Raw genomic sequence first — 72,089 nt, 5'->3', positions numbered from 1 at the left:
AAACTAATCTGTTTTTTTCTAACGCAGCACTGTTTTTCAAAGTAGCTCATCTTGAGATAGGCTATTGCCAAGAGGACCGTCAGCCATCACTGTGAGTAGTGTTGGCTTCATCTTCATCATTAGGTGAGCCTGGCTATTTTTTTGGTTTAATTCAAGACCAGATTGATCTCAGTTTGTCAATGTAGCCACTCATTTCAGTCATTTTTGTGAAATTAATAAAGATTTTTGCTAATGTCTTCTTCATGTAAATGAGAGTAGAAATAGCATAAATCCAATTATTCCATTAACAGACGTTCCCCATGTGTGAAATCCTAAAACCCTCTCTTCTTCCTATCACATCACATGGTATTATGGCTTTATTATATGGGGCATTTTCTTCAACAGTAAATGTAACGCGTCGAATTGCATCTTGGTGCACGAATTTCTTACAAAGTATGGTGTGCCTGACTATATATTTTTTTTTTTTTTTAATAAAGCCCCCGGCCTATGATTTCTCAATCTGGCCCTGAGCCCAATTCTAACTAACACACATGAATACATGGGCAGAGGGTAACTGGGCACCGCCCACACCTACTACAAAATGTACCTCTTGCCATTCCTCTGTATCGGTCGAGGATCTTCATTATCGGTCCCCTCTGCGCCTCCCGATGCCCCTTCAGTTCAATAGCTGTAGTTTCCTCCCAATGCCCTGTTTTCTTTCTGGCTTTTTATTTCCAAACAAACCTGCATAATCTCGTCTACGTTTACATATGTCTGCCACCTCATTCGCTAGCAACTCCATATACTATTTGGTGTGAAAAGCTGTACAGTTAGCCATTGTTAGCAGCTAGCTAGCGTTACCTAAATAACATCTATCAACCAAGTCCTGTCTCCAACCCAATTAAACACTGCCTTGTATGTAATGCTGTGCAGTTAAATTAGTCATATGTTGAGTTCCGGGGGTTAAATAACAATAAAACCTAACGCGAAATTGTTTCTCAGTCACTGTTCACTTCCGTTTACTACTTCTTCTTCGCGTGAATTTCCGGCAGACCTAGACCTATGTTGCTATTGCTCCCCTTCGCAGAAATCGGTCATTGATTGTCACAAGAAAAACATCCAGCGCCGAATTGTCCAGTCGTGGTCAAAGGTTTTGAAATGACACAAGTATTGGTCTCCACAAAGTTTGCTGCTTCAGTGTTCTTAGAATCTTTATGTTAAGTAGTTACTATGTACACTGAAGTATAATTACAAGTATTCCATAAGTGTCAAAGGCTTTCATTGACAATAACTTGGTTTATGCAAATCAATATTTGAAGTGTTAACCCTTCTTTTTCAAACCTCTGCAATCCGCCCTCAGCATGCTGTTAATTCACTTCTGGCCACATCCTGACTGATGGCTGCCCATTCTTGCATAATCAATGCTTGGAGTTTGTCAGAAGTTGTGGGTTTTTGTTTGTCCACCCGCCTCTTGAGGATCTTACCACAAGTTCTCAATGGGATTAAGGTCTGGGGAGGGTTCCTGGCCATACCCAAAATGTCGATGTTTTGTTCCCCGAGCCACTTAGTTATCACTTTTGCCTTATGACAAGGTGCTCCATCATGCTGGAAAAGGCATTGAGTCGTCACCAAACTGTTCTTGGATGGTTGTGAGCTCTCGGAGGATGTGTTGTACCATTCTTTATTCATGTGTGTTCTTATGCAAAATTGTGAGTGAGCCCACTCCCTTGGCTCAACCCCCACACATGAATGGTCTCAGGATGCTTTACTGTTGCATACACAGACTGATGAAGCGCTCACCTTGTCTTCTCCGGACAAGGTATTTTCAGTTTCCCAAGCAATCGGAACGGGATTCATCAGAAAAAATGACTCTACCCAGTCCTCAGCATTCCAATCCCTGCACCTTTTGCAGAATATCAGTCTGTCCCTGTAGTTTTCCTGGAGAGGTGGCTTCTTTGCTGCCCTTCTTGACACCAGGCCATCCTCCAAAAGTCTTCGCCTCACTGTGCGTGCAGATGCACTCACACCTGCCTGCTGCCATTCCTGGGCAAGCTCTGCACTGGTGGTGCCCAATCCTGCAGCTAATCACTTTTGGAACGTCCTGGTGCTTGCTGACTTTCTTGGGGCGCCCTGACCCTTCTTCACAACAATTGAACCTCTCTCCTTGAAGTTCTTGATGATCCATAAATGGTTGATTTAGGTGCAAAATCTTACTAGCAGCAATATCCTTGCCTGTGAAGCCCTTTTTGTGCAAAGCAATAATGGCCGTCACGTGTTTCCTTGCAGGTAACCGTGGTTACAAAAAACATGATTTCCACCCCCTCCTTTTAAAGCTTCCAGTCTGTTATTCTACTCAATCACATACAGAGTATCTCACCTTTCCTCATCCACTCTCACTTGCTGTTAACGAGACAATCACTACATATGGCAGCTGGTCCTTTTGTGGCAGGGCTCGAAATGCAGTGGAAATGTTTTTGGGATTAAGTTCATTTTCATGAGGCTGCCAACTTTTCAATTAATTGCAATTCATCTCATCACTCTTCATGACATTCTGAGTATATGCAAATTGCCATCATCAACACTGAGGCAGCAAACTTTGTGGAACCAATACTTGTGTCATTCTCAAAACTTTTACCACGACTGTATTAAGTTGAACATGTTGTCACAGACCTGGTTGTAGCTAGATATTTTTGAGTAGCGTCTTGATATTTTTCTATCCCTTTCCTTACCTTAACCTAATTATCCTAACCTCTATGAAAAGTCACTTAATCACCTAACCTGCCTGAAAGTATCCACTATGCTGCAGATTATGCGCCTGATACCATGTGGTCTCCCCGCGCATGCGCGTGCGTCTCTGATGGTAATTTTCGTCTCAAATGGTATGTGTGCACGCAACCTGTAGACGTTTCTGAAGTCCCACACGGAGATGGAAGTCATCGTGTCGGAGGACCGGGCGAGAAGAGGGCAGATGGCGAGAAGAAACGAAGCAGAAAGAAGGGTGCAAGGTGCAAACCTGAACCGACTGCGAAATAAGCTGAGTACTTTCTCCCTTTGGGTCAAGTACAGGAGAGGAAAATGCACGTTACGTGTCTGAAGACCCTGAGTAGTCGACGGATAGTGAACTTGAAATTGATTCTGACAAAAGTGAGGAGAAATAACTTGCATCGTCAGGTGAGGTGGGCTTCGAGCCTCACCCCAATGATCAGAAAATGCCATAGATTTCTCTGGCCCAGTGGGAGTACAATTCGTGGAGAAAGTGGATCCATGCCTTTTGGCCGATTCGTTTGTGGTATCAGGCTGGTTGAAGAAGGAGTTGGGTTCTGTCAATTCGATCAAAGTATCCAGAGGTGGACTTGTGTTGATTTTTTGGTATGTCTGCTGCTCAGAGGAGAGCAGTGCTGCGTCGTTTCGAGACTCGGGATGAGCGGTGTCCTGCTTTGCTCTCTGGAGCACAGCGCCGCTGAAAGGAGTGATAACTGGGGGTGGGGTTGAGTGTTAAGGTGGATCAACTGAAGTTGGGGATCCCGTTGTCTGTGATACATGCCGTCTGGTGCGACCCTGTGGCAAGCGCGAGACTGAGGAGACCCTGTCTGTCGTTCTGAATTTTGATTCAGAGTATTTGCCGGATAAAGTCATGCTAGGGTATATAACTTATCCCGTGAGACTTTTTACGAACCCACTACCGTGTTTCAGGTTTCGAGTTTATGGTCATGTTGCAGCTGTATGTAGGAGGGAGATTCGAGGTGTGAAGAAGTGTGCTGGAGGGGATGGGACAAATGAGTGTGTCGTTTCGATTGAACAGGTGGAGTGTGTCAATTGTGGGGGTGGCCATGTTGCTGGGGATCAATAATGTCCTGTGCGAGTGAGACAGGGATTTAAGTATCCAGGGTGAAAGCAGTGCAGAAAGTGTGGGAAAAGGGTGAGGGGAGCCTGAGAAGATCCCTGTGACTATTAGGCCAGTACAGAGTGACCCGCACAGTTTGTGCTTTAGTAAGGTTGGCTTCTTGCCATTTATTGCTATTTTCATTAATTGCACCCACAGATGGACGAAGTCCCAGAAGATTGAATTGGTAGTAGCAGTAGTAGAGTTTTGGGTATCAGAGATTTTGGTGCAGAAGAACTACAGGGGCTTTTGAGAAAGGGTTTCCAGCCTCCCAGGCTGACGGCCTGGTGTAGGACCTGTTGGGGCCAAAGTAGTGGGAAGGGGTGCAGAAACACCTTTGGCAGTGATTAAAGCTGTGAGTCTTTTTGAGTACGTCTCTATGAGATTTGCACACCTGAACTGTACAATATTTGTCCATTATTCTTTTACAAATTCTTCAAGCTCTGTCAAGTTGGTTGTTGAACATTGCTAGACAGCCATTTTCATGTCTTCCCATAGACTCTCAAGCCGATTTAAGTCAAAACTGTAACTAATCCACTCAGAAACATTCAATGTCGTCTTGGTAAGCAACTCTAGCGTAGATTTGGCCTTGTGTTTTAGGTTATTGTCCTGCAGAAAGGTGAATTTGTCTCCCAGTGTATGTTGGAAAGCAGACTGAACTAGGTTTTCCTCTAGGATTTTGCCTGTGCTTAGCTGTATTCCATTTCTGTTTTATCCCAAAAAAACTCTCTAGTCCTTGGTGATGACAAGCATACCCATAATATGATGCAGCCACCACCATGCCTGAAAATATGAAGAGTGGTACTCAGTAATGTGTTATGTTGGATTTTCCCCAAACATAACGCTTTGTATTCAGGACATAAAGTTAATTTCTTTGCCACATTGTTTGCCTTGTTGCAAACAGGATGCATGTTTTGGAATATTTTTATTCTGTACAGGTTTCCTTCTTTTCACTTTGTCATTTAGGTTAGTATTGTGGAGTAATTACAATGTTGTTGATCCATCCTCAGTTCTCTCATATCACAACCATTAAACTCTGTAACTGTTTTAAAATCACCATCGGCCTCATGGTGAAATCCCTTAGCAGTTTCCTTCCTATCTGACGCTGTATCTTTGTAGTGACTGGCATTTATACACCATCAAAGCCTAATTTACTAACTTCACCATGCTCAAAGGGAGTTTTATTTTATTCATTTTTTTTACAAATCGTTGCCGTTCTTTGCGAGGCATTGAAAAACCTCCCCTGGTCTTTGTGGTTCCAATCTGTGTTTGAAATTCACTACTTGATTGAAGGAACTTACAGATAATTGTATTCAAGAGCATGTTGTGTCTCCAACCGATGGCGGGCAAAACACAAAAACCTCAGATGAAAAAAACCCAGCTTTTACACGTTTTTAGATCATTGACGTTACATTTTATTTTGGCATCATATCAATCTCAACCGTTTATATTTTCCAGTGATGAAGACATGGATGTCTCATAGTGTGGTGGGATGTGCAAAATGGGTCAACTTTTAAGCACCTTTATCTCGTGAATATTTTGACATTCAGGTCCAAAAAGTCAAGTTCTGAGCAATTCTACAATGGGTAAATATCTATGGAAGGTTTCGTTCAAAAAGTGATTGAATTAAAATTGATTTACTTACCCTATGTGTAATGATGTCATTGCATAGTGTTGTGTGAGCCAGGGGAGAGAGTTGGTAGATAATTGGTTTGGTGTCACAGTCTTTTTCCCTTATGTCAAAGGAGATTACTGATATTGATCTTAGAAATGATTGATGGACAGGATATATGACTTGGGGGTAAAGAGTAATCACATCAAAGAGAAGGGAGTGCCCATGATGGGTACCAGATGTTAGTGAAGAGACTTGTAACAGAGTGTATATAAGCTGAGGGATCTCTTTGTTCTGGAGTTAGGAAGATGGCAGAGGCAGGGCCATGTCCTTCGTCTGTTATAACTAACCATGGTACCATATTAAATATCTTATATGAACTCCCCATCAAAAGTGTCTAAGTATATCATACATTCTTAATTACTTGATACCCTAGAAACTCATCATAACAGATTGGCGTCTAAACGAACAGGATGCAGTTCACAGCCAAACTAACAGGTAAGCAGACTTTCATTTTTGGGGATTATGTCAAATTCTGCTTATCTGTGGTAAAAGCTAAGCTGTAACGAACATTTACAATTCTATATTTTAAAGGGGGGACGATGAGTGGTGTTGAGTTATGTAAGGGATGTAGGGAGAATATCAAATAGGACTATGACATGGTGTTATGATTCAAAAATAGGGTGTGTTCAAAGTACTGAGTAAAGGCAACAGAGGACAACGAGTGGGCGCAGGGCATCCATTATGTAAAGTACATCATAAAGAGTGGTATTATTCCCTTAAAGGTACATTAGAAATGAAAATGAGTGCAGGGCACCATTGATGTAAGATACATCATAAAGAGAGTGGGCAAGGCACTCTTGATGTAAGATACATCATAAAATGATGCACCCTTGATGCAAGATGCATCATAAAGAGAAGTGGGCAGGTATAGAGAGACTCTATAACAGGTATAGAGAGACGATTGCGTGGTAGTCATATTTTTTTGGCATTCACTAAGGGTTGGCTAGATTAAACGATTGAGAATGGTGGCGTAATGTCTATAAATAAATTGGATATTGATAATATGGATAAATTAAATATATGATGGTAAAAATACAGCAAGTGTTTGGTCTTACTTGTAGCCTCCTTAGAAAGGACAGACCTACATCTGCTGTATTCTAATAATGGCGGTTTGGTGGTTTCATAAGAGTTGTGGCTATGATCTTAGTTGATTAAAGGGGAAATATAATGTAGTTTAGGACGCACAGAGAAGCGAATGTCTTATCTTCATGGGAAGTGAAATAGGGAATTAGGAGAATAAAAGGAAATATAACATTGACTGAGGACTATGGCAACTTTTGGTTGAGGTCAATACAGAAGTATTATGGACATACTATTGTAATAGATAAACTGAACCAAACATGACGTTACTACAGCAATTTAGGATGGTTATGGCATATTATTAATGTTGTTACGTTAGTTTTTAAACCCTATGGTAGAGATAAATGCAGAACGCTGTTTCCCTGAGAATGTGTTATTTTGTCTACTAGTAAAAAAATTTGAAGAATTTACATGTTTTTGTCTGTGGGTGTTAAACATTGGGGCTCGCTGAAACGTGAGAGCGCTGCAAGGGACATTATGGGTTACTTTAGGTGTACAAGGATCAGTGGTTGCTGTGGAGAAGGAAGTCATAGGGGGTTGAATGTTTGGTGTGAAAGGGCTAGCTAGTTAGTGGTGAGAACTAGTGACATTGAGAGTGGTGACGTAACTTGCTATGCGACGTGGAAGTAGTTGTTTAACGTGCTTTGCAAGGACCGTAGATTTTTGTGGCTGACGGGTAATGGTGTTTCGAGAGTGGTTGTTGTCGATGTGTACAGAGGGTTCCTGGTTCAAGACCAGGTAGGGACAGAAAGTAAAACTTTTACATTGATGCTATTGACCTAGATCACTAGGTGACTTGATAACATTATGTGGAAGAGATTGTCTTACCAACACATAGCGGATAGTATAACATAGTAATTAAAGTTGCATATCTGTGAATATATGTTTTGTTGGTTTTGACTATAATTTAGGAATAATATAATTAGGTAAATGAAAATATGTTATTAGGTAGTGTGCTTTGTGGAGACAATTTACTAATGACATGATTTCGTAAGAGGTGAAAGGAAGTAGTGATAGTGGGCTATATTGACATGTCTATTTGTAAGTCGCTCTGGATAAGAGCGTCTGCTAAATGACGTAAATGTAAATGTAAATATGTTGCGCACATTGGGATAATGTGAAGAACATATCTAGAGAGTTGAATATGGAACGTTCTTTGACAATTCTTTATTATTATTATTAAATTCTATAGTTTGTTTTAAACAACAGTGAGTTATGCAGACAGTTCATTAATTCTAAAACGATAATCTGTTTATGGTATGTTGAACAATGGGAGATAGTTGTTACTATTAGGCTGATGGATTAAGTAAACATTTTTTTGTAAGTTATGAAGTTATTAAACAATAGGTTATTATTGTAAAACATAAATGCAACAGGTAGCGATTATTAAATTACTAGAGAAGGTTATAGGTTTATATTAGAAGGTGTAGTGATCTTAATGAAACATGGTATTATCTAGTGTCTTCTGAGTGGGAGTTTTTTTTCCAGGATTGATGTGACGATCCCGGCTGTCTGAGTCGGGTCCTGTCTGGTGACTAGTGTTCCTGCTCGTATTCTCCAGTTTCCCGAGGGTTTCGGGAGCGCTCCGGGAGCGCTCTGGTTTTCCGCACCTGCATCCCATCAGCAATCTGCACACCTGGTCCTGATCATCACCCTTCTTAGGCTCTGGCCCAACATCCAGTTCCTGCCGGATCGTTAGCCATGAACAGTATGTTTGTCAGCGTATCAGCCTTTAAGTTCTAGCGTTAGTTTTGTTGTTTTGCACCTTGTTGATTTGCTGTGTACTCACCTCCGTTTTGTTCTGTCTGCAGTCTCTCACCCGGAACCTTCACCCAACCTCTGCCTGATGGTCGGCGGCTGCCCGGCCAGTACGGACCAACCACTGCACCCTCAACAACCCATCACGCCACCCGCTCTGTTCCCTGGATTATTCAGCTTCACTCGGACTCTATAAATAAACACTCACCTTTGTCTCACGTACCGTGTCCTGGTCTGCTTCTGGGTTCTGGCTTAGTTAACCGTGACAGACGATCCGGCCAGTAATGAACCCAGCGGACCTGGACTCTGTTCGCCATGCTATTACCCAGCAGGAGAAGATGTTGGGCTATCATAGCACGGTACTACAGGAGATCGCGTTGTCAGTTGGAACCTTTCTACCGGTCTGACGGAGGTCCAGAACCAACGCAAGTGTCGGTGGAGGATCCACTACCGGTTTCACCCATCTCGCCTGCCGCTTCTGAAGCTGTGTCCATCCGTGAGCCCAAGGTTCCGACGCCGGATAAGTATGAGGGAGAGCTGGGAAGATGCCGTTCCTTCCTTATAGGCAGTGTGGACTAGTGTTCGATCTACAGCCTACTCTTATGCCACAGACAAGGCTAGGGATAGCCTTTGTGATTGAGTTGCTGCGTGGTCGGCGCTGGAGTGGGCTTCAGCCGTTTGGGAACGACAGGATCCCTGCATGGCTTCATACCAGGGGTTCACGGCCGAGATGAGGAAGCTCTTCGACCATTCCGTCCGAGGAGGACGCAGCTAGGCGCCTGTTTTTCGCTTCGCCAAGGAACTCGCAGTGTGGCCGACTTCGTGATCGAGTTCAAGACGTTGGCTGTGGAGAGTGGGTGGAACGAGGAGTCTCTGCAAGCGGCCTTTTACCAGGGTCTGTCGGAGCAGCTCAAGGATGAGTTGATCTCCTATCCGAGCCTAGTGACCTGGACAGCTTGGTAGCTTTGTCTATTCGGGTGGATAATCGAGTCCGAGAGCGAAGGAGGGGAGAAGCAATGGGTTCCGTCCAACCGATCAGCTTCTCAGGATCCAGTCGGGTGCGTCCAAACTGCCGCTTGGCTCGCTAAAGTTGGGAGGACTTTTAGCGAGCCAGTTTCGACCCTCTCAATACCTCTGTCAGACCCGTTTCCCGGCTACCCTTATGAACAGGAATCAGAGCTTAGCGATTAACGCTTTATCGATTCAGGTGCGATGGAAGCTTTCTAGATGCCGAGTTGGTGGAACAGCTGGGGCTTTCCAAGGAGCAATTGCCGGAAGCCATTGGCAACCACTCTGAGCGGCGGTAGTCTGCACGTATCACGATGAGGACTGAACCCGGTTAAGATGCGGTTGTCGGGGAATCATTCTGAGATGATTTCATTCTTCATTCTGCCGTCTTCCCATGTTCCTCTGGTCCTTGGATACCCCTGGCTGAAGGAACACAATCCCACGTTCGATTGGGTGACGGGCAAGTCGAGTTGGAGCCTTGATTGTCATGCTAACTGTCTCAAGACTGCCTGCCCCCATTCGGTTCCCAGTCAGGTGATTGAGGCTAAACCCCCCAGATTTGTCCCTGGTTCCCGAGACATATCACGATTTGGGGGAAGTTTTCAGTAAGCAGAAGGCTCTGTCACTCCCTCCCCACCGACCATATGATTGTGCCATCAACCTGGTCCCTGGAGCTGTCTACCCCAAGGGAAGGTTATACAGTATCTCTCCCGACCTGAACGTGAGGCGTTGGAGACCTACATCAAGGAGTCCTAGCTGCTGGTCTCGTTCGTCCCTCGTCATCACCCCTGGGGGCAAGGATTCTTCTTTGTGGGTAAGAAGGATGGCTCTCTTCGACCGTGTATTGATTATCGGGGGTTGAAATGACATCACGGTCAAGAACAAGTATCCCCTGCCCTTGATGAGTTCTGCCTTCGACTCCTTACAGGGTGCTACGGTGTTCACCAGCTAGACCTACGCAATGCGTATCACCTGGTCCGGATCAGAGAGGGGGACGAGTGGTTGACGGGTTTCAATACACCGATGGGTCACTTGAGTATCAGGTGATGCCGTTTGGACTGACCAATGCTCCAGCGGTATTCCAGAGTATGGTGAACGGCGTCCTGAGAGATATGATCGGTCTCTTTGTGTTTGTTTACCTGGATGACATTCTGATCTTCTCGAAGGAACCTTCCGACCATCCAGCATGTCCGGCGGTTCTGCAGCGATTGTTGGAGAATCGCCTGTTTGTGAAGGCCGAGAAGTGCGAGTTTCACGCCCACACGACATCCTTTCTCGGGTACATCATCTCCAGGGGAGAGATTAGGATGGACCAGGAGAAGGTTAGAGCGGTTCTGGAATGGGCCCAGCCCGGTACGAGATTGCAGCTCCAGAGATTTTTGGGGTTTCGGAATTTCTACCGCAGATTCATCCGGGGATTACAGCCGTTGGCCGCTCCCGTTAACTGCCTTGACTTCCAGCATCAGGACCTTCAAGTGGAATCCGGAGGCGGATCGAGCGTTTCTGGATTTGGCGATTCACGCACCGATTCTCTCTCAACCGGACACGGCCCCGTCAGTTCGTCGTTGAAGTGGGCCTGCGCTCTGATGTGGGAGTTGGCGCCATCCTGTCTCCGCGATGCTCCACGGACAGTAAACTCCATCCCTGCGCCTACTACTCTCGTCGCCTTTCGCCTCGGAGAGGAATTACGATGTGGGTAACCGGGAGCTTCTCGCGGTGAAACTTGCCTTGGAGGGTGGCGCCACTGGTTGGAGGCGGCAACCGTTTATGGTCTGGACGGACCACAAGAATCTTGCTTACGTGCAATCGGCTAAACGTCTCAACTCCGTCCAGGCCAGGTGGGCGTTGTTTTTACGATTCAAGTTTGCCCTGACGTTCCGACCTGGATCTAAGAACGGCAAGGCGGACGCCTTGTCCCGGATGTTCTCAAGACGGAGGAGAGTGGGTCCAAGACCGAGACAATCCTCCCCCGAACTGCGTCGTGGGAGCAGTTATGTGGAAGATTGAGGAGGAGGTGCTGCCGCCCTTCGGACTCAGCCCGGTCCCGCAGTCCACCCGGTCGGTTGTTTGTGCCTGAGTCGGTTCGTCCTGCTGTCCTCAAATGGTCCCACGCCAGCAAGATGGCTTGTCACCCTGGCGTGGCCTCGGACTATGGCGTTTCTTCGCAGGCGTTTTTGGTGGCCTGCCATGGCCGAGGATACTCGGGGTTTTGTTGCTGCCTGTCCAGTGTGTGCAGCAGAATAAGAGTACCAATCGGCCCAGCTCTGGACCTACTTCACCCCCTTCCTATTCCCCGGCGACCATGGTCGCATCTGGCCCTGGACTTCGTCACGGGGTTGCCCGCTTCTGAGGGGAACACGGTCGTTCTGACTATCGTGGACAGATTCAGCAAGTTACGCCCCACTTTGTGCCAATTGCCAAGCTTCCCTCTCTGCCTCGGAGACGTCCGAGATCCTGGTTAGGGGAGGTTTTCAGGGTCCACGGTTTGCCCAGTTATCGTTTCCGACCGTGGCCCTCAGTTTACCTCTGCTGTCTGGAAGTCCTTCTGTTTGGCCATTGGAGCTACGGTCAGTCTCACATCTGGTTTTCCCCCCCAATCCAATGGTCAGCGGAGAGAGCCAACCAGAAGATGGAATCAACGCTACGCTGTCTGGTCTCTTCCAACCCCACCTCCTGGGTCTCTCAGTTGCCTTGGGTTGAGTATGCCCACAATACTCTTCCTACATCTGCCACTGGGATGTCTCCCTTCCAGTGCCTGTATGGCTACCAACCTCCCCTGTTTCCTTCTCAGGAGAAGGAGCTCTCAGTGCCTTCTGTTCAGGCCCATATTCGGCGTTGCCACCGGACCTGGCATCGGGCCAAAAGGCACTCCTTAGAGTTTCGGACCGGTATCAGCTCCAGGCGAATCGTCGCGGATTCCCGCTCCCACCTATACCATCGGAGATAGGGTTTAGTTGGCCACACGGGATCTTCCGTTAAGCGGACTGAGTCTAGGAGTTGTTGCCGAAGTTCATTGGTCCGTTTGTGGTGGAGAAGGTGATCAATCCAGTGGCAGTTCGACTCAAACTACCGAGGACGCTCAGAGTCCATCCCACCTTTCATGTCTCCTGCCTCGCCTGTCTTCCTCAGTCCTCTGTTGCCTCCTCCGCCTCCTCCTCCTCCTCCTCGGATGATCGGAGGTGGTCCTGCCCCGGTGCGTCGCATCATGGATTCCAGACGGCGGGCCGGGGTTTCCAGTATCTCGTGGACTGGGAGGGTATGGCCCTGAAGAGAGGAGTTGGATTCGCGGCGACAGGTCCTAGACGCGACCTCATCAGTGACTTCTACCGCCTCCATCCTGGCGCTCCGGGAAGTCCGCCCGGTGGCTTCTCGGGGGGTACTGTAACGGTCCCGGCTGTCTGAGTCGGGTCCTGTCTGGTGACTAGTGTTCCTGCTCGTATTCTCCAGTTTCCCGAGGGTTCGGGAACGCTCCGGGGGCGCTCTGGTTTTCCGCACCTGCATCCCATCAGCAATCTGCACACCTGGTCCTGATCATCACCCTTCTTAGGCTCTGTGCCCAACATCCAGTTCCTGCCGGATGCGTTAGCCATGAACAGTATGTTTGTCAGCGTATCAGCCTTTAAGTTCTAGCGTTAGTTTTGTTGTTTTGCACCTTGTTGATTTGCTGTATACTCACCTCCGTTTTGTTCTGTCTGCAGGTCTCTCACCGGAACCTTCACCCAACCTCTGCCTGATGGTCGCGGCTGCCGAGCCAGTACCGGACCAACCACTGCACCCTCAACAACCCATCCACGCCACCCGCTCTGTTCCCTGGATTATTCAGCTTCACTCGGACTCTATAAATAAACACTCACCTTTGTCTCACGTACCGTGTCCTGGTCTGCTTCTGGGTTCTGGCTTAGTTAACCGTGACAATTGATGGAAGTCTACTATAGTATTATGTTAAGGGGAAAGTAGGAGACAACGTATCAAACAATTTTTATATACAGTGGGGAGAACAAGTATTTGATACACTGCCGATTTTGCAGGTTTTCCTACTTACAAAACATGTAGAGGTCTGTCATTTTTATCATAGGTACACTTCAACTGTGAGAGACGGAATCTAAAACAAAAATCCAGAAAATCACATTGTATGATTTTTTAAGTAATTAATTTGCATTTTATTGCATGAGCATAAGTATTTGATCACCTACCAACCAGTAAGAATTTCCATCTCTCACAGACCTGTTAGTTTTTCTTTAAGAAGCCCTCCTGTTCTCCACTCATTACCTGTATTAACTGCACCTGTTTGAACTCGTTACCTGTATAAAGGACACCTGTCCACACACTCAATCAAACAGACTCCAACCTCTCCACAATGGCCAAGACCAGAGAACTGTGCTAAGGACACCAGGGATAAAATTGTAGACCTGCAGCAAGGCTGGGATGGGCTACAGGACAATAGGCAAGCAGCTTGGTGAGAAGGCAACAACTGTTGGCGCAATTATTAGAAAATGGAAGAAGTTCAAGATGACGGTCAATCACCCTCGGTCTGGGGCTCCATGCAAGATCTCACCTCGTGGGGCATCAATGATCATGAGGAAGGTGAGGGATCAGCCCAGAACTACACGGCAGGACCTGGTCAATGACCTGAAGAGAGCTGGGACCACAGTCTCAAAGAAAACCATTAGTAACACACTACGCCGTCATGGATTAAAATCCTGCAGCGCACGCAAAGGTCCCCCTGCTCAAGCCAGCGCATGTCCAGGCCCGTCTGAAGTTTGCCAATGACCATCTGGATGATCCAGAGGAGGAATGGGAGAAGGTCATGTGGTCTGATGAGACAAAAATATAGCTTTTGGTCTAAACTCCACTCGCCGTGTTTGGAGGAAGAAGAAGGATGAGTACAACCCCAAGAACACCATCCCAACCGTGAAGCATGGAGGTGGAAACATCATTCTTTGGGGATGCTTTTCTGCAAAGGGGACAGGACGACTACACCGTATCGAGGGAGGATGGATGGGGCCATGTATGTCGCGAGATCTTGGCCAACAACCTCCTTCCCTCAGTAAGAGCATTGAAGATGGGTCGTGGCTGGGTCTTCCAGCATGACAACGACCCAAACACACAGCGCAGGGCAACTAAGGAGAGGCTCCGTAAGAAGCATCTCAAGGTCCTGGAGTGGCCTAGCCATCTCAGACCTGAACCCAATAGAAAATCTTTGGAGGAGCTGAAAGTCCGTATTGCCCAGCGACAGCCCCGAAACCTGAAGGATCTGGAGAAGGTCTGTATGGAGGAGTGGGCCAAAATCCCTGCTGCAGTGTGTGCAAACCTGGTCAAGGCCTCTCACAGTTGAAGTGTACCTATGATAAAAATTACAGACCTCTACATGCTTTGTAAGTAGGAAAACCTGCAAAATCGGCAGTGTATCAAATAATTGTTCTCCCCACTGTAGATGCCTGGGATAAAATATCAAGGCTTACTTACACGGAGTACGTGATTGTATTGGCTAATGAATTAAATATGACATTTACAGGGGTGACAGGAACAATAGAAGGGGAAACAGATATTTCCTATGTTGTTGATCAATTAAACGATAATGTATAATTTGATATGGGATCACAAGGAGCAGATTTAGGGGTTAAATAATCATTGTGAGATTTAAAGAGGATATGGTCTGAAGGGTAATCAATAAAAAATACTCATTATCAACTCGAAGAAATTTGAGTGGTTTTCATCTTTTGAGAGATTTTATATAATCTTCTTAGGGAGTAGTTATGAGGAATTAGATTGATACAAACGATTATTGATGAGATAGTACTGTGTATATCTGTATCATGTTTTGTGTGTACTTACTATCTTTGGATTACGGACTGTAATTGAATGTTAATGAAATGTATAATTTATCTTCCAGGAGAAAGGGGATTTCCTTATCTCATTGGAATGTTGCCTAGGGCTAAGGGGAGCAGTTTAGTGAAGTTAGGCAGTATTAGGTCATGGAAGGGAGCTACCAAATTAACTAAGGCCTGGCTATTTTTGTTTGGTGTTTTCCAATAGGGTTTTTCAAATAAACACACAACCCATCTAGAATGATGTTTATATAGGGTTCTTATTTTGATTGTAAAGGCTTCAACAGGTCAAAGGTGATACATCTTAAAGGAGCATTTACATTTTAGTCATTTAGCAGACGCTCTTATCCAGAGCGACTTACAGTTAGTTTGTTCTTTTATATTTTTATACTGGCCCCCCATGGGAATCGAACCCACAACCCTGGCGTTGCAAACGCCATGCTCTATCAACTGAGCTACATCCCTGCCGGCCATTCCCTCCCCTACCCTGGACTGACGCTGGGCCAATTGTGCGCCCGCCCATGAGTCTCCCGGTCGTGGCCGGCTGCGACAGAGCCTGGATTCGAACCAGGATCTCTAGTGGCACAGTTAGCACTGCGATGCAGTGCCTTAGACCACTGCGCCACTCAGGAGTTGGCACAAATTCACTGTGAGCACACACAGTGAATTTTTTTAAAGAAGTATTTTTCTTTTTTGAGTGAGTTTTGGGTATACACATGATTTCTTATGAGAAGAAATGTCATGAGGACTTAATGTACACTTGGGTACACAACATTTATGAAATGTTTTGAATGTTGGGAATGATTAGTTTACTATGGAATGGAACACTTCATTGAATGATTTCAATGACCTCTGCACTCTGTTCTGACTTTCTAGTGTGATTTGATCACCTACACTGGAAATCCTAGAGGCATGCCGAATTGGGAGTTAGTTATAATAAGTATAATTGTGAAGAAGTTAATAATTTGGTAATAATATATATGATTCGAAACAAAAAATAAGAAAAGAGAGAGAGAGCTTTTCCTGAATGAGAGATAACTGTTGCTAGTCAATTGTACTAATCTTGGATTACTTTACGGGATAGAAGTAAGTTAAGGTATTATCAAATGTTGTCATTTTAATTTCATTTATTATTTTGGTTTAATAGGCAATGTTAGTGTTTTGTTTTTGAAAGCATGAATCACGTTGTGACTCATGTGTTCAGAAAAGGGGGTAGTACTGATGGTATGAGGATTTATTGGTATATTTGCATATTGTAGTAAGAATATGAGCAGTAGTAATTCATGTGTTATGGGTTAGATTAAATGTTTTAGGTGAAAATGTATTTGTGGTATAAGGTAGAATGTAGTGGAGGCATGTCTATGGAAAGAGTGACTATAACAAGATGCAAGAATGTGCACTTCCTAATAGAGGTTTTTCCTGACTGACTGATGGGCAGTGTAAAGTAGCATACTGTGTCTCAACTAACAATGTTCTGAAGTTTTTTTTCAAAAGGTGAAGGCTTCTTGGCAAGAACTAATGGGAGAATCTGGGCATTTTCTGTGCATGGGTGACTATGTGGCAGTAGAGGATTAAAGAAGTAAGAGCTGGACAGAATCTAGGTGGAGAGGTTGGTACTAGGTGTTGCTGGCTACCTCAATGGAGGGGACAGTAGCAGAGAGATTTGTGCATATATTTGTCCCACTGTAGGAGGTAATAATAACTCAGAGGAGGAAGATGGAAATATCCCTCTGGGGCATTGTTTTTTGTTTTTGTGTCTATGTCTGTGTGTCGTTGTAGCAGTGAATCTTGAATTCCATATTGGTGTGATGAAAGAAGGACACACTACACAGAGCGATGTGAATAGAAATTGGGAAGTATATTAGAAATTGGTATTAAGAATAATTGTTAAAACATAATAATTTGTCATATGGTAAATGTTTATATGGATTTATTGGATTAGAAATTAAATCAATTAAAATGTTATGTCTGTCTTCTAGTGAGGTAAATACAGGATGTGTCTTGATGCATAGTAGGGCTAGAAGGGTGTGAACATTAATAAAAGTTACAAACTATGAACCGCTGAAGATGTATATCAGAGCGTTGAAGACGTTTTTGTAAAGTACCACTTCTACATGCAACTGGTGTACAACAACCAATCGAAGCTATCAAGGGATTTTCTAATGTTTTTATCTCGAAGGAGTGGGAAAGGAGTCCACCATTGAGTGAGAATGGAGAAAGATATGTTCCAAATGCAACATTTCTAATGTTGTGGGCATAATGGTTGGCATTTGGACAAGAGAATGGGTTGTGGAGTTGGTGGTGACTCGAATGAGACATTGTACACTGCTCAAAAAAATAAAGGGAACACTTAAACAACACAATGTAACTCCAAGTCAATCACACTTCTGTGAAATCAAACTGTCCACTTAGGAAGCAACACTGATTGACAATACATTTCACGTGCTGTTGTGCAAATGGAATAGACAACAGGTGGAAATTATATTATGGTCGGGAGCAGCAGTCGGGAGAGGACGTGTTTTTCTCTAGCTCTCTAGCTGGAGGTAAGCAAACTTCTCATTTGGTGTTGAGTATAGCTTAACCATGTATTAGATCGTAGGTTGGTAGTTAGTTGTAGTTAGGTATTGTATTTATTATAGGTTAGTATTGTTGTTATTGTAGGTTTCCGTAGGTTATTGTAGGCTAGTATTGAAGCACGAGGCTAGCTAGCTAGCGGGTAGCTACTGGTAACGATTAGCAACGTTTAGCAACGGTGGAGAGCTTCCCATATGGTGTTGAGTAAAGCTTAACCATGTATTAGATCGTAGGTTGGTAGTTAGTTGTAGTTAGGCATTGTATTTATCTTAGGCTAGTTTTGTTGTTATTGTAGGTTTCCGTAGGTAATTGTAGGTTAGTATCGAAACACGAGGCTAGCTAGCTAGCGGGTAGCTACTGGTAACGATTAGCTGTTCCCACTGTTAAATGTGCTGCTAGCCAAGCGTCTAATTTTTTGCTGCGTTCTGCGTTATGTAAGGAACTAGACACGGACATGAATTATCTGTTTAGTGTGCTAACTTACACTCTTGGCAGTTTGTTGTAACCAAGTATTGGTGCTAAATTGTGTGTTAATGGATGCTAGCTTGCTAGTTAGCTACAGCGTCATAGCTAGGTATCGTGTGTAGCTACTGTGTCTTGGCAGTGTCTTCCGCCGTGCCGGCTGTGGCACGAATCGAGCTAATTAGCGTTTTTTTCGAACAGAGTCAGAGTCAACACAGTAGCCATTGTGTGCCGGGTGTACACGAAGCTAGCTAGCTAGCCGTTCTTCAAACAAAGCCAACACAGTGGCCATTGCTAGCTACCCAGCACGACCAGCGACGGTACGGTAGTAGCTAATTACAATATACTTGTCCTAGCTAGCCAACGTTGAATCATTGCTGCGTCATGAAAGGAACTTGACACAGAACACGAATGATCTGTTTAGTGTGTTATCACACTATTGGTGGTTTGCTGTGACCAAGTGTTTGTGCTTGGCTGTGTTTACTGGATGCTGGCATGCTGGTTAGCTAGTTAACACACTATTGGTGGTTTGTTGTGTATTGGTCTTACTTGTTTAAACTGTGTGTTATTGGATGCTAGCATGCTAGTCAGCTATGGTGTCATAGTTGGCCTAGCTGAATAAAGATGGGTTGAGTCTATTCCTTTAAACATTGAACAACTGTGGTTCACAACAATTCTGATTTCTAAAGGTGGAAGTTGGGAGAGTTTTTGTTCGGGTGGTTCAGTGAAACAATTTTAGTTTCTGAGGTAGAAGTTTTTGGTGAGGAGGCCCCCCTCTCTCCTCTCCCAGATGCTTAGCTCATTTCATTCCGATCTCCTCTGCATTTTTGTAGCCATTTGCTACAGCCTGTCAACTATGCCTCTGCCTATCCCTGTTCTCTCCTCTCTGCACAGGCTACACAAACAACGCACAACACCGCGCGGCTGCTGCCTCTCTAACCTGGTGGTCCCTGCACGCACCCCTCACCTGGAGTTCAGGTCGCAGGCAGCCTCTGGAACTGCCGTTCTGCTGCCAACAAAGCTGACTTCATCCCAGCCTATGCCAACCTCCAGCCCCTCGACTTCCTGGCGCTGGGACGGAAACATGGATCACCACTGAAAACACGGCTACTCCTACTGCTCTCTCCTCGTCTGACCATGTGTTCTCGCATACCCCGAGAGCATCTGGTCAGAGGGGTGGTGGTACAGGAATCCTCATCTCTCCCAAGTGGACATTCTCAATTTTTCCCCTAACCCATCTGTCTATCTCCTCATTTGAATTCCATGCTGTCACAGTCACTAGCCCATTTAAGCTTAATATCCTTGTCATCTATCGCCCTCCAGGTTCCCTTGGAGAGTTCATCAACGAGCTTGACGCCTTGATAAGTTCCTTTCCTGAGGATGGCTCACCCCTCACAGTTCTGGGGGATTTCAACCTCCCTATGTCCACGTTTGACTCATTTCTCTCTGCCTCCTTCTTTCCACTCCTCTCCTCTTTTGACCTCACCCCTCTCACCGTCCCCCCTACTCACAAGGCAGGCAATACGCTTGACCTCATCTTCACTAGATGCTGCTCCTCTACTAATCTCACTGCAACTCCCCTCCAAGTCTCCGACCACTACTTTGTTTCCTTTTCTCTCTCGCTCTCCTCCCACACTACTCACTCTGCCCCTACACAGATGGTAATGCGCCGCCCGCAACCTTCGCTCTCTCTCTCCCACTACTCTCTCCTCTTCCATCCTATCATCTCTTCCTTCTGCTCAATCCTTCTCCCTCCAATCTCCTGATTCTGCCTCCTCAACCCTCCTCTCCTCCCTTTCTGCATCCTTTGACTCTCTGTGTCCCCTATCCTCCCGGCCGGCTCGGTCCTCCCCTCCAGCTCCGTGGCTTGATGACTCACTGCAGCTCACAGAACAGAGCTCCGGGCAGCGGAGCGGAAATGGAAGAAAACTAAACTCCCTACCGACCTGGCATCTTTTCCTCCCTCCTCTCTACATTTTCTTCATCTGTTTCTGCTGCTAAGGCCACCTTCTACCACTCTAAATTCCAAGCATCTGCCTCTAACCCTAGGAAGCTCTTTGCCACATTTTCCTCCCTCCTGAATCCTCCCCCCCTCCTCTCTCTCTGCTGGATGACTTCTCAACCACTTTGAAAAGAAGGTTGACGACATCCGATCCTCGTTTGTTAAGTCTAATAACACTGCTGGTCCTGCTCACACTGCCCTACCCTATGCTTTGACTTCTTTCTCCCCTCTCTCTCCAGATAAAATCCTGCGACTTGTGACTGCAGGCCGCCCAACAACCTGCCCGCTTGACCCCATCCCCTCCTCCCTTCTCCAGACCATCTCCGGTGACCTTCTCCCCTACCTCACCTCGCTGATCAACTCATCCTTGACCGCTGGCCATGTCCCTTCCGTCTTCAAGAGAGCGAGAGTTGCTCCCCTTCTCAAAAAACCAACACTCGACCCCCACTGATGTCAACAACTACAGACCAGTATCCCTTCTTTCTTTTCTTTCCAAAACTATTGAGCGTGCCGTCTTTAGCCAACTCTCTTGCTATCTCTCCAGAATGACCTTCTTGATCCAAACCAATCAGGTTTCAGGACTGGTCATTCAACTGAGACTGCTCTTCTCTGTGTCACGGAGACTCTCCGCACTGCTAAAGCTAACTCTCTCTCCTCTGCTCTTGTCCTTCTAGACCTGTCTGCTGCCTTTGATACTGTGAACCATCAGATCCTCCTCTCCACCCTCTCCGAGATGGGCATCTCCGGCGCGGCTCACTCCTGGATTAGCGTCCTACCTGACCGGTCGCTCCTACCAAGTGGCGTGGCGGGAAGCTGTCTCCGCACCACGTGCTCTCACCACTGGTGTCCCCCAGGGATCGGTTCTGGGCCCTCTCCTTTTCTCCCCTATACACCAAGTCACTTGGCTCTGTCATATCCTCACATGGTCTCTCCTATCATTGCTACGCTGACGATACACAACTAATCTTCTCCTTTCCCCCCTTCTGATAACCAGGTGGCGAATCGCATCTCTGCATGTCTGGCAGACATATCAGTATGGATGACGGATCACCACCTCAAGCTGAACCCTGGCAAGACGGAGCTGCTCTTCCTCCCGGGGAAGGACTGCCCGTTCCATGATCTCGCCATCACGGTTGACAACTCCGCTGTGTCCTCCTCCCAGAGTGCGAAGAGCCTAGGCGTGACCCTGGACAACACCCTGTCGTTCTCCGCCAACATCAAGGCGGTGACCCGCTCCTGCAGGTTCATGCTCTACAACATTCAAGAGTGCGACCCTGCCTTACACAGGAAGCGGCGCAGGTCCTGGTCCAGGCACTTGTCATCTCCCGTCTGGACTACTGCAACTCGCTGTTGGCTGGGCTCCCTGCCTGTGCCATTAAACCCCTACAACTCATCCAGAATGCCGCAGCCCGTCTGGTGTTCAACCTTCCCAAGTTCTCTCACGTCACCCCCTCCTCCGCACACTCCACTGGCTTCCAGTTGAAGCTCGCATCCGCTACAAGGACCATGGTGCTTGCCTATGGAGCAGTGAGGGGAACAGCACCTCTGTACCTTCAGGCTCTGATCAGTCCCTACACCCAAACGAGGACATTGCGTTCATCCACCTCTGGCCTGCTGGCTCCCTTCCTCTGCGGAAGCATCAGCTCCCGCTCAGCCCAGTCAAAACTGTTCGCTGCTCTGGCACCCCAATGGTGGAACAAGCTCCCTCACGACGCCAGGACAGCGGAGTCACTCACCACCTTCCGGAGACATTTGAAACCCCACCTCTTTAAGGAATACCTGGGATAGGCTAAAGTATTTCTTCCTAACCCCCCCCAAATTGTAAAGTGGTTATCCCACTGGCTATAGGGTGAACGCACCAATTTGTGAGTCGCTCTGGCTAAGAGCGTCTGCTAAATGACGTTAATGTGCCCTTGAGCAAGGCACTTAACCCTAATTGCTCCTGTAAGTCGCTCTGGTTAAGAGCGTCTGCTAAAGACTAAAATGTAAATGTAAATGTATAGGCAATTAGCAAGACACCCCCAATAAAGGACTGATTTTGCAGGTGGTGAACACAGACCACTTCTCAGTTCCTATGCTTCCTGGCTGATGTTTTGGTCACTTTTGAATGCTGGCGGTGCTTTCACTCTAGTGGTAGCATGGAGACGGAGTCTACAACCCACACAAGTGGCTCAGGTAGTGCAGCTCATCCAGGATGGCACATCAATGCGAGCTGTGGCAAGAAGGTTTGCTGTGTCTGTCAGCGTAGTGTCCAGAGCATGGAGGCGCTACCAGGAGACAGGCCAGTACATCAGGAGACGTGGAGGATGCCGTAGGAGGGCAACAACCCAGCAGCAGGACTGCTACCTCCGCCTTTGTGCAAGGAGGAGCAGGAGGAGCACTGCCAGAGCCCTGCAAAATGACCTCCAGCAGGCCACAAATGTGCATGTGTCTGCTCAAACGGTCAGAAACAGACTCCATGAGGGTGGTATGAGGGCCCGACGTCCACAGGTGGGGGTTATGCTTACAGCCCAACACCGTGCAGGACGTTTGGCATTTGCCAGAGAACACCAAGATTGGCAAATTCGCCACTGGCGCCCTGTGCTCTTCACAGATGAAAGCAGGTTCACACTGAGCACATGTGACAGACGTGACAGAGTCTGGAGACGCCGTGGAGAACGTTCTGCTGCCTGCAACATCCTCCAGCATGACCGGTTTGGCGGTGGGTCAGTCATGGTGTGGGGTGGCATTTCTTTGGGGGGCCGCACAGCCCTCCATGTGCTCGCCAGAGGTAGCCTGACTGCCATTAGGTACCGAGATGAGATCCTCAGACCCCTTGTGAGACCATATGCTGGTGCGGTTGGCCCTGGGTTCCTCCTAATGCAAGACAATGCTAGACCTCATGTGGCTGGAGTGTGTCAGCAGTTCCTGCAAGAGGAAGGCATTGATGCTATGGACTGGCCCGTCCGTTCCCAGACCTTAATCCAATTGAGCACATCTGGGACATCATGTCTCGCTCCATCCACCAACGCCACGTTGCACCACAGACTGTCCAGGAGTTGGCGGATGCTTTAGTCCAGGTCTGGTAGGAGATCCCTCAGGAGACCATCCGCCACCTCATTAGGAGCATGCCCAGGCATTGTAGGGAGGTCATACAGGCACGTGGAGGCCACACACACTACTGAGCCTCATTTTGACTTGTTTTAAGGACATTACATCAAAGTTGGATCAGCCTGTAGTGTGGTTTTCCACTTTAATTTTTAGGGTGACTCCAAATCCAGACCTCCATGGGTTGATAAATTTGATTTCCATTGATAGTTTTTGTGTGATTTTGTTGTCAGCACATTCAACTATGTAAAGAAAAAAGTATTTAATAAGATTATTTCATTCATTCAGATCTAGGATGTGTTATTTTAGTGTTCCCTTAATTTTTTTGAGCAGTGTATTTGTGACATTGTAATGGGCAAGTCATTTTGAACTATGAAGATATCTGAAGAACATAATGAAGAGACGACAGAAAATGTAAGTGCCGGGAGAAAGAGGGTTGCTTAGCTGTATTGATAATACAATTGGATTTATCTACATTCGATAATTTGGGTAGTAGGTACAGTTGAAGTCGGAAGTTTACATACACTTAGGTTGGAGTCATTAAAACTAGTTTTTCAACCACTCCACAAATTTCTTGTTAACAAACTATAGTTTTGGCAAGTCGGTTAGGACCCCCTACTTTGTGCGTGACACAAGTAATTTTTCCAACAATTGTTTACAGACAAATTATTTCACTTATAATTCACTGTATCACAATTCTAGTGGGTCGGAAGTTTACATACACTAAGTTGACTGTGCCATTAAACAGCTTGGAAAATTCCAGAAAATGATGTCATGGCTGTAGAAGCTTCTGATAGGCTAATTGACACCATTTGTGTCAATTGGAGGTGTACCTGTGGATGTATTTCAAGGCCTACCTTCAAACTCAATGCCTCTTTGCTTGACATCATGGGAAAATCAAAATAAATCAGCCAAGACCTCAGAAAAAAAATTGTAGCCGTCATACCGCTCAGGAAGGAGACGCGTTCTGTCTCCTAGAGATGAACGTACTTTGGTGCGAAAAGTGCTAATCAATCCCAGAACAACAGCAAATGACCTTGTGAAGATGCTGGACAAAAGTATCTATATCCCCAGTAAAACGAGTCCTATATCGACATAACCTGAAAGGCCGCTCAGCAAGGAAGAAGCCACTGCTCCAAAACCGCCATAAAAAAGCCAGACTACGGTTTGCAACTGCACATGGGGACAAAGATCGTACTTTTTGGAGAAATGTCCTCTGGTCTGATGAAACAAAAATAGAACTGTTTGGCTATAATGACCATCGTTATGTTTGGAGGAAAAAGGGGGGATGCTTTGCAAGCCGAAGAACACCATCCCAACCGTGAAGCACGGGGGTGTCAGCATCATGCTGTCGGGGATGTCATTTCAATGTCTAGTTTTGAGTTACATTTGGTTGAGTTGTCAACTAATGTGAATTCAATGTGAAATCAACAAAAACATTGACCCTGTCATTGGATTTAGGTTAAAAGTTAGGTGAAAAAAGACTAAATTCCCTTACGTTGATGACTTTTTTCCAAATCCAATCAGTTTTCCACGTTGCTTTAACATCATCACATTACATTTTTTTGTTAAAATGACATAGAAACTACGTTGATACAACAAGTCTTTGCCCAGTGGGTTACCTTTAGGCAACAGTGATTCATAGGTTTTAGTTGAAAAGTTCCAATGTCTTAGAAGCAAAACAATCAGAGACCCTCTGAATTACAGACCTGAATCTTTGATTTTATGATCTAAGTTCAAGGAATTGTATGATTGTTTTGTTTTGAGGATGTGAGGCAGTTTCAGCAGGCCTACGACCTCCTGGTGAACTTCATTAATGAGCCAGCAAACAGGGAGCGACTAGAGCAAGAGATGGCTCTTGTAGGAGTAGGTTTACATGCAAGTTTGAGCGTTAGCTGCAGGCACAGTCTGCTCATCCAACATCTACTCAATGAGACTTTCTAAAGTGCTTGTCAATGAAGATTATGTAATTAGCGTATTTGTTTGACTTCAGATCGACCGCATCAACTTCGTGGATGTATTTTATGAATTCGTTCTACTAAGCCTTCTAGAAGGAAAAACATCTCTTCCTACATCTGTAAGTGGCCCTAAGAATGTAAACATCCTGTTGTTTATCTATCCTATCCACACTGTTGTATCAAGCCTGTAGACACTCACTCATGTCCCCTGTTCCTTCTCCAGAGGCCTGGTAGCTTCTTTTATCTAAGTATATCATTACATTCTTAATTACTTGATACCCTAGAAACTCCTCATAACACTATGTTAACACTTTACCTTTTCCGTAAATCTAGTACCCTCGCTTTGATAAAATGAATTTTAGAATACTTTGGAAAAGGTTCAACATTACATTACACACAGCTTCACTACTTTTATGTCAAGTAAACATGAATTAAAGCACTATAATTTCCTCATTATAAAACACCAGCATCAAAGAATAGGAAAAGGTTGTCACTTTCATCATTGAAGCATTTTTACAGATACCATCACATCAACCATCACCATATCATCTACTCTGCCTCATCATACTCATTCTTTCCTCAGTTCACCTCATCCAGTTCCCTAAAACATCCAAAACCAACAGAATGAACTACAAACAAACTAACAAGTACAATATTACATGCCACTATACTCTATACAGGGGCCGTTTGCATTTTCTGCTGGTGTATCCTGAGGTAGCTCCTCTCTGAGAACCTCTTCCCACAGTGCGTACAGGCGAACAGCCTCTCTCCTATGTGGACATTCAGGTGCATCTTCAGTTGGTGGTGGTGGGAGAACCTCTTCTCACACTGGGGGCAGCTGTAGGATATCTCCCCTGTGTGGACTCTAGGGTGCCTCTTCAGGCTGGACGAGTGGGAGAAACTGGCCCGGCACAGGTGGCAGCCAAACAATTTTTCCCCCTGTGTGCATTCTCTGGTGGATCTCCACCTGTTTGGGGAAACTGAAGGCTTTCCCCACAGAATGAACATGGGAAACGCTTCCCTTTGCCACCGGATCTACTGATAGCATTACTACTACTTCCCTCAGCTTATATACACTCTGTTACAAGTCTCTTCACTAACATCTGGTACCCATCATGGGCACTCCCTTCTCTTTGATGTTATTACTCTTTACCCCCAAGTCATATATCCTGTCCAACAATCATTTCTAAGATCAACATCAGTAATCTCCTTTGACATAAGGAATACAGACTCTGTGACACCAAACCACTTATCTACCAACTCTCCTCTGGCTCACACAACGCTATGCAATGACATCATTACAGTTCACTTTTTTTTTCTTCTTTTGTGGTAAGTAAAATGACTTAACCCCCCAACAATTCATATAAAATACAATATTCTCCAATCAGTAGTATATGTCTGACTAGAGTCTAAACTATGCTAGATAACTGACCCATCATCTTAGACATGCTACCAAGAAAAACATCCATATAAATAAATTGTGACCATCATGACATCATCCCCACAAATACAAAGATACATGACACTTTCTAAGTTACATGGATATTACAATATATTCAAATGAATATATCAAAGTAAAATGACTTCAGTCTTCTTCATCCATACAGAGGAACCCCAAGCTTTTCTCTGGTCACTTGGGGCGCTATCTGATCGACTGAGAAAACTCCACATCTTCAATCCTGTAAACCTTAAAATCCACTTTATACATTTCCAACTTAACATTCCCCATTCCTCAATCAACATTATCAATGGACTCTAAACTGGAATAACATGATCTATATTAAGAATTATTACTCTTAATGTCTTCCTGCATGTCTCTAATATTTCCCATATCTTTAGTTAAATTCCCAAAACCTTCCTAATCTTGATGGCCAACATGTATCCCCCATATAATCACATACATTCCCTCTTTCTTTACTATAATAGCATCAAATGCTATGTGATTATCACTTACAGAGTCTAATGAGTGACATCTCAGACCCAATTGCTTAAAACCCATGATTGTTAAAATATACAATGTTCAACTTCAACTTTGTTCTCCTAATATACCTGATATAGATACACATTATAACACTCTATTTTCACTCCCTGTTAAACAGTACATCCCTAAACTATTAATGCTTTAAAACCTCAACCAAAATCAGATCATATGAAAATATCATAACCCCATGATAGTAACCAATTAAGTACTTGCCTAGCACCATAGATATTTACCACTCTAAACATCCATATCAATATCACCCAATACTTCAAATGTTTATAATGACTAATATGTTAATACGTTAACCCAATTAATCAACATATTCATGATTTCATTCACAATCCTCACATTAACTTCCATGTTTCAAACAGTATGATTCAACAATGTCTATTGAAATAAATCATATAAGTGTATCCTAAGACATTACTATAATTTATCACTGTTTTAACGTAATACCGATATAAGACATTTCTCAATTGTACAATCAATATCCTTCATTTTGAAAATAATTATACTAATAGTGAGGGAAAAAAGTATTTGATCCCCTGCTGATTTTGTACGTTTGCCCACTGACAAATAAATTATCAGTCTATAATTTTAATGGTAGGTTTATTTGAACAGTGAGAGACAGAATAACAACAACAAAATCCAGAAACACGCATGTCAAACATTTTATAAATTGATTTGCTTTTAATGAGGGAAATAAGTATTTGACCCCTCTCAATCAGAAAGATTTCTGGCTCCCAGGTGTCTTTTATACAGGTAACGAGCTGAGATTAGGAGCACACTCTTATAGGAGTGCTCCTAATGTCAGCTTGTTATCTGTATAAAAGACACCTGTCCACAGAAGCAATCAATCAATCAGATTCCAAACTCTCCACCATGGCCAAGACCAAAGAGCTCTCCAAGGATGTCAGGGACAAGATTGTAGACCTACACAAGGCTGGAATGGGCTACAAGACCATCGCCAAGCAGCTTGTTGAGAAGGTGACAACAGTTGGTGCGATTATTCGCAAATGGAAGAAACACAAAAGAACTGTCAATCTCCCTCGGCCTGGGGCTCCATGCAAGATCTCAACTTGTGGATTTGCAATGATCATGAGAACGGTGAGAATCAGCCCAGAACTACACGGGAGGATATTGTCAATGATCTCAAGGCAGCTGGGACCATAGTCACCAAGAAAACAATTGGTAACACACTATGCCGTGAAGGACTGAAATCCTGCAGCGCCCGCAAGGTCCCCTGCTCAAGCAAGCACATATACAGGGCCGTCTGAAGTTCGGCAATGAACATCTGAATGATTCAGAGGAGAACTGGGTCGAAAGTGTTGTGGTCAGATGAGACCAAAATCGAGCTCTTTGACATCAACTCAACTCGCCTCAACCTGCCTTGATTCCCGTTTGGTCAGGTGATAACTGTCTTGATTCCTTTTGGTCAGAGTGACGACTGTCAATGCCTGCTGGAAGTTTCTAATTTTCACAGACTGACCAACCTTTTTAGATTGTTGGTCATGAAGATGTCCCTTTCTTAAAATGTTGTGGCTAAAGGAGGGTCGGGAAGCGAACCCAGGTCACTGGCGTGAAAGACAAGCAGCCTACGCATTGCGCCAACAGGGTAAACCAACTTAATGAGAATTGTCTTGTGGCTCACTGGCACTTATTAGCGAGGATCACTATACTGCCGCCCCCGAACGGGAAGGCACGTCCCCATGCTTCGAGCCCCTTTGACCACCAATATGTATCCTACAGTTTTTTTAGAGAGACAATATCTTTGTGGGAGTCCTTCCTAATTAAAACCCTAACCAGCCGTAACATACGCATTAGATTTCTATTGTCTGCCATTTTCTGTCTTTTAGCCTCTAATTCGTTTTCTCTCCTGAAGAGGATTTGTGTTGGTCTACTGGTTTTCCTCAACATCCACCCTCTTTGGATTTCTTATTGTTGCCGGCTATACAGCCCAGAGCTTGTGTGCTCGCCTGGGGTTTCTATTTTAGTCTATTTTAGGATTAGGGTTGTGTTATGAAACGTGGGATACTAGGTCTACATTATAAATATGAATTATCCAAATTATCAATCAACTGTAAAAACGTTCAGATACTGTTTAACCAGCAGAGCAGAAGTGCCAAGAGATGAGAAGAGTAGGCTATCTCAGCTGATAAAAAATAAAAACAACTATTTGAATTGTGTTTGAGTTCCATGCATGTTTGTTGAACGCTTTGACACCTTGAAAGTGAAAGTGAGAGTGGTTCAGTGAGTGGGCTCGGCCTAGAACATCAGGGGAGCTGATGAACGCAGGAACGAACGTTCCTTTTCAGAACCATGGAGAGCGCACTGTGCATAGTGGCGCAGTCCCTTCTTCTCACTCCTACTTAGAGCCATATGTATATTCTAAATTATTCTACTCCTACTGCTCTCTAAACCATGGTTCATAGTTCACCATTTTATAAACTCCCAAATCATCTCCAAAATTCAACTGAATTGATATCACTGTTGAGTGATTTTTAATCAGGTTGGTAAACATGTTCATCCCATTGTGACATTGCCAACCATGATGTATGGAAGCATTTGACGTATTAATGGTTCCCTATAAAAACCTGTAATTCTAAGAACGTGTCAGATGGTTTTGAACTCGGTCAAAATCACTGCAGTATGAAGGGCGATAATGAGTAGGCCTACATTCAGTACTTTGTTGACAGCGACCACGCTGAGATTCCTCCGCCAGCGGCCGCTTCTGTGTGCAGCTGGCCTGGTGCTTGCGACCGGTTCGGCTGTCTACTTTTATAGAAAATATTACGGCGTCCCGGTCTACTTTTATAGAAAATATTACGGCGTCGGTGAGGATGAACCGGCCACGGTGGAGAGCGTGTACCGTGTTGTCACGGTTGAGGAGGGTAAATTTACAGATTTTACAATGTCTAAATAGCAATACATACTGTTTATAGTACGGACTGAAACTATATTTAGCCATCATCATGTCATCAATTGAGTCCCAAATGGCACCCTATACCCTATTCCCTATTTTTGGTCAATAGTAGTTCACTAAATAGGGAATATGGTGCCATTTAGGACTCAAATAATGACATGATGATGGCTAGCAAAGCCCAGAGGAGATTTGATATTTTTTACAGTGTAGCCCTAGATGCTATGGAATTCCACTATTAACAACAACAAACGAACATGCTCCTCTGAAACCAAACCTTTGCTTTAGGTTTAATTGAACATATTGGTACATTATGCAGACACATAAATACAATGTGATATCACACAATATAAAATACAAATAAAATATAAGATCAGCCTAACTACATGGACAGATGTCTGGTGTCTTGCAGTATTTCTTAAACTTAGAGAAAATTATCCTTTATTGTTTATTCATAAAGATCATGAGCCCACCCTGGACCAGGAGGACCCAGTCCTTGTTCAGGTAATAATGTAGGCCTATCAATAGTCTGAGTACCGGTCTGTTTCTACTCTCTTGCCAATTCCATCGTGGCAATATGATATTTGCATAACAATCCAATAAGGTTGTGGGCAGAAAGCTGAAACAGACTGGCACCCAGGCTATAACAATACTGCTTCTGTAGCAGGATTGGTTCAATAACAATCGGACATTCAAACTGTAATTTTACTCACTCGAAAATTGATCCTTAGTTTGTAGATGAGGAGGTTGGCAGCGGCCCTGTCTGGCTTTAATCCCTTGGTCTGGACCTCTGTGGGTTCCCAGCTCTGTAAATCCAACGATACTGATCATCTCTAGTTTTAAGACTAGTTTATGTAACTTAAACATAAACAATACGTTTTCTGAAGAACAATATGGAAATACATTTCTGTAAACATATTCCCTATTTTTTTATAACTGCAGCCAACTTATTACCTTACCCATGCTGGGAGGATGCTGGTGAGAGAGCTGGCAGTGTTAAACACACAGGTAACCATGCAGATTATTGGACAAAGCTAATCTGATATAATAGGCAGGATTACCTTCAGTATCCACTATGGTAGTGGGATACTTTGATGTACTTAAACCTATTCCCTAATTTTCTTACAGATTTTCATGAATGAGCAACACATTTTCATCTCTCATGCTGGCACGATGGTATGGGATGAACTGTTTTCTCAGCCTGAAGAGGTAGCCATTCACATGCAGGTACTTTAGACATGTTCTTAACATTTATAACTCAGACCTGTGTGTTTCAACTATTATCATTGCAGTGGCCTCCTCTTGCGATCCTCCCTATACCAGTCTTTCACTCCTATACCAGTGTATCATTCAAACTGACTCTTAAATTGATCCTGTCTTGTTCCTTAGTATGTGGATGAGGAGGTTCGGCAGCAGCCCTGTCTGGCTTTAATCCCTTGGTCTGGACCTCTGTGGGTTTCAAGCGCTGTAAGTCCATCCATTCTGATACTCTCTGGTCTTTAGACTGGTTTATGTAACTTAAACATAAACATGACGTTTTCTAAAGAACAATATAGAAATACATGTCTGTAAATATATTTCCTATTTTTCTAATAGTCTGTAACACTGCAGCCAACTTATTACCTTACCCATGCTGGGAGGATGCTGGTGAGAGAGCTGGCAGTGTTAAACCCACAGGTAACCATGCAGATTATTGGACAAAGCTAATCTGATCTAATAGGCAGGATTACATTCAGTATCCACTATGGTAGTGGGATACTTTGATGTCCTTAAACCTATTCCCTAATTTTCTTACAGATTTTCATGAATGAGCAACACATTTTCATCTCTCATGCTGGCACGATGGTATGGGATGAACAGTTTTCTCAGCCTGAAGAGGTAGCCATTCACATGCAGGTACTTTAGACATGTTCTTAACATTTGTAACTCAGACCTGTGTGTTTCAACTATTATCATTGCAGTGGCCTCCTCTTGCAATCCTCCCTATACCAGTCTTTCACTCCTATACCAGTGTATCATTCAAACTGACTCTTAAATGGATCCTGTCTTGTTCCTTAGTATGTGGATGAGGAGGTTCGGCAGCAGCCCTGTCTGGCTTTAATCCCTTGGTCTGGACCTCTGTGGGTTTCAAGCGCTGTAAGTCCATCCATTCTGATACTCTCTGGTCTTTAGGGGGGCTTAAACATAAACATAACGTTTTCTGAAGAAAAAAAACCTGTATGGAAATACATTTCTGTAACCATATCCCCTTTTTTTTATAGCCTGTCAAACTGCTGTCAACATATTACCTTACCCATGCTGGGAGGATGCTGGTGAGAGAGCTGGCAGTGTTAAACACACAGGTATCCATGCAGATTATTAACCAATGCTCATCTGATCTTATAGGGATAATTAACCTTCAGTATCCACTTTGATAGTTGAATACTTTGATGTCTTTAAAGCTGTTCCCTTATTTTTACCAGATTTTCACGATGGAGCAGCCTATTTTCATCTGTTTCACTCCAGCTAGGAGGATGGTATGGGAGGAACTGTCTTCTCAAAATGAACAGGTAGCCATTCATATGCAGGTACCTCATAGGTTTCCTTAACCTTTAAACACAGACCTGTGTAGTTCAACTGCCAATTGTCTTAGAATCTATCTTTGCAGTGGCCTCCTCTTGCGATCCTCCCTATACCAGTCTGTCACTTCTATACCAGTCTCTCATTCAAACTGACTCTTAAATTGATCCTGTCTTTTTCCTTAGTATGTGGATGAGGAGGTTGGGCAGTGGCCCTGTCTGGCTTTAATCCCTTGGTCTGGACCCTTGCATGTTCCTGTCTCTGTAAGTCTATCCATTCTGATACTCTCTGGTCTTTAGAGGATATTAAACATTAACATCAAGTCACTAGTTTTCTACAAAACAATATAATGAACATGTCTGTAAACATATTCCGTCTTCTTCATCTCCAAGCCCAAACCAGTCTACTATCTCACCCGTGCTGGGAGAATTCTGGTGAGAGAGCTGGCAGTGTTAAACACACAGGTAACCATTCACATTATTAACCAAAGCTCATCTGATCTTATAGGGAGAATTTCCTTAATTTGATGGCTTTACCCTATTCCCTCTTCTTTCACAGACTTCCAAATTGGTTACTGAGGAGCCTACCTTTCACCTCACTGAAGTGGGGAGGCTAGTGCTTGACGAACTGTCAGCACCTTTAGATAGCCATTCACAGGTAGCCATTCACATTATTAGACAGTCATAGAGTATTAGTAATAGTACACATTAACATGTCCTCTATCTCCACAATTGTGTTTTTTATTAATCACAGAGAAACCTCTGAAATTAGGGGATGTCTTTGTTTTTCAGCCAAATAGTGAAGACTCTCGTTTTCCCTATGAGAAGTTGCAGCTGGCTGGGAACTGGGGTTCGTTTCATTTCCATTACTGGAAGATCCATTATGGACGAGTGCAGGTACTTCAGACATATTCTTAACACTAATGAACACACCTGTATATTTTAACTCCCATTTGTCTCTGGGGTTTCTTTTGTATGTCTGGCCCTAATTGAAACGTAGGGGAAAGTTGTTATATCACTGCCAGTAATGATAGTCAAAACTTCGCCTGCCAAATGATATAGAAATCTATAGTTAAAATATAGAGAAAGGTCTGCAGACTGAAGGCGTTTTTTCTTTTAGCAAAATGAAGAGGACTTGCATCACCTGTGCATTGTGAGGGGAGTGGAGAAACAGCTGTGGTGGAGCAGAGTCATTCAGGAAAAAATCCTGGACCCATGGGTGAGAGATTCTCAACTGATCTTTCATCTCAAATGCACCTGATTTGTGTCAAATGATGCACACAATATAGGGCTACTTATATTTCCTGGATGAAATGTAATGTTTCCCTGTGTCTCTTTTAAAGGGTCTTGTCCAGGTGGTCCTCACCAACAAGGGGAGCTGACTGGTATTAAGGTACAGTCAAACACTTTTTTCACCCCCCAAAAATGGGAAGTGGCAAATGTCCATTTACCTGTTTCAATAAATGTTGACAGAAAATGAAATGAGACATTTGAATTTCTATCCTCATTTTTAGTTCCTTGGTAGAAGGATCTATGGACTCAGGTCCTGCCTTGTCAAGATGAGGTCTGAGTTCACCTATTATGAGGATGCCCAGGTATAACTCGTTGTTTCTCTGTGCTAGGATTTATTTCAGTGTTTGGTTGAGGGGTTTTTAATATTGTGGTTTTCAATGTTGGGCTTACAGTGTCACATGTTGTGTGTTAAACAGCAGGTGGATATCTCCACCACAGTGGAGGGGTTCCAGGAGAGGGGGGATGAGATGACGTCGTATCAGTTCTCCACCTCTGACATCATCACCACCCCTCATGAACCGTTCTCTGGCTCCTCTCACCAGTTCCCCCATGATTCTCCCCCTCCCCCTCCCCCTTTCCCTTCTGATTCCCCTCCCAGTCCCCCTCCACCTTACCACTCCACCCAGGACCAGGACCAGACCCCTGACAGCACTCCTCACGTAAAACTCTTTCTACAGTCAATAGCACTTTTTTCTTTGTTTTACTGACATTTGTACTTGTGTGTACAGGTGTGTGTCTAAGTGTCATTGTGTTCAAAACACAATGTTTTGGTATCGACAGGTTTGTAATGTCTGTCAAGGGTCAAGTTTTTAGGTCAAGATGAAAGTATTGTTATGATGTCACTGAATGTTTTGTCTGCTTTAGTTGATGTTGCAGGTGAAATGCAGTTTAGTAGAGTTGATGTTAATGTGATGTCTGCTTTAGGAGTTTGTGGAGGAGCAAAATAATGTTGCAGATGTGCCCCAGCTGTGGTGAGTTTGCTTTAATGTGTTCATCTATAGTAAAAACATTTGCTTTGAAATAATCTGCCCAATATTGTACTAATACAGAAGTAGGACCTTAATAATCCTTTTACTGCAGTGGGCTAGATCAGGGTCACACAGTGTGTTTCTTAATAGTCTTAAACAAATCTACTTTGAAGGAAAAGTATACATTTCACACATATGGATATGGTCTTAAAAAAAGAAGACACCTTTACCATGTCAGATATAGAGTTGAAACACTTTCTATACAGTACCAGTCAAAAGTTTGGACACACCTACTCATTCCAGGTTTAAAAAAAAAAAAAATCTATATTGTAGAACAGGTTTCTTCAATTCCGGTCCTGGAGGGCCGAAACACTTCTGTTTTTTATTTCTACCTGGTAGTTAATTGCACTCACCTGGTGTCCCAGGTCTGAATTAGCCCCTGATTAGAAGGGAGAGGATGAAAAACAGAGGTGTTTCGGCCCTCCAGGACCGGAATTGAAGAACCCTGTTGTAGAATAATAGTGAATACCTCAAAACTATGAAATAACACATATGGAATCATGTAGTAACAAATAAAGTGTTAAACAAATCAAAAAATTTCACTTTTGAGATTTTTCAAAGTAGCCACCCTTTGCCTTGAGGACAGCTTTCCACACTCATGGCATTCTCTCAACCAGCTTCATGAGGTAGTCACCTGGAATGCATTTCAATTAACAGGTGTGCCTACTTATAAGTTAATTTGTGGAATTTCTTTCCTTCTTAATGCGTTTGAGCCAATCAGTTGTGTTGTGACAAGGTAGGAATGGTATACAGAAGATAGCCCTATTTAGTAAAAGACCAAGTCCATATTATGGCAAGAACAGCTCAAATAAGTAAAGAGAAACGACAGTCCATCATTACTTTTAGACATGAAGGTCAGTCAATTCGGAACATTTCAAGAACTTTTAAAGTTTCTTCAAGTGCAGTCGCAAAAACCATCAAGCACTATGATGAAACTGGCTCTCAGGAGGACCGTCACAGAAAAGGAAGACCCAGAGTTACTTCTGCTGCAGAGGATAAGTTCATTAGAGTTAACTGCACCTCAGATTGCAGCCCAAATAAATGCTTCACGAAGTTCAAGTAACAGACACATCTCAACATCAACTGTTCAGAGGAGACTGCATGAATCAGGCCTTCATGGTCGAATTGCTGCAAAGAAACCACTACTAAAGGACACCAATAAGAAGAAGAGACTTGCTTGGGCCAAGAAATATGAGCAATGGACATTAGACTGGTAGAAATCTGTCCTTTGGTCTGATTAGTTCAAATTTGAGATTTTTTGGTTCCAACCGCCGTGTCTTTGTGAGACGCAGAGTTGGTGAACGGATGATCTCCGCATGAATAGTTCCCACTGTGAAGCATGGAGGAGGAGGTGTGATGGTGCTTTGCTGGTGACACTGTCTTTGATTTATTTAGAATTCAAGGCACACTTAACCAGCATGGCTACCACAGCATTCTGCAGCGATACGCCATCCCATATGGTTTGCGCTTAGTGGGATTATCATTTGTTTTTCAACAGGACAATGACCCAGCACACCTCCAGGCTCTGTAAGGGCTATTTGACCAAGATGGAGGGAGATGGAGTGTTGCATCAGATGACCTGGCCTCCACAATCACCCGACCTCAACCCAATTGAGATGGTTTGGGATGAGTTGGAGCGCAGAGTGAAGGAAAAGCAGCCAATAAGTGCACAGCATATGTGGGAACTCCTTCAAGACTGTTGGAAAAGCATTCCATGTGAAGCTGGTTGAGAGCATGCCAAGAGTGTGCAAAGCTGTCATCAAGGCAAAGGGTGGCTACTTTGAAGAATCTAAAATCTAAAATATATTTTGATTTGTTTAACACTTTTTGGTTAGTACATGATTCCATATGTGTTATTTCATAGTTTTTGATGTCTTCACTGTTATTCTACAATGTAGAAAATAGTAAAAATAAAGAAAAACCCTTGAATGAGTAGGTATGTCCAAACGTTGACTGGTACTGTACATCACAAAAGACTGAAATATAACAAAACCGTTTGACATAGAAAAACCAGATTTTCTGCATTATTAAAAATCATTTTGATTAACTATGAAATTATGAAAAAGATTAATATCATTACACCCATGAGGCCACTAGAGGGCGAGTTGGTCATTTGACTGCAGGAAAGGGTCTACTTTAAGCCAGTGTGCTACAGCAGGGAAATAATCCTGCAGCAACAGCAAATATGAATTATTATGTGGATTATAATTTTCATTTTTGTAGGGGTTGATAAATTTTTGGGCAAATCAGTCTGACATTTCAAAGTGAAAATTACAAACTTTAAAAGCCTTTTTAAAACTAAAATACACTATAAGTTTAATTTCCTGCCGTGCAAAATCCTCAGCAACAAAAGAGTGATCAAATGAAGGTCCTACATTGGTATGGTCTGTCTGAATCCTGCAGTTGTAACATAGGCTAACATAAGAGGATATCTTCATATCATGGCATTGATGTATGCTTTATCTCCTTATGTTGCACATGTGTTACTAAACATTTATATTTACAGGAGTTACTTTGGAAACCAAGGGACAACCAACTTCTCTCTGAGGCTGGCCGGTATCCGACATGCAATGGAGGTGTGAAATTGTGAATTTAGCACCTTTTGTATTTCATTTGATGAACATTTCTGGACTATTTGTAAATGTATTGTCTTGTTCGCACAGGCTCTGACATCCTCAGACAGTACCTCCCTTAATTACCTCACCCACGCTGGGAGGATGGTGTTGAGCGGATTGTCCGAGCTCAACCAGCAGGTAACCATTCACATAATTGTAGAGTTCATCAGACCAGATATACAGTATAGTTCCCACATAGATGTCATTTCAACGTCTAGTTTTGAGTTACATTTGGTTGAGTTGTCAACTAATGTGAATTCAATGTGAAATCAACAAAAACATTGACCATGTCATTGGATTTAGGTTAAAAGTTAGGTGAAAAAAAGACTAAATTCCCTTACGTTGATGACTTTTTTCAAATCCAATCAGTTTTCCATGTTGCTTTAACATCATCACATTACATTTTTTTGTTAAAATGACATAGAAACTACGTTGATACAACAAGTCTTTGCCCAGTGGGTTACATTTAGGCAACAGTGATTCATAGGTTTTAGTTGAAAAGTTCCAATGTCTTACAAGCAAAACAATCAGAGACCGTCTGAATTACAGACCTGAATCTTTGATTTTATGATCTAAGTTTAAGGAATTGTATGATTGTTTTGTTTTGAGGATGTGAGGCAGTTTCAGCAGGCCTACGACCTCCTGGTGAACTTCATTAATGAGCCAGCAAACAGGGAGCGACTAGAGCAAGAGATGGCTCTTGTAGGAGTAGGTTTACATGCAAGTTTGAGCGTTAGCTGTAGGCACAGTCTGCTCATCCAACATCTACTCAATGAGACTTTCTAAAGTGCTTGTCAATGAAGATTATGTAATTAGCGTATTTGTTTGACTTCAGATCGACCGCATCAACTTCGTGGATGTATTTTATGAATTCGTTCTACTAAGCCTTCTAGAAGGAAAAACATCTCTTCCTACATCTGTAAGTGGCCCTAAGAATGTAAAAATCCTGTTGTTTATCTATCCTATCCACACTGTTGTATCAAGCCTGTAGACACTCACTCATGTCCCCTGTTCCTTCTCCAGAGGCCTGGTAGCTTCTTTTATCTGCTCATGGAAGTGATAATGAGGATTCACCCTCCTGGAGGAGCCTGGACAGAGGCTGCTCGGAACTTCTACCTCCTCATTAAGGTACATCTCTCTCTCTGTCTCTGTCTCTGTCTCTGTCTCTGTCTCTGTCTCTGTCTCTGTCTCTGTCTCTCTCTCTCTCTCTCTCTCTCTCTCTCTCTCTCTCTCTCTCTCTCTCTCTCTGTCTCTGTCTCTGTCTCTGTCTCTGTCTCTGTCTCTGTCTCTGTCTCTCTCTCTCTCTCTCTCTCTCTCTCTCTCTCTCTCTCTCTCTCTCTCTCTCTCTCTCTCTCTCTCTCTCTCTCTCTCTCTCTCTCTCTCTCTCTCTCTCTCTCTCTGTCTCTGTCTCTGTCTCTGTCTCTGTCTCTCTCTCTCTCTCTCTCTCTCTCTCTCTCTCTCTCTCTCTCTCTCTCTCTCTCTCTCTCTCTCTCTCTCTCTCTCTCTCTCTCTCTCTCTCTCTCTCTCTCTCTCTCTCTCTCTCTCTCTCTCTCTCTCTCTCTCTGTGTGTGTGATGGTTTGTTCATCATTATCTTTGTAGTTGGTCATTAAATAATAGTTGATGATGTGTCTGTTGTCGTCAGGGCCAGATGAAGGCGTGGCTGGACTCCATCTTCAACCTCGATGAGTCCATCTATGAAAGCCCACAGATGCTCTCGGGGGCAGGTGATGGGGAATCTAGAAATGCAGGTTGAGTTCCTCCTGTCCAGCCTGGATTAAGGGTCCCAAACTGAGCTGAGGATCACTAACACAAAATAAAGTTTTTTGCATTTAAACATTATCTGTCAATCGTAAACTAACTTTACATAATGTGTGGGGGAGAGTGGGGTAAGTTGAGCCATTTTTTACATTCAGTATCACTCCGTCAAGGGAAATATAGTATTCTTTCTAACAAAGATATCTACATATATTTCAACTTGCCATTGGCTCAACCATTGGCTCAACTTACCCCAAGGCAAACATTTTGACTTTATTAGCCCACACAGCTATAATGATGCACTTTCATGCCAGGTTTAGGACCTCATATTAAAACTTTTTCTATGTGGTTTCTTTCTTCATAATAATAATATGCCATTTAGCAGACGCTTTTATCCAAAGCGACTTACAGTCATGTGTGCATACATTTTTACGTATGGGTGGTCCCGGGGATCAAACCCACTACCCTGGCGTTACAAGCGCCATGCTCTACCAATTGAGCTACAGAGGACCCATGAAATGAAATGATGACCATACAAGAAGTAGATTAATGAAACTGGTTACAATTGACGGAGTCACCCATAATTCACCAAATGATATTTTGAAGAAAGAAACAAAGTACTTTAAGCATATGTTTTCTTTTCAGTCGCCTCCATCTCCTCTAACTGAAGCTAATTGTAGAGATGTTTTTTCTATTGATAATGTCAAATTAACAGCCACACAGAAAGACTCATGTGAAGGTGAAATTACAGAGGAGGAACTGGATGCAATTAAAGACTTTAAGTCTGGGAAAACTCCAGGGTTGGATGGCATACCAGTCGAGGTATACCAAACCTTTTTTGATATACCGCTAATAAGAGGACCGTTATTAGCATGTTTTAACCACTCCTATATAAATGGTAGATTATCTGACACTAAAGATCCAGTCAATTTACAAAATTGGAGGCCCCTTACACTTCAGTGTTGTGATGCAAAAATTCTAGCAAAATGTATAGCGCATAGAATTAAAAAGGTATTGTCAGATATTATTCATTCTAATCAGACAGGTTTTTTACATGGAAGATGCATTGGAGATAATATAAGGCAAGTATTGGAAACAATAGAACACTATGGAAAATATGGGAAACCAGGCCTGCTATTCATAGCAGATTTCGAAAAGGCATTTGATAAAGTATGACTGGGGTTTATATATAAATGCCTGGAGCATTTCAATTTTGGAGAATCTCTTAAAAATTGGTCAAAATCATGTATAGTAACCCTAGGTGTAAAATAGTAAATAATGGCTATTTCTCAGAAAGTTTTAAACTGTCAAGAGGAGTGAAACAAGGTTGTCCACTATCGGCATATCTATTTATTGTGACCATCGAGATGTTAGCTATTAAAATCAGATCCAATAATAATATCAGAGGATTAGAAATCCAGGGCTTAAAAACAAAGGTGTCATTGTACGCTGATGAGTCATGTTTTCTTTTACATCCACAACTAGAATCCCTCCACAGCCTCATAGAGGATCTAGATACATTTTCTAACCTTTCTGGATTACAACCAAATTATGACAAATGTACTATATTACGTATTGGATCACTAAAAAATTAAAAATTTACATTACCATGTAGTTTACCAATAAAATGGTCTGATGGTGATGTAGATATACTCGGAATACATATCCCAAAGGAAATAAATGATCTCACTTCAATACATTTTAATAGAAAGTTGGCAAAAATAGATAAGATCTTATTACCATGGAAAGGAAAATACCTGTCAATTTGTGGAAAAATCACAAAAATCACCCTGATTAACTCTTTAGTATTATCCCAGTTTACCTATTTGCTTATGGTCTTGCCTACGCCTAGCGAACAGTTTTTTTAATTATATGAGAAAAAAATATTCAATTTTATTTGGACGGCAAGCCAGACAAAAAATTTAAAGGGCATATTTATATAATGAATATGAATACGGAGGACAGAAATTATTAAATATTAAAGCATTAGACCTATCACTAAAAGCTTCAGTCATACAAAAGTTATACTTAAATCTGAACTGGTTCTCAAGCAAATTAGTAAGATTGTCTCACCCAATGTTCAAGAAAGGCCTTTTTCCCTTAATTCAGATTACAACAACTCATTTGCAGTTATTTGAAAAGGAAATAATCTCCCAAATATCACTATTTCTAAAACAAGCCATAGAAAGTTGGTTGCAATTTCAATTTAATCCTCCAGAAAGCGACAGAACAAATAATGCAACAAATATTGTGGTTAAATTCAAATATACTAATTGACAAAAAACCTTTATAGATTGCAAAATAGTTGGGAAGAGATTTTTTGCACGATGCCGATCCAATGGCATAGTGTTTATGAACTGACACGGAAAACTTGACACGGATTCAAAAATTAGAATCTTTCAATTTAAATTATTATATAATATTCTTGCTACCAATAGAATGTTATTTATATGGGGAATACAATCTTCCCAGCTCTGCAGATTTTGCTGTGAAGAGACAGAATCATTAGATCATTTGTTTTGGTTCTGTCCATTTGTAGCTTGTTTTTGGACACATGTCCAGGAATGGCTAAAGGATTGCAATATTTACCTGGAGCTAACCTTACAGATAGCATTACTGGGAGATCTGAAAAGTCATAGTCAATCGATAAATAATATAATAATACTTTTAGCAAAAAAAATATTTTTAATTCACAATCTGTAGAAGCAATGAGAATAGTTTATGGACATAGTTTAGAGACTTGTCCCAAAGCCACTCCTGCATTTCCTTGGCTGTGTGCTTAGGGTCGTTGTCCTGTTGGAAGGTGAACCTTCACCCCCAGTCTGAGGTCCTGAGTGCTCTGGAGAAGGTTTTCATCAAGGATCTCTCAGTACTTTGTTCCGTTCATCTTTGCCTCGATCCTGACTAGTCTCCTAGTCCCTGCTGCTGAAAAACATCCCCACAGCATGATGCTGCCATCACCATGCTTCACCGTAGGGATGATGCCAAGTTTCCTCCAGATGTGACGCTTGGCATTCAGGCCGAAGAGTTAAATCTTGGTTTCATCAGACCAGAGAATCTTGTTTCTCATGGTCTGAGAGTCTTTAGGTGCCTTTTGGCAAACTCCAAGCGGGCAGTCATGTGCCTTTTAATGAGGAGTGGCTTCCGTCTGGCCACTCTACCATAAAGACCTGATTGGTGGAGTGCTGCAGAGATGGTTTACCTTCTGGAAGGTTCTCCCATCTCCACAGAGGAACTCTAGAGCTCTGTCAGAGTGACCATCTGGTTCTTGATCACCTCCCTGACCAAGACGCTTCTCCCCGATTGCTCAGTTTGGCCGAGGCGGCCAGCTCTAGGGAAGAGTCTTGGTGGTTCCAAACTTCTTCCATTTAAGAATGATGGATGCCACTGTGTTCTTGGGGACCTTCAATGCTGCAGAAATATTTTAGTACCCTTGCTCTGACATGCACTGTCAACTGTGGGACCTTATATAGACAGGTGTGTGCCTTTCCAAATCATGTCCAATCAATTGAATTTACCACAGGTGGACTCCAATCAAGATGTAGAAACATCTCAAGGATGATCAATGGAAACATGATGCACCTGAGCTCAGTTTCGAGTCTCATAGCAAAAGGTCTGAATACTTATGTAAATAAGGTATTTCTGTTTTATATTTTTAATACATTTGCAAAAATTTCTAAAAAACCTGTTTTCGCTTTGTCGTTATGGGGTATTGTGTGTAGATTGATTAGGATTTTTTATTTAATCAATTTTAGAATAAGGCTGTAACGTAACAAAATGTGGAAAAGTCTAGGGGTCTGAATACTTTCCGAAGGCATTGTATGTATGGTCACTTCTATCCAAGTTTCCTAACAGTCTTCCAAAATGCCTCTACCCGTATTTGAAGATTTTTCACACACACACACGCACACACACACACACACACACACACACACACACACACACACACACACACACACACACACACACACACACACACACACACACACACACACAGTTTTGTTACTTTGAATTCATGATTAAACATAATTTAAACAAAATGCACCGATATATCTGGAGGATACTAGTACATTGTGTCCAAACTCAAATGGCAAAGTGTTTACATTGATACGTTATCATACTAGCTATACATACTCACACTTTCATACTCACATTCACACATGAACCACACCTTCAACAGGTCTGATCACATACAAGGTTTGGCCTCATCTCCCTCACAATGGAGAGGCAATTGAGTAGTCTACTTCCTTACATTAAACTAGGCATAGCTCCGGTGCTGATGTGCTCTCCAATTCTTGCCCACAAACTGTCTCTACCTTTGTCTCTCTTGCACCTTATCTCTCTCTATTTTATCTGTTTATATGTAGCCTATCTTCCTTGGTCATGCATGTCTGTGATAGAGACAGAGATAAGATTGTATGGGAGAGAACCCTGTTCTTAGACTTAAACCAGTACTGTAGAACATAACGTGTATATAATAAGTATAGTATTAATGGCAGTGTAGCCTAGGTTGCCTCTGGCTATGTCAGAGGGAATGTTTCTGTACTTGTATCAGTACATTTTAGGCTACTAACATAGACCTAACTATTATTGTAAATGTGTGTGTTTACCTTTTGTTATAATAACCTATTTTCAATACAAATGATAGGACTGACTGAAAAACTGACTTTATAGGCTCGGTTGTAATTAATTACATTTGAAAGCCCACAACAGCATTGCTGTTAGATAGCTCCATGTATTTAGTTACCTGTACGAAATTAATAATACCCTAAAACTTTTTATTAGCTGTATTGCTAGCTTTATTCAAAATAGCACAACATACCTGCCAGGCTACAAGTCCGCTCTCCCGCGCTGCCTCTCTTCGCGAAAATCGTCATGCAGACTTCATGGAGATTCCGCGCACTGGATAATTAATACTGAGGTATTAATTTGTGATACCTTACTAGGCTAAAAACTGCGTTTACTCGTTCATTCGTGTCCGTCAACCACTGAAAGCATAAATGTGCCAAACTTTGTCTGCCTCTTCTTATTCATTTGGTGGAATTTCAACCAGGCTCTGTCTTCTCTGCTTCCCACCTCTCCTTATGCACTTCTCAAATCTCACTCTCTCTCAGTCTCACAACAAGAGGATCATGGTGGTGTCTCGTTTCCCTTAGCAACCAGTTGCTATAGTAATATTCCTAGGTAATTCAAAGTGTTATAGTATGTTGATGATGACAATGAAGAGTCCAGATGAACGACCAAAATAGTTAGATTAGACTGGTTATTAAATCAAACACATTCATTTTACAATAATAGACCCCTAACCTCAGAAGAAACGTCTCTTATAAACATCTGTGTGCAGTTGCAGGTGGTAGCCTACTCAAAAATAGAGAGAAAATTCAGGAAAAAATATTAAATCCACTTTTTGCACAGTGCAAGGAGGTTCCTCATCATCTTAGCTGCTGCAAGTCTCGTATTTCCCAACATCTTTGCAGAAACTAGTCGTTTCTATGAGAAGCGTCTGTGGCCACTTGTAGAAGTAGCCTAAATGACATCACACAGTGTGACCAAAACAAAGATCTACACAAATGCAAGAGGCATTTCTCACTCAATACAAAAAGTGGATTTAATATTGTTAGGATATACTGGCTTTGATTCAGTTAGTCTCCTGGAAGGAGAAGAGGCACTGTGTAGTTCGCTGTGTTCAATGAAATAGGCTACCAGAGAGAGGACTTGAGGATCTTTTAGTTAAATTATATCCACTAGGCCTAATTACCCTGAATGTCTTTCCCCAGTATGGTCTTCCATACTGGGGAAAGGTATTGCAGTGGAGGTGTGGTGTCTAAGGAATTTATGACTTTGCTAACGTTTGCAAATGGTATCTTGGAGGATGTTGATTCAGCTTAGGGAAGCATCTGGGGAGCAGTTTTATAGGGGCACCCCATAGAACAGAGGAAGTCTGTTGTGTGGAGTCATGGGATTGGTCTCTAGGGGAAACCACCCATATCATGGTAAAGATTATAAATACTTGGTTGAGACAAAGGAGGACAGAACAACATATTATTTTGGGTCGTTGTTCTCCAGATGCCTGCAGATGTCTGTAAACTTACGCTGAAATCTTGTGATATAAATAAACCTTTATAATCAAAGTACAGTGTAAGCGGACTCCTTGTTCTCACAGCAAAAATTAGCATCATTATTTAGAAACAACAGAATGGCGACGAGGAACGTTTGGGGCGTGATGCGTCTCTCCAGTGTTCCATTCATGAGCTGCGAAGTGACTCCCGCTCAAGACGCCGGCTCATAAGGTGAGATTTCTCACAATTTTGTGTGTTGGTTGGTTCGCTTGCTTATGAGGATGTGTGCGCTGGAGAGATGTACCGTTGTACTTATGTGTGCAAGTTTTGCTGTTATTTGCTGTGGGATAGGAGTCCGTTCTAAAATTATAAATTTGTTTGCGCTGGTAACAACGCAAACAGGGGGGGAGTGTCTATAACTATTGAAGAATAGAATGAAGGAATAAGGCCAAGGAAAATGTACACAAATTAGGACATTGTGAATCTATGGAAGCCCTCTAACGAGGCGATTATTAGGATGGGCCGAAAAATCCTAAAAGCACGTTAGGTGAATTTAGGTAAGTCCCGGGGACTTTGGGTTGTGGTATATATATTCGGTTGCAAGTTACCGCTCAACTTATAGTTGACGAAGTATATGATTGATGTAACCGCTCATCGAATGTCCGCGAACTCGTGGTAGCAGAAATGTAGGAACAATGGAAATATACGGCGCAATGGAGGTAGCATACTGCCTTAGGGGTCCATAGGAATGGGAAAAGCCTCTTAAACTGTATGTGTATGTGTGTAGAAGAGAGTTGGATTTGTGTTCGATGTTTTATGTTGGTTTGTGAGTTCTGTTAAGTGCTACTGTTTGTCTATGGGGGGAAAGAGAGGAAGTACAGCGGGACTGTCTACTTTCTGTTGTCTAGCTGGGAGAGAGCTGGGAGAGAGCTCCCTCCACTCTGAAATCGCACTGGTGAATGTACTACGCATGCATGAAATTTTGTGGGTTTGGAGTTACGTGGAGCGAATGTGCCGCTCCTCTGCCTGCACTGAGTTGCTGGGAGACGCAGACTCGGAGCAGACCGGGAGTGGGGGAGATTTGAACACGAATAGAATGTTCTGTTTGTTAAATTGGCTGTTGCTTAATGATGAAACTATTTGTTGAGATCTATTGAATTGATAAATGAGAGAGATATGTTGACGGATTAAAAATAAAAATTAAATTAAATAAAAAAAATTAATAAAATGTTATTGAGCTATTTATACTATTCCTGAGTTAAGTTGTTTGCTTATTTCTTAGAGCGAATGTGAACAGAGGGGTATTGAATGGTTGAAATAACCCAGTGAGTGCATAAACTACTAAATTATTGTCTGTTTCTTTGTTCTTCTGTGATATGAGAGACGATAAGAAGGAGGAGACAGAGAGAGAGAGGAAGTGCTGACGAGTGCATCATGTGACAGAGTGTGCTGCAACGGATCAAGTCAAATCAAGGCTAGTACTGTTCTATTCACAAACGTACCTTCCCATAGAGGATATTTTGGGTGCCTAGCATATTTGATGTTATGACAATTTGACAAGGATTTAGCAACAGTCTGATCAATTGATGTAATTAAGAATTGTATTTTGGTGTTTTTGTGCATGAGTGGGTTTGATTAGAGTTGAGTGGGGAAATCGAGTACTGACATTATTCTGCAAAATTAAGGTAATAGGGTGCTTATTAGGCAATGGGGTTTGTGAGTACTGTAGTGTTGCAGGATTAGAGGTCTTTATTTTTTGGATTGCTCTGAAGTTGACTACTTTCATTTACTTTTCCTGATCGGATGTGGTAAGATTGCCACTAATCAATAATTTGGTAAAATTAAATAAAATTAAATAAATTGATACAAAAAAATAAATTGATGAATAAATTAATTGATTAATTAATTAATTTGGGGAAGAAAAAAAGAAAAGAAAAAAAAGAGGGAACAATAAGCTACATAGTCTAAAATAATGAAATAATTTACAATAAAGGATTATAAAAGAGTTGTTACAAGGGGGAAAAGGACATAAAAACTATGAAAGTAATTACTCCTGTTGATGTAGTAGAAAATAGTAACCCCTAGTTAATGGTATTGCAAGGTTATTTGGAAAATGGAATAAACGTTGGCCTGACATTGAACAACCATGGGCAGTGGAAGGGACTCTTAACCCTGACGTCCTCAACATAATGAAAGTGCTTCTGTCAATTCATAAGGCAGATCAAAAGAAGGGAAAAAAAAGGGAACAACGTAAAGAAAAGAGACAAAGAGAGCTGGGTGTTCTTAAGCTGTTTGAAAATGAAGGACAAAAACTGATGAAAGATACCAACGATAAAAGAAACAAAGGTATAGAGAAGTGAAGGTGACTGAAAAACTAATGACAGAAGTCAGTACACCTTTCTCACATACGGATTCAGCAAAAAGACCCCCACCTTATGAGAAAGAAGTAGAGTTTAAGGACGTCTATCCTCAGCTTCCAGTGATCATTCAGGAGGGTGATTATTGCATCAGAGATGAAGATGAACTAATAATAAAGAGAGGACAAGAAGAAACGACCATAAAGATGAATTCAAACTCCAAAATTAAGAAGAAAACGAGACGTCTGGAAACTAAGGGTGGAGTGAGGTTCAGGAGGATGGAACTTGAAGATGAAGATGATGATGATGTCAGAGTGATTGAGAAGAGATCATGGGTGGATATGACTCTGTGATCAGAAGGAAGTTGGCAAGAGAGGAAAGAAGAAGGATACTAGAGATTTGATCTCTGATGGAAGTTGAAGGAAGAAGAAGGATACTAGAGATTCGATCTCTGATGAAAGTGAAGATGGAGAAAGCGATAAAGATTTGGAGATTAAAGGTGCTTTATGTTCAGGAGGATTTTATCCTACAATGATTAGCAAAGAAGAAATAGAAAGAGATATAGACCGATGCGTATCATGCCTGGATAAGGGGAATAATTTAGAAGAAGTAAGAGAACTGGAACAACAACTCAAGAAGCTGAAGATACAGAAGAAAAAACTGCTGAGAAAAGGATCCCAAGAATTGGAGAAAAAGTATACATTGAGGCCAAGGAAAGAGGGCACAAGTAAGAAGATGATGCAAGATGATATTTCGAGGACAGAACTTAGAATATAAGCCTTTGAAGAATACCGATATGTCAACAACTAGAAAGAACAGGACCAAGAAACTCTCAGAAAACTTGATGAAATACAACTGGGGGAGATTAAGAAGGAGAACAAAAGCTTTGGTTATGAAGAATCAGTGTGCACCAAATCAACAATCACTGCCACAGCTTCAACTGAACAAGGTCAAATGCAATTGTACCAGCCACAATAGCGGTACCAGCTGTTTCATATCCATAGACAGTTTCTGGAAAGATAAAGAATTGGAGAGGAAGAGGACGAGAAGACTTAGAAAGAGGAAGAGGAGGAAGATTTTAGCCATACTTCCAACAATCTTGAGAAGTGTGTTATGATTGTGGACAGGTTGGCGACTTTGCCTGTGAGTGTAATGGGCCAGAAGGAAACATCAGAGGGAATTTCAGAGGAAGATACAGGAGCAAGTGAAGATCATCTGGAGGACAGGTGAACCCTTATAGGGGCCAGGAGCAAGGATTCTAGGGGTGCCTAGAAGATCCGAAAAGGGGGGTGTCAGCTGGTAGCACCAGTTAGGGGAAAAAGATCCAACAATTGAGGTGAAAATAAACAACCGACCATTGGAAGTGATGGTGGATAGCGGAAAGGCTTTTATCTGTGTTCAGCCTGAAGAGGTTACACATCTCACTATGTCAAATCAACTAATTAGGACAATCGGATTCGAGGAGTAAAACAGCTGATTCCTCTTACGGAACCAATTGAGCTCTGCTATAAAAATCAAAAAATTACAATACCCATACTGGTATCAGAACATACACCTATTGCATTGTTGGGAAGAGATGCATTGTGGAAATTGAATTGTACAATCAGATGTACACCAGACGGCTGTCTGGTAGAAGTGCCAAAGGAAAAGGTTTACCAATTGTTAATGATGACAGAGATGGATTTGTCTACAGTATTCTGGATTGGAAATCTCAGTGAAGATTTTTAGGAGCCAGACCTCCTTGGAAGAATCAGTATCCATTGAAAGATGAAGCAATCCAAGGGATTGAACCAGAAATTGAAGGACTTTCAAAAGCAGGTGTTTTGAAGACAAAAGAAAAAAATCCTTAGAGTAGGAATCAATTGTTGTTTTGGGGAGAAACCATGAGGGGTTGATAGTAGCGCCTCTGGACCTATTAGGTCTGATGATTTAGGAAGCTAGGGGTTAGCTAATGTTGCAAGGGGGGAGATTAGGAGAAATATTAAAAAGGAGTAGGGTTTTTGGGAATAATATTTGCTTGAACAGATTGACTATATCATAGGAAGGTGCACAATCTGTCTGAAAAGTAATGTTTACAGGGGGTGACTGTTATTCTTGGTTACATTCCTACACCAAGAGGGGAATAAGATTTCAAACTAAGCTAAAAGATGCTCAGTCGTTTGCCAAGTCTGTGTGTAAAGAAGTCATAAGCAGGTGGGGACTTCCCGATCACATATCCTCAAATTAGTGGGAAAGGAATTTGTGGATAAATCAGTGAAATGGTTTTTGAAAAGTTAGAAGAAAAGTCAGACTAAAAGTTAAGAAAACTAGGGTTGAAGGAACTCTAGGACGGTCAGCTCAGCTTCAATGTAAGTGCACGAGAGAGAACAGTGGTGAAGGGAAATTTAGAGTTCAGTGGGAAGATAGATATGGCAGGAGTTTAGATCTGTTAGGAGCAGTTGCATTGAGAAAGTATGCGTTGTTGAATGATAAGAGAAGAATGAAGATTGAGGGTGATTGCAGTATCTATATTTACGATTCCCAGCAGGAAGATCAAGGTGATTATAAATGTATTTTTTATAATCAACAGTTTGAAAGTGAGGGATTAGAGTTGGGACTGAGAGTTAATGTAGTGACACTAGTGGTGATAGATGGAAATACAAGTAAAGAGTTCAAAGCTTTAGGGAAAACAGATGGATCAACAACAATGACATTAACACTTCAGTCTATTATAGCAACGGTGAGAAGCAATTCAACTCTTTCGACATTGATAGTTATTAAAGCTTTAAATATATCACATTTGATTACAAGGGAGCCAATCGCTCCAGCACCAATTTTAGAGGAAAAGACTGTCATTAGGGTTAGGATGGGTGGTACAGCTCATCTTCCTTGTAGATGTGAGAGAAGGAATGTGTAGAGGTGATATTCCTCTCATGTGGAGAGATAATTATGGAGAAGAAGTGTTGTTATGAGGACCAGAAGTAGAAGCTGTGTCACCTAGTGAAAGGAAGTATATTTTGTACAACGATATGAAGTGGAAGAGGGTTATGAGTAATTGCTAACTTATTTTGAATAATGTTAGAGGGAAGATTAGGGAGAATACTATCATGGAGGTATAGGATGAGTTGTTTGATTTTGATGGAAGACAAGAAGATATATCTGATCAATACTCTTCGTTAGGGGAAGAGAGAAACTAAATGGAAGGCATTTGGATTTAATTCTTCTGTTTGGAAATTAAAGATGGATGGGCAGGTAGGAATCTTTGGTTCCAGCAGTTAATTCATACTGGTGATTATGGTGATTTTAGTATTTTGTGATGAATCAAAGGGGGGAAATGGTATGAGATTCATTTTATATATCATTTTATGTATCATTTTTAGTTGATAGTGATGTTTTTAATTTGAATGTGTTGTTTTGCAAAAGATACTGTTTGGTATTTTCTTTTCTTCCAGAAGCATATGGGGGAATGTGTAGAGGGGATTCAAATACTCAAACATGGACAATATGAAGGGACAATATGAATGGACTGGAGGAAGTGGAACAAGGAAGGTGTGGAAATGTTCAGATTCCATCATCGACGATGCATTGGAAGTCGACACTGCTGAGGAGATGAAGTGTAGTGGACTACATTCCAGTATCTGCAATGATATATAGACATATTTGCATGTGTAATACATAATTTGTGTCATATTCTTTCTGTATTAATTTTTGTAGAATGATATTTGTTGTTATTGGGTACATGTGGGGATCTCAGATGTTTTTATTTATTTCGTGGATGCTTAGGGATATTGGGTCTAGGCAGGGATAGAGAGAATCCACAGGAGGGTCCGATGGGTCGTCCAGCCTGAATGTGGACATTTTTGATTGTATTTTGTTTGCTGAGGCTTTCATGTGTATTCAAATTGCATCATAGTTTAAAATGCATTGATAAAGATTTATGAATTGATCTGGAGTACTTAGGTGGTTGCCTGGGGCAGAGGGGCCGTGAGAGAATTTTACTGTCTTGATTGATTGATGGATATTTGGAAAGAAAGCTGCCAGACAGGTTTTTTTGCTCTCACACTCCATAAAGATTTGTTCATATTTCATAGAAATGTATTTACACTCCATAGAAAAATGTGTTTTTGGTTTATTGTTAAAGATACTCAATAAGAGAAATTGTTATTTGTCATAATCCTATTATTTTTGTTTTCGAGACTTAATTAGTCTCGAAGGGGAAATATGTGGTGTCTAAGGAATTTATGACTTTGCTAACGTTTGCAAATGGTATCTTGGAGGATGTTGATTCAGCTTAGGGAAGCATCTGGGGAGCAGTTTTATAGGGGCACCCCCATAAAACAGAGGAAGTCTGTTGTGTGGAGTCATGGGATTGGTCTCTAGGGAAACCACCCATATCATGGTAAAGATTATAAATACTTGGTTGAGACAAAGGAGGACAGAACAACATATTATTTTGGGTCGTTGTTCTCCAGATGCCTGCAGATGTCTGTAAACTTACGCTGAAATCTTGTGATATAAATAAACCTTTATAATCAAAGTACAGTGTAAGCGGACTCCTCACAGCAAAGATTAGCATCATTATTTAGAAACAACAGAGGTATTGCAGTGGAGGCTCTGGTGGTTGAAAATCAACACTATCCCTCCACCCCCTCCTGCGGCAGAATCAGCACCCTTGCTTGTGGAGATTATACTAGCAATGGAGTGCTTTGATAAAGGATGATGGTATAGTAAGTAGCCTATTGTAAACTGTAACACATCTGACAAATTAGAGTAACATGCCATTTTATCAATAGGGACATCAAACTTTGTGCAATAGAGTACAGACTGTTTGGTTTAACAACGTTTCTAAAACTCCATACATAGGCTTTTTGTTTTGTTTTGAAATGTGTATGCCAGTAATAGCCTATGTTAATTTTATCACCAGCACTTTTGGAACCATACCACCAATGTAGCTATATAATCCAACCACCTTTATTCCTCAACCTGCCTTGATTCCCTTTGGTCAGAGTGATAAATGTCTTGATTCCTTTTGGTCAGAGTGACGACTGTCAATGCCTGCTGGAAGTTTCTAATTTTCACAGACTGACCAACCTTTTTAGATTGTTGGTCATGAAGATGTCCCTTTCTTAAAATGTTGTGGCTAAAGGAGGGTCGGGAAGCGAACCCAGGTCACTGGCGTGAAAGACAAGCAGCCTACGCATTGCGCCAACAGGGTAAACCAACTTAATGAGAATTGTCTTGTGGCTCACTGGCCCTTATTAGCGAGGATCACTATACTGCCGCCCGAACGGGAAGGCACGTCCCATGCTTCGACCCCTTTGACCACCAATATGTATCCTACAGTTTTTTAGAGAGACAATATATTTGTGGGAGTCCTTCCTAATTAAAACCCTAACCAGCCGTAACATACGCATTAGATTTCTATTGTCTGCCATTTTCTGTCTTTTAGCCTCTAATTGCGTTTTCTCTCCTGAAGAGGATTTGTGTTGGTCTACTGGTTTTCCTCAACATCCACCCTCTTTGGATTTCTTATTGTTGCCGGCTATACAGCCAGAGCTTGTGTGCTCGCCTAGGGTTTCTATTTTAGTCTATTTTAGGATTAGGGTTATGTTATGAAACGTGGGATACTAGGTCTACATTATAAATATGAATTATCCAAATTATCAATCAACTGTAAAAAGCGTTCAGATACTGTTTAACCAGCAGAGCAGAAGTGCCAAGAGATGAGAAGAGTAGGCTATCTCAGCTGATAAAAAATAAAAACAACTATTTGAATTGTGTTTGAGTTCCATGCATGTTTGTTGAACGCTTTGACACCTTGAAAGTGAAAGTGAGAGTGGTTCAGTGAGTGGGCTCGGCCTAGAACATCAGGGAGCTGATGAACGCAGGAACGAACGTTCCTTTTCAGAACCATGGAGAGCGCACTGTGCATAGTGGCGCAGTCCCTTCTTCTACTCCTACTTAGAGCCATACAGTGGGGAAAAAAAGTATTTAGTCAGCCACCAATTGTGCAAGTTCTCCCACTTAAAAAGATGAGAGAGGCCTGTAATTTTCATCATAGGTACACGTCAACTATGACAGACAAAATGAGGAAAAAAAAATCCAGAAAATCACATTGTAGGATTTTTTATGAATTTATTTGCAAATTATGGTGGAAAATAAGTATTTGGTTACCTACAAACAAGCAAGATTTCTGGCTCTCACAGACCTGTAACTTCTTCTTTAAGAGGCTCCTCTGTCCTCCACTCGTTACCTGTATTAATGGCACCTGTTTGAACTTGTTATCAGTATAAAAGACACCTGTCCACAACCTCAAACAGTCACACTCCAAACTCCACTATGGCCAAGACCAAAGAGCTGTCAAAGGACACCAGAAACAAAATTGTAGACCTGCACCAGGCTGGGAAGACTGAATCTGCAATAGGTAAGCAGCTTGGTTTGAAGAAATCAACTGTGGGTGCAATTATTAGGAAATGGAAGACATACAAGACCACTGATAATCTCCCTCGATCTGGGGCTCCACGCAAGATCTCACCCCGTGGGGTCAAAATGATCACAAGAACGGTGAGCAAAAATCCCAGAACCACACGGGGGACCTAGTGAATGACCTGCAGAGAGCTGGGACCAAAGTAACAAAGCCTACCATCAGTAACACACTACGCCGCTAGGGGACTCCAAATCCTGCAGTGCGAGACGTGTCCCCCTGCTTTGCCAGTATATGTCCAGGCCCGTCTGAAGTTTGCTAGAGTGCATTTGGATGATCCAGAAGAGGATTGGGAGAATGTCATATGGTCAGATGAAACCAAAATAGAACTTCTTGGTAAAAACTCAACTCGTCGTGTTTGGAGGACAAAGAATGCTGAGTTGCATCCAAAGAACACCATACCTACTGTGAAGCATGGGGGTGGAAACATCATGCTTTGGGGCTGTTTTTTCTGCAAAGGGACCAGGACGACTGATCCGTGTAAAGGAAAGAATGAATGGGGCCATGTATCATGAGATTTTGAGTCAAAACCTCCTTCCATCAGCAAGGGCATTGAAGATGAAACGTGGCTGGGTCTTTCAGCATGACAATGATCCCAAACACACCGCCCGGGCAACGAAGGAGTGGCTTCGTAAGAAGCATTTCAAGGTCCTGGAGTGGCCTAGCCAGTCTCCAGATCTCAACCCCATAGAAAATCTTTGGAGGGAGTTGAAAGTCCGTGTTGCCCAGCGACAGCCCCAAAACATCACTGCTCTAGAGGAGATCTGCATGGAGGAATGGGCCAAAATACCAGCAACAGTGTGTGAAAACCTTGTGAAGACATACAGAAAACGTTTGACCTGTGTCATTGCCAACAAAGGGTATATAACAAAGTATTGAGAAACTTTTGTTATTGACCAAATACTTATTTTCCACCATAATTTGCAAATAAATTCATTAAAAATCCTACAATGTGATTTTCTGGATTTTTTTTCCTCATTTGTCAGGCCTCTCTCATCTTTTTAAGTGGGAGAACTTGCACAATTGGTGGCTGACTAAATACTTTTTTTCCCCACTGTATGTATATTCTAAATTATTCTACTCCTACTGCTCTCTAAACCATGGTTCATAGTTCACCATTTTATAAACTCCCAAATCATCTCCAAAATTCAACTGAATTGATATCACTGTTGAGTGATTTTTTATCAGTTTGGTAAACATGTTCATCCCATTGTGACATTGCCAACCATGATGTATGGAAGCATTTGACGTATTAATGGTTCCCTATAAAACCCTGTAATTCTAAGAACGTGTCAGATGGTTTTGAACTCGGTCAAAATCACTGCAGTATGAAGGGCGATAATGAGTAGGCCTACATTCAGTACTTTGTTGACAGCGACCACGCTGAGATTCCTCGCGAGCGGCCGCTTCTGTGTGCAGCTGGCCTGGTGCTTGCGACCGTTCGGCTGTCTACTTTTATAGAAAATATTACGGCGTCGGTGAGGATGAACCGGCCACCGTGGAAGCGTGTACCGTGTTGTCACGGTTGAGGAGGGTAAATTTACAGATTTTACAATGTCTAAATAGCAATACATACTGTTTATAGTACGGACTGAAACTATATTTAGCCATCATCATGTCATCATTTGAGTCCCAAATGGCACCCTATACCCTATTCCTATTTTTTACCAGGGCCAATAGTTATATGGTCAAAAGGCTCTGGTCAATAGTAGTTCACTAAATAGGGAATATGGTGCCATTTAGGACTCAAATAATGACATGATGATGATGGCTAGCAAAGCCCAGAGGAGATTTGATATTTTTTACAGTGTAGCCCTAGATGCTATGGAATTCCACTATTAACAACAACAAACGAACATGCTCCTCTGAAACCAAACCTTTGCTTTAGGTTTAATTGAACATATTGGTACATTATGCAGACACATAAATACAATGTGATATCACACAATATAAAATACAAATAAAATATAAGATCAGCCTAACTACATGGACAGATGTCTGGTGTCTTGCAGTATTTCTTAAACTTAGAGAAAATGATCCTTTATTGTTTATTCATAAAGATCATGAGCCCACCCTGGACCAGGAGGACCCAGTCCTTGTTCAGGTAATAATGTAGGCCTATCAATAGTCTGAGTACCGGTCTGTTTCTACTCTCTTGCCAATTCCATCGTGGCAATGTGGTATTTGCATAACAATCCAATAAGGTTGTGGGCAGAAAGCTGAAACAGACTGGCACCCAGGCTATAACAATACTGCTTCTGTAGCAGGATTGGTTCAATAACAATCTGACATTCAAACTGTAATTTTACTCACTCGAAAATTGATCCTTAGTTTGTAGATGAGGAGGTTGGCAGCGGCCCTGTCTGGCTTTAATCCCTTGGTCTGGACCTCTGTGGGTTCCCAGCTCTGTAAATCCAACGATACTGATAATCTCTAGTTTTAAGACTAGTTTATGTAACTTAAACATAAACAATACGTTTTCTGAAGAACAATATGGAAATACATTTCTGTATAGTATTATTCATTATGATCTAAAAGGTAAAACTCTAGACACTGTGGATACGGGCCATGAACTAATACCATTCTAATAATAGTTCACAGTGGGCTCACCTCAGTGAGAATGTGTGTGGTCCTGTGCTGTTCAGCTAGGGGTTCAGGAGGAGGTGTAGTCTGGTTGTCTTCCATGACAATGGTCCCCTCAGGGTTCCTCAGACCCTGCTCACACCCCTCCTCCTTCACCAGCAGCACCTCTGGACTCTTCTCCTCCTGGGAGAGAGAGGTGTTACAGATTACACAGACATACACTCCCTCAGGTACGTACACATCAGAGGCGGCTGGTGGCACCTTAATTGAGGCCTATAGTGATGGCTGCAACGGACTAAATGGAATGGTATCAAACTCCTTTTCTAAATGGAATGGTATCAAATTCCTTTTCTAAATGGAATGGTATCAAATTCCTTTTCTAAATGGAATGGTATCAAATTCCAGCCATTATTATGATCACTCCTCCCCTCAGCAGCCTCCACTGGTACACACGCACACACTGATAATAAACACACTTTAAACATGGAGTGTTTACCCATCCCCACTACATGAGTCCTATACTGTAGTTACAGAATGACTTCATTGTTGTTAAACCCATCATGGTGAACATAAATATGATGTTGTGGGTAAAAATAAGTCAGCTATGATAAGTCAAAAGTAATCAAAAGACAAACCTGACTAAACTAATTTGACGTGTACAGTAGGTATATTTAGAATAGGGTGAGATCAGATGCGTTGTATACTAAAGAAGGTGTCAATGAAAGTCTTACAATGAAAATTCCCATTTTGTGTTTATTAAACATAAAGAAGTATTAAATACATTATATGAAAACCACACGTACACGTGGCAACAAAAAATCAGCATAAACTCGATAAACTGCGTTCATTTTCTCATTTAAAGTGTCTTGGAATTATTTTTTAGTAGTTGAATGGAAGTAATGAAACAGGCATTTGTGAACATTATAACCTACACAGTACAAACACAATATGTAACAGACCTTTTAGGCTTATATATGCCTTTTATGTCACACAATGTCTGGATGCAATATGCTACCCAGGAATATTCTACACTGAAATCTGTTACTCTTGTTATTCAAAATTGTTTTTAATGCAGGGTTTGATGTAAATGTCAGAAGCTATTGAGTGGAATGGTTACTTTCTATGTTATCGAGTGGAATGCTTTTTCTGTTGGTGTATGATAAGGTAGCTCCTCTCTGAAAACCTCTTCCCGCAGCGTGTACAGACTCTCTCCCATGTGGAGCTTCAGGTGCCTCTTCAGGTTGGACGAGTGTGAGAAACTGGCCCGGCACAGGTGGCAGCCGAACGGTTTCTCCCCCGTGTGGACCCTCTGGTGCCTCTTCAGGTCACCAGCCTGGGCAAAGCGCATGTGACACAGGGTACAGCTGAAGGGTTTCACCCCTGTGTGAAACCTCTGGTGGATCTCCACCTTCTGGAGGCAGCTGAAGCCTTTGTTACAGAACATGCAGAGGAACCGTTTCTCTTTACTATTGCCTGATGTGGCTCCCCCTCCCTGAGCCTGGGCTCTAGCCGTGTCGTTTGAGTTCAATACCTGATCGAAAAGGACGAGCCGTGTGAATCAGAAGGCCCCATCGATGTGGACACTGGGTCGCGATCCCTGAACGCATGTAAAGGGGAGTGGGTCGCGACATTTGGATTTGTCTCTAAGCTTTCCCTGTAATCTAAGTGTCCGTCTCCTAGGTGACTATCTGCATTCCATGTGGGAGGAACTTCGCCCTCCACTTTCACAGGCACTTCATCTATGACGAGACCCTCCCCTATCTCATCTAGGCAACCTTCAGAGTATACACTACTACTGTACTGGTTACAGTCCCCTCTAGACAGATCAGTCTGTGTCTCTAAACCCAAGGGCATGTTGCCAGGGTCCATATCTGTAGTGTAAGAACAAGACAGATCATCACCACCAGTGTCTAATGTGTCACCATCACCCTCTCCAAGGGAATTAACCGTCCTCTGGCTCTGGTGAAATACGGGCAAATACTCTGAGCTGGTAGCAGGAGGACAGCCCAGTGTCCCCAGCCCCAGTCTCTCTGGGTCTGATCTGTGGTCAGATCCTGTGTGTAAGAGCCTTTGTGTTACAGTTAAACTTTTGGTGTCGGTCTCTGACTTGAGGACGGTGTTCAGCGTTCCACTGACCTCCGTGATGCTGCGTCGGGACCTGGGCTGCGCTGGGGCGGTGGTGGGGTCCTCTGTGGCTACAGGGGGGCACTCCAGACGCTGCTCCAGTCTGGATGTCTCTGCTGTGCCGTGGGTCCTCCTCTCCTTCAGTCCTCTCCTGCTTGACCAGAGACAATCCTCCAGGACCTGCAGCCGCTGCATCTGCAGACTGACACAAGAAGAGAGGAGGTTATTACTGGTACATGAGTTGAATTGGATAACAACGTCATAGGGAAGTCTCACAAGCTCCCATATCCTCCTGAGACTCAGCAATTCATTTTTGCCCTCTCTAATGGACATTCGTTTTTGATCTAAGGCCATACATGCCACTGTGTCAGGCCTATTGTACCTTTGAGAGGACATTCTGGGCGTTTCAATGATATCACGTGTGGGGGTGTCACATTCATACTTTTTTCTTTTTGGTTCTTCAAAATGGCTACCATCACAATTAGCAAATTTTATGGTAAGTGTATGCAATTATAATCAAATTGTTTCTAATAGTTAAATATCTCAGGAATAATTTGGTGAGTATTCAGAGCAGTATAATATTTTTTTCTCCATATTAAATAAGACCTTGTTAATAAATGTCCTCTGTTCATGTTTACTACCAATTGAGTCCTAATGGCCACTACAGTGCACATATAATAAAACAAATCTCTACAAATATTTGTTCACATTTGTTTCTTTGTAACATGTTTTTGTTCACCCCAAACACTTGTTTGATGCAAAAAATATATAAATTGCAAAACCTTTTTTTGCTGACTCTCAGGAGGTTATGGCAAATAAATTAGGACTTACATGTAAGCAAGTCAATAGCTGAGGGGAGTCTTGCTGAAATAAACTGGTCACATTTTATTTACAAAGTAACTGTAATTTTTTATGCAACACTATTACACTAACCTCTATCATGATAACATGCTGGGTTGAGGTTCCACTCCCCTCATCAACAGTGATTGGTTGGTCATCTCTCCATGTATTGTGTCCCGCTGGCTTCACAAAGCTCCTGTGGCCTCCAGTGAGATGTCCTTCACCTGAGAGTGATTGGGGGGAAATAGGTGGTTAGGTTAGGTACTGTCAATGCTCAGCTGTATATTTATTTACACTGTCTAGAATTGGCGAGGATGTAAGCTAATACTTCGCAATTTCTTGATATACTGTTTATTAATCGATGTATTATGTTCCATGCATCTTGTTTTCATTGACTAAATAATAGGAAATTCAGTAAATCACGAATCTAGTTAGAATATGATAGTGTCTTTGCGCAAGATAGGTAAGTAATCAGGGGAATTATTACTTTCTATCCAAAACCCAATTCTGGGTAACACATCTGAACACATGTGCAGAGGGGAACCAGGCGACGCAGCCTCCGCCTCCTTCAAAATGTACCTCTTGACGTTCCTCGGTATCGGTCGACAATCTTGACACAACTAGGACGACTGGCGAGGACGCGTTCCCGTGCCACCTTAAGTTCCAATAGCTGTAGTTTCCTCCGCAATGCACCGTTTTCTTTCTGGCTTTGAGAAATTTCCAAACGAAACACTGCATAGTCGTCGTCTACGAGTTTACAGATGTCTGCCACGGCTGCATTCGCTAGCACCTCCATGATAGAGGCTATTTGAGTGTGAAAAACCATACTGTTAGCAGTTATCGTTACCTAGATAACATCTATCAACCAAGTTCTGTCTCCAACGCGAATTAAAGTCTACATGGGGTAAGTATGTGATGCTGTTAAATTGGTCATATTTTGAGTTTCAACATGGTGTTAATAAACCTTTAAATAACAACAATAAAAGCGCTAACGTGGAAATTATTCTTGGTCACTGTTCACTTCCGTTTACACTGAAGAGAAAGGATGTTATTGGTTGGCGTCATAGCTCAAAGGGTATGCGCACTGTTCTTTGAAATACCGTACTGCTTATTACGTTACATATCAAATCTATTCGTGATCAGTCAATCAATTAATCAATCAATTTTATTTTATATAGCCCTTCTTACATCAGCTAATATCTCGAAGTGCTGTACAGAAACCCAGCCTAAAACCCCAAACAGCTAGTAATGCAGGTGTAGAAGCACGGTGGCTAGGAAAAACTCCCTAGAAAGGCAAAACCTAGGAAGAAACCTAGAGAGGAACCAGGCTATGAGGGGTGGCCAGTCCTCTTCTGGCTGTGCCGGGTGGAGATTATAACAGAACCATGCCAAGATGTTCAAAAATGTTCATAAGTGACAAGCATGGTCAAATAATAATCAGGAATAAATCTCAGTTGGCTTTTCATAGCCGATCATTAGAGTTTAAAACAGCAGGTCTGGGACAGGTAGGGGTTCCATAACCGCAGGCAGAACAGTTTAAACTGGAATAGCAGCAAGGCCAGGCGGACTGGGGACAGCAAGGAGTCACCACGGCCGGTAGTCCCGACGTATGGTCCTAGGGCTCAGGTCTCTCAGTTGGCTTTTCATAGCCGATCATTTAGAGTTGAAAACAGCAGGTCTGGGACAGGTAGGGGTTTCGTAGCCGCAGGCAGAACAGTTGAAACTGGAATAGCAGCAAGGCCAGGCGGACTGGGGACAGCAAGGTGTCATCATGCCCGGTAGTCTGACGTATGGTCCTAGGGCTCAGGTTCTCAGAGAGAAAGAGAGAACGAGAGAATTAGAGAGAGCATACTTAAATTCACACAGGACACTGGATAAGACAGGAGAAGTACTCCAGGTATAACCAACTAACCCCAGCCCCCGACACATAAACTACTGCAGCATAAATACTGGAGGCTGAGACAGGAGCGGTCCGGGAGACACTGTGGCCCCATCCGAAGAAACCCCGGACAGGGCCAAACAGGAAGGATATAACCCCACCCACTCCGCCAAAGCACAGCCCCGCACCACTAGAGGGATATCCCCAACCACCAACTTACAATCCTGAGACAAGGCCGAGTATAGCCCACAGAGGTCTCCACCACAGCACAAACCAAGGGGGCGCCAACCCAAACAGGAAGATCACGTCAGTAACTCAACCCACTCAAGTGACGCACCCCTCCCAGGGACGGCTTGAAAGAGCACCAGCAAGCCAGTGACTCAGCCCCTGCAACAGGGTTAGAGGCAGAGAACCCCAGTGGAGAGGGGAACCGGCCCGGCAGAGACAGCAAGGGCTGTTCGTTGCTCCAGCCTTTCCGTTCACCTTCACACTCCTGGGCCAGACTACACTCAATCATATGACCTACTGAAGAGATAAGTCTTCAGTAAAGACTTAAAGGTTGAGACCGAGTCTGCGTCTCTCACATGGGTAGGCAGACTGTTCCATAAAAATGGAGATCTATAGGAGAAAGCCCTGCCTCCCGCTGTTTGCTTAGAAATTCTAGGGACAATTAGGAGGCCTGCGTCTTGTGACCGTAGCGTCCGTATTGGTATGTACGGCAGGACCAACTCGGAAAGATAGGTAGGAGCAAGCCCATGTAACGCTTTATAGGTTAACAGTAAAACCTTGAAATCAGCCCTTGCCTTAACAGGAAGCCAGTGTAGGGAAGCTAGCACTGGAGTAATATGATCAAATTTCTTGGTTCTAGTCAGGATTCTAGCAGCCGTATTTAGCACTAACTGAAGTTTATTTAGTGCTTTATCCGGGTAGCCGGAAAATAGAGCATTGCAGTAGTCTAATCTAGAAGTAACAAATGCATGGATTAATTTTTCTGCATCATTTTTGGACAGAACATTTCTGATTTTTGCAATGTTACGTAGATGGAAAAAAGCTCAGAGCACACTTGTTTAGAAAGAACTGTGTGTTAGCAAGAACAGAGTAGAATATAATAAAATATAATGACTTTATTCCATCTACATCCCCTCTGTAAGGTAAATATTGAACTGTGCTTTATCTATCCTAGGTTTACTGTCTCTCAAAACACAGGTATTTACAACCCTGTTTCAAATGACAAGTTAACAAAGGGTTAATGAGGGGTATGTGGTTAACTACCCTCCTAAACAGAAGTAAACAGGTCATATACTCTGACCCAGTTTGTAGAGACCAGTCAGTCTGCAATATCAAATACAGGTGCACTTTAGTTCATGTTTAATATTTAACCTCAGTCATCACATGACGAAGCTATGTTATAGGCCATTTACTTCAAATAGCTTGAGGTCAAGGACTGTAGACTAAACACAATGACATGGTGAGTTACACTCCCCTAAGTATTTATTTGGACAGTTTAGGTAAAACATTTAATTTGGCTCTATACTCCAGGATTTTGATTTGAGATTAAATGTGGCGACATACAGATTAAGTTGTGCCAAATAGAAATGAATAGTAAATAATGTATTGTGTCATTTTGGAGTCACTTTTATTGTAAGTAAGAATATAATGTGTTTGAACACTGCTACATAATGTGGATGCTACCATGCTTATGGAGGGGGGTGGGTGTATTTATACCTCTAACTTTCTCACTCATCACAAAATTAATCAAGACCTGGGCCCGTATCCACAAAGTCTCAGAGTAGGAGTGCTGATCTAGGATCTTTCCATATAATCTTATTCATTATGATCTAAAAGGATGAACTGATCCTAGATCAGCACTCCTACTCTGAGAGGCTTTGTGATACGGGACCTGACCTAATACCATTCAGACAGTAGTTTACAGTGGGCTCCAGTGAGACTGTGTGTGGTCCTGTTCTGCTCAGCTGGTTCCTCTGTGGGTTCAAGAGGAGGTGTAGTCTGGTTGACCTCCATGACCATGGTCCCCAAATTTGTTTACATCCCCTGTTAGTGAGCATTTCTCCTTTGCTAAAATAAAGATAATCAATCTAACCAACAGGTGTGGCATATCAGGAAGCTAACTAAACAGCATGATCATTACACAGGTGCACCTTGTGCCAGGGACAAAAGGCCACTTTAAAATCAGCAGTTTTTTCACACAACACAATGCCACAGATGTCTCAAGTTTGGAATGTCCACCAGAGCTGTTGCCAGATAATTGAGTGTTAATGTCTCTACCATAAGCTGCCTCCAATGTCGTTTTAGAGAATTTGGCAGTATGTCCAACTGGCCTCACAACCGCAGACCACGTATAACCACACCAGCCCAGGACCTCCACATCTGGCTTCTTCACCTGCGGGATCGTCTGAGACCAGCCACCCAGACAGCTTATGAAACGGAGGAGTATTTCTGTCTGTAATAAAAGCCCTTTGTGGGGGAAAACACATTCTGATTGGCTGCGTCTGGCTCCCCAGTGGGCAGGCCTGGCTGCATTTGGGTGGGCCTATTCCCTCAAAGGACCACCCATGGCTGCACCCCTGCCCAGTCATGTGAAATCCATAGATTAGGGCCTTATTTATTTCAATTGACTGATTTCTGTAACTTAGTAAAATCTTTGAAATTGTTACATGTTGCGTTTATATTTTTGTTCAATATACAGTGGGGAGAACAAGTATTTGATACGCTGCCGATTTTGCAGGTTTTCCTACTTACAAAGCATGTAGAGGTCTGTAATTTTTATCATAGGTACACTTCAACTGTGAGAGACAGAACCTAAAACAAAAATCCAGAAAATCACATTGTATGATTTTAAGTAATTAATTTGCATTTATTGCATGACATAAGTATTTGATACATCAGAAAAGCAGAAATTAATATTTGGTACAGAAACCTTTGTTTGCAATTACAGAGATCATACGTTTCCTGTAGGTCTTGACCAGGTTTGCACACACTGCAGCAGGGATTTTGGCCCACTCCTCCATACAGACCTTCTCCAGATCCTTCAGGTTTCAGGGCTGTCGCTGGGCAATACGGACTTTCAGCTCCCTCCAAAGATTTTCTATTGGGTTCAGGTCTGGAGACTGGCTAGGCCACTCCAGGACCTTGAGATGCTTCTTACGGAGCCACTCCTTAGTTGCCCTGGCTGTGTGTTTCGGGTCATTGTCATGCTGGAAGACCCAGCCACGACCCATCTTCAATGCTCTTACTGAGGAAGGAGGTTGTTGGCCAAGATCTCGCGATACATGGCCCCATCCATCCTCCCCTCAATACGGTGCAGTCGTCCTGTCCCCTTTGCAGAAAAGCATCCCCAAAGAATGATGTTTCCCACCTCCATGCTTCACGGTTGGGATGGTGTTCTTGGGGTTGTACTCATCCTTCTTCTTCCTCCAAACACGGCGAGTGGAGTTTAGACCAAAAAGCTCTATTTTTTTCTCATCAGACCACATGACCTTCTCCCATTCCTCCTCTGGATCATCCAGATGGTCATTGGCAAACTTCAGATGGGCCTGGACATGCGCTGGCTTGAGCAGGGGGACCTTGCGTGCGCTGCAGGATTTTAATCCATGACGGCGTAATGTGTTACTAATGGTTTTCTTTAAGACTGTGGTCCCAGCTCTCTTCAGGTCATTGACCAGGTCCTGCCGTGTAGTTCTGGGCTGATCCCTCACCTTCCTCATGATCATTGATGCCCCACGAGGTGAGATCTTGCCATGGAGCCCCAGACCGAGGGTGATTGACCGTCATCTTGAACTTCTTCCATTTTCTAATAACTGCGCCAACAGTTGTTGCCTTCTCACTAAGCTGCTTGCCTATTGTCCTGTAGCCCATCCCAGCCTTGTGCAGGTCTACAATTTTATCCCTGATGTCCTTACACAGCTCTCTGGTCTTGGCCATTGTGGAGAGGTTGGAGTCTGTTTGATTGAGTGTGTGGACAGGTGTCTTTTATACAGGTAACGAGTTCAAACAGGTGCAGTTAATACAGGTAATGAGTGGAGAACAGGAGGGCTTCTAAAGAAAAACTAACAGGTCTGTGAGAGACGGAATTCTTACTGGTTGGTAGGTGATCAAATACTTATGTCATGCAATAAAATGCAAATTAATTACTTAAAAATCATACAATGTGACTTTCTGGATTTTTGTTTTAGATTCCGTCTCTCACAGTTGAAGTGTACCTATGATACAAATTACAGACCTCTACATGCTTTGTAAGTAGGAAAACCTGCAAAATCGGCAGTGTATCAAATACTTGTTCTCCCCACTGTATATATTTGCCTTATACATTGAGTGTACAAAACATTATGAACACCTGCTCTTTCCATGACATAGACTATCCAGGTGAAAGAGATGATCTCTTAGTGTTGTCACTTGTTAAATCCACTTCAATCAGTGTAGATGAAGGAGAAGAGACAGGTTAAATATGGATTTTTAAGCCTTGAGACAATTGAGACATGGATCATGTACAGTGAGGGAAAAAAGTATTTGATCCCCTGCTGATTTTGTTCGTTGCCTACTGACAAAGAAATGATCAGTCTATAATTTTTATGGTAGGTTTATTTGAACAGTGAGAGACAGAATAACAACAACAAAATCCAGAAAAACGCATGTCAAAAATGTTATAAATTGATTTGCATTGTAATGAGGGAAATAAGTATGACCCCCTCTCAATCAGAAAGATTTCTGGCTCCCAGGTATCTTTTATACAGGTAACGAGCTGAGATTAGGAGCACACTCTTAAAGGGAGTGCTCCTAATCTCAGCTTGTTACCTGTATAAAAGACACCTGTCCACAGAAGCAATCAATCAATCAGATTCCAAACTCTCCACCATGGTCAAGACCAAAGAGCTCTCCAAGGATGTCAGGGACAAGATTGTATACCTACACAAGGCTGGAATGGGCTACAAGGCAATCGCCAAGCAGCTTGGTGAGAAGGTGACAACAGTTGGTGCGATTATTCGCAAATGGAAGAAACACAAAAGAACTGTCAATCTCCCTCGGCCTGGGGCTCCATGCAAGATCTCACCTTGTGGAGTTGCAATGATCATGAGAACGGTGAGGAAATCAGCCCAGAACTACACGGGAGGATCTTGTCAATGATCTCAAGGCAGCTGGGGCCATAGTCACCAAGAAAACAATTGGTAACACACTACACCGTGAAGGACTGAAATCCTGCAGCGCCCGAAGGTCCCCTTGCTCAAGAAAGCACATATACAGGCCCGTCTGAAGTTTGCCAATGAACATCTGAATGATTCAGAGGAGAACTGGTTGAAAGTGTTGTGGTCAGATGAGACCAAAATCGAGCTCTTTGGCATCAACTCAACTCGCCGTGGTTTGGAGGAGGAGGAATGCTGCCAATGATCCCAAGAGCACCATCCCCACCGTCAAACATTGAGGTGGAAACATTATGCTTTTGGGGGTGTTTTTCTGCTAAGGGACAGGACAACTTCACCGCATCAAAGGGACGATGGACGGGCCATGTACCGTCAAATCTTGGGTGAGAACCTCCTTCCCTCAGCCAGGGCATTGAAAATGGGTTGTGGATGGGTATTCCAGCATGACAATGACCCAAAACACACAGCTAAGGCAACAAAGGAGTGGCTCAAGAAGAAGCACATTAAGGTCCTGGAGTGGCCTAGCCAGTCTCCAGACCTTAATCCCATAGAAAATCTGTGGAGGGGAGCTGAAGGTTCGAGTTGCCAAACGTCAGCCTCGAAACCTTAATGACTTGGAGAAGATCTGCAAGAGGAGTGGGACAAAATCCCTCCTGAGATGTGTGCAAACTTGGTGGCCAACTACAGAAAGCGTCTGACCGCTGTGATTGCCAACAAGGCCAACAAAGTACTAAGTCATGTTTTGCAGAGGGTCAAATACTTATTTCCCTAATTAAAATGTAAATCAATTTATAACATTTTTAACATGCGTTTTTCTGGATTTTTTTGTTGTTATCCTTTCTCTCACTGTTCAAATAAACCTACCATTAACATTATAGACTGATCATGTCTTTGTCAGTGGGCAAAGCGTACAAAATCAGCAGGGGATCAAATGTTTTTCCCTCACTGTATGTGTGCCATTTAGAGGGTTAATGGGCAAGACAAAATATGTATTTATTTGAAATGCCTTTGAACAGGGTATCATAGTAGGTACCAGGTGCAACAGTTTGTGTCAAGAACTGCAATGCTGCTGGATTTTTCATGCTCAATAGTTTCCCGTGTGTATCAAAAATGGTCCACCAGCCAAAGGACATTCAGACAACTTGACAACTGTGGGAAGCATTGGAGTCAACATGGGCCAGCATCCCTGTGGAACGCTTTTGACACCTTGTCGAGTCCATGCCCTGACGAATTGAAGCTGTTCTGAGGGCAAAATGGAGGGGTGCAACAAAATATCATACAATGTCTGGACACAACACAACCCAGGAATATTCAACACTGAAATCTGTTACTCTCGTTATTCCAACTGCATCTGTGGATCTTTTCTGCTGACAACAATGAACATTATTCTTTCTCTTTAATGCAGGGTTTGATCTAAACATCAGAAGGTATCGAGTGATATGGTTACCTTCTATGTTATAGAGTGGAATGGTCTTTCTGCTGGTGTATCCTGAGGTAGCTCCTCTCTGAGAACCTCTTCCCGCATAGCGTACAGGCGAATGGCCTCTCTCCCGTGTGAACCTTCAGGTGCCTCTTCAGCTGGTGCTTGCGTGAGAATCTCTTCTCACACTGGGGGCAGCTGTAGGGTTTCTCTCCCCTGTGTGGGGACCCTCTGGTGCCTCTTCAGGTCACCAGCCTGAGCCCGAAGCTCATGTGACATTGGGTACAGCTGAAGGGTTTCACCCCTGTGTGGACCCTCTGGTGGATCTGCACCTGTTTGGGGAAAACTGAAGGCTTTCCCCACAGAACGGACTATGGGAACCGCTTCTCTTTACAACTGGATCTGCTTATAGCGTTACTACTACTACTGTCATTTGTCAATGGGCTTGTGTAGCCATTTAATGTTGAGGCACTGGCATTGTCTGAGGTCTGGTTTAACATTAGGAGAGTGAGGAGGACGAAGGCCAGGGAGTGTCTGTGTTGTCGCAGGGTCCATATTCCAGTTGATAGATCCTAAGAAGGCATGCTGAAGGCGGCACCTGTTAGGGTTAACCTGAGGCGCCATCAGTCTCTCTGAATCACAACTATAGGAGCAGGACGGAGCATCGCTAACCGAGTCTGTGTCTGTTCTCTCCAGCTGCATTTGGACAGCTCTCCGTCCCTGTGGACCAAATCTACGCCTCACCATGATCTCAGCCAGTCTGTTGTCATGGAGTTCAGTTGTTGTTTTGTGTTCCACTGTCTGTTCTTGGTTGTAGTTAGCAGTGTTGTTCCCCAGCCCAGAGTTGAGGATGCTGTCCCATCCACTGACCTCTACTATGTCGCCTCTGGTCCTGGCCTGATCAGTGATGTTGTCCCCTGGGCCTTGGCTGCACCCGTCTCGGTCTGGGAATCCAAGATGGCCACCCAGTCTCCTCTGTTAGCCTCCAGCCAACCACCTGCAGGAAGAGGTTAGAAAATAGACTTTACAAACATAGCAGAGAACTACATATGGAGATTTTAAGTCAATTACCTGGTCAAGTTCATACATTTGTGTGTTTTTCAAATCAAATCAAATTTTATTGGTCACATGCGCGAATACAACAAGTGCAGACATTACAGTGAAATGCTTACTTACAGCCCTTAACCAACAGTCGTTTATTTTGAAACAAAAAAGTAAGAATAAAACAACAACAAAAAAAAAAAAGAAGTGTTGGAGAAAAAACAAAGAGCAGAAGTAAAATAAAGTGACAGTAGGGAGGCTATATATACAGGGGGGAGTGCTTGCAGAGTCAATGGCGGGGGCACCTGGCTAGTTGAGGTAGTTGAGGTAATATGTACATGGGTAGAGTTAAAGTGACTATGCATAAATACTTAACGAGTAGCAGCGCGAAAAAGGATGGGGTGGGGGGCAGTGCAAATAGTCCGGGTAGCCATGATTAGCTGTTCAGGAGTCTTATGGCTTGTGGGTAGAAGCTGTTGAGAAGTCTTTGGACCTAGACTTGGCACTCCGGTACCGCTTGCCGTGCGTAGCAGAGAGAACAGTCTATGTTACTAGGGTGGCTGGAGTCTTTGACAATTTTGAGGGCCTTCCTCCTGACACCGCCTGGTATAGAGGTCTTGGATGGCAGGGAGCTTTGCCCCAGTGATGTACTGGGCCGTCGCACTACCCTCTGTAGTGCCTTGCGGTCAGAGGCCAAGCAGTTGCCATACCAGGCGGTGATGCAACCAGTCAGGATGCTCGATGGTGCAGCTGTAGAATTTTTTTGAGGATCTGAGGACCCATGCCAAATCTTTTTAGTCTCCTGAGGGGGGAATAGGCTTTGTCGTGCCCTCTTCACGACTGTCTTGGTGTGTTTGGACCATGATAGTTCGTTGGTGATGTGGACACCAAGGAACTTGAAGCTCTCAACCTGTTCCACTACAGCCCGTCGATGAGAATGGGGCGTGCTCAGTCCTCTTTTTTTTCCTGTAGTCCACAATCATCTCCTTTGTCTTGGTCACGTTGAGGGAGAGAGGTTGTTGTCCTGCACCACACGGCCAGATCTCTGACCTCCTCCCCTATGGGCTGTCTCATCGTTGTCGGTGATCAGCCTACCACTGTTGTGTCGTCGGCAAACTTAATGATGGTGTTGGAGTCGTGCCTGGCCATGCAGTCATGGGTGAACAGAGAGTACAGGAGGGAACTGAGCACGCACCCTTGAGGTGGCCCCCGTGTTGAGGATCAGTGTGGCAGATGTGTTGTTACCTACCCTTACCACCTGGGGCGGCCCGTCAGGAAGTCCAGGATCCAGTTGCAGAGGGAGGTGTTTAGTCCCCAGATCCTTAGTTTGTAGTGATGAGCTTAGAGGGCACTATGGTGTTGAATGCTGAGCTGCTAGTCAATGAATAGCATTCTCACGTAGGTGTTCCTCTTGTCCAGGTGGGAAAGGGCAGTGTGGAGTGCGATAGAGATTGCATCATCTGTGGATCTGTTGAAGCGGTATGCAAATTGGAGTGGGTCTAGGGTTTCTGGGATTATGCTGTTGATGTGAGCCATGACCAGTCTTTCAAAGCACTTCATGGCTACAGGCGTCAGTGCCACGGGTCGGTAGTCATTTAGGGGTTATCTTAGAGGTTCTTGGGCCACGGGGACTATGGTGGTCTGCTTGAAACATGTTGGTATTACAGACTCGGTCAGGGACATGTTGAAAATGTCAGTGAAGACACTTGCCAGTTGGTCAGCACATGCTCGGAGTACACGCCCTGGTAATCCGTCTGGCCCAGCGGCCTTGTGAATGTTGACTTGCTTAAAGTCTTACTCAACATCGGCTACGAGAGCGTGATCACATAGTCGTCCGGAACAGCTGGTGCTCTCACGTGCATGCTTCAGTGTTGCTTGCCTCGGCCGAGCATAGAAGTGGTTTAGCTTTCGTCTGGTAGGCTTGTGTCACTGGGCAGCTCGCGGCTGTGCTTCCCTTTTGTAGTCTGTAATAGTTTTCAAGCCCTGCCACATCCGACTGAGCGTCAGAGCAGTGTAGTATGAATCCTTTTTGTATGTGAACATAAGTTGTATTGATTTCATTTATGAATGAAGAAAAATAATAGCCAGGTGCATCACTATTCCCATTGAAGTATATCTATTAGCAGTGACCACTTTTTGACCATGGCCGTGATGACATTCTATTTGCTCTAATCATGCTAAATTCTCGGAGTAAATTCTCTATAACATTTTAACCATATATGGTAGAGACATATGGCTTGGACTATTTGTTTTTCTGATGTAATTCACTCTTGAATGGACATATTGTTATAAACCTTGAATGAAAAAATAATTTTATGGGTGTTCTAATATGTACAGTCACCTCAAATTATTGGCACCTTTTGATAAAGATGAGTAAAAAAGACGATATACACAGTAAAATAATTCAAATAGCTATATTGTATGCCCAAATTGGGGAAATTATATTATTTTATAATAACGCAATTGTCAGAAATGTTGTTTAACAAGTAATAAAATACATCTCAAAGATAGGTGTCAAAGTTATTGGCACACCTGTTTTCAATACTCCAGCACCCCCCCTTGCAGGATGATGACACTGAGCCTTTTTCTAAAAATGTTTTATGAGTTGGAGAACACATTGGGAGGGATCTTAGACCATTCCTCCATACAGAATCTTTCCAGATCCTTGATATCCTTTGTCTTCCCTTATGGACTGCCGTCTTCAATTCAAACCACAGGTATT

At 43.0% G+C, this 72,089-nt stretch overlaps 2 protein-coding genes, 3 long non-coding RNA genes and 1 pseudogene across 5 annotated transcripts; 4 read left to right on the top strand and 2 right to left on the bottom strand.

Annotated features, from left to right (window-relative positions):
• Positions 1-30,426: 30,426 nt before the first annotated feature.
• On the top strand, positions 30,427-34,135 carry LOC121562155. Its single transcript, XM_045218069.1, has 9 exons — positions 30,427-30,699; positions 31,138-31,203; positions 32,658-32,744; positions 32,940-33,017; positions 33,147-33,218; positions 33,313-33,411; positions 33,546-33,650; positions 33,874-33,972; positions 34,097-34,135. The coding sequence occupies exons 2-9, from the start codon at positions 31,168-31,170 to the stop codon at positions 34,133-34,135; spliced, it is 615 nt and encodes a 204-aa protein (XP_045074004.1). The 5' UTR covers positions 30,427-30,699; positions 31,138-31,167.
• Positions 31,623-32,291, top strand: LOC123486910. The gene is made up of 4 exons (XR_006659550.1): positions 31,623-31,662; positions 31,792-31,872; positions 31,993-32,073; positions 32,254-32,291. It is a non-coding gene; the product is annotated as an uncharacterized LOC123486910 (long non-coding RNA).
• Positions 34,136-34,613: 478 nt separating the features above from the next.
• On the top strand, positions 34,614-37,643 carry LOC121562158. The gene is made up of 3 exons (XR_005999420.2): positions 34,614-34,705; positions 34,971-35,017; positions 37,581-37,643. It is a non-coding gene; the product is annotated as an uncharacterized LOC121562158 (long non-coding RNA).
• Position 37,644: 1 nt separating this feature from the next.
• Positions 37,645-39,443, top strand: LOC121562159 (mitoguardin 1-like). The gene is made up of 6 exons (XM_045218068.1): positions 37,645-37,650; positions 37,738-37,827; positions 38,299-38,397; positions 38,525-38,608; positions 38,713-38,817; positions 39,333-39,443. Exons 1-6 carry the CDS (start codon positions 37,645-37,647, stop codon positions 39,441-39,443), a joined length of 495 nt encoding a protein of 164 aa, XP_045074003.1.
• Positions 39,444-56,190: 16,747 nt separating this feature from the next.
• Positions 56,191-57,074, bottom strand: LOC121562161. The gene is made up of 2 exons (XR_005999423.2): positions 56,935-57,074; positions 56,191-56,730 (listed from the first exon to the last, which is right to left on the bottom strand). It is a non-coding gene; the product is annotated as an uncharacterized LOC121562161 (long non-coding RNA).
• A 580-nt stretch (positions 57,075-57,654) lies between these two features.
• On the bottom strand, positions 57,655-59,239 carry LOC123486909 (annotated as a pseudogene).
• Between the last annotated feature and the right edge of the window lie 12,850 nt (positions 59,240-72,089).

Source organism: Coregonus clupeaformis, unplaced genomic scaffold (assembly GCF_020615455.1).
Source record: "Coregonus clupeaformis isolate EN_2021a unplaced genomic scaffold, ASM2061545v1 scaf1341, whole genome shotgun sequence".
Taxonomy (NCBI): Eukaryota; Metazoa; Chordata; class Actinopteri; order Salmoniformes; family Salmonidae; genus Coregonus; species Coregonus clupeaformis.
This window is presented reverse-complemented; position numbering and strand designations above follow the sequence as displayed.

Excerpts from the sequence above, each read along its gene's own strand:
- LOC121562155 (XM_045218069.1), top strand. The coding sequence starts at position 31,168 with ATGCTGGTGAGAGAGCTGGCAGTGTTAAACACACAG. Across the intron at positions 33,219-33,312 it reads TGGCAGTGTTAAACACACAG|ACTTCCAAATTGGTTACTGA; the intron begins GTAACCATTCAC and ends CTTCTTTCACAG. Across the intron at positions 33,412-33,545 it reads CTTTAGATAGCCATTCACAG|CCAAATAGTGAAGACTCTCG; the intron begins GTAGCCATTCAC and ends TTTGTTTTTCAG.
- LOC121562159 (XM_045218068.1), top strand. Across the intron at positions 38,398-38,524 it reads AAGAGATGGCTCTTGTAGGA|ATCGACCGCATCAACTTCGT; the intron begins GTAGGTTTACAT and ends GTTTGACTTCAG. Across the intron at positions 38,818-39,332 it reads ACTTCTACCTCCTCATTAAG|GGCCAGATGAAGGCGTGGCT; the intron begins GTACATCTCTCT and ends TGTTGTCGTCAG.